The 72,089-nt window shown below is 38.2% G+C and overlaps 1 protein-coding gene across 4 annotated transcripts; it reads right to left on the bottom strand.

Annotated features, from left to right (window-relative positions):
- Window positions 1–13,646: 13,646 nt before the first annotated feature.
- On the bottom strand, window positions 13,647–45,621 carry LOC309806460 (protein EURL homolog). 4 transcript variants are annotated; one of them, XM_082625313.1, is made up of 6 exons: window positions 45,245–45,352; window positions 44,670–44,775; window positions 44,168–44,301; window positions 21,165–21,701; window positions 20,077–20,139; window positions 13,647–18,306 (listed from the first exon to the last, which is right to left on the bottom strand). In XM_082625313.1, exons 2-6 carry the CDS (start codon window positions 44,726–44,728, stop codon window positions 18,140–18,142), a joined length of 960 nt encoding a protein of 319 aa, XP_082481439.1. In that variant the 5' UTR covers window positions 44,729–44,775; window positions 45,245–45,352; the 3' UTR covers window positions 13,647–18,139. The 4 variants fall into 4 exon arrangements, with proteins under 4 accessions (XP_082481439.1, XP_082481441.1, XP_082481440.1 ...); XM_082625315.1 differs by lacking the exons at window positions 44,670–44,775; window positions 45,245–45,352 and adding an exon at window positions 45,539–45,621; XM_082625314.1 differs by lacking the exon at window positions 44,670–44,775.
- Between the last annotated feature and the right edge of the window lie 26,468 nt (window positions 45,622–72,089).

Genomic DNA, 72,089 nt, shown 5'->3' on the forward strand with positions numbered 1-72,089 from the left:
TTAATAACACAATATAGTCTATTTCACTGCCCCCATAAAACTGGCGGGCTGAGAAACAGCCACTGTCAGATATGTTCCTGCTCTGGGTAAAGAAATAAAATCTTGAAGTTTAATCTTGGTGGAAGTGGAGTTGGGAAATTATAAGGCAAATTGAGTTTATCAGACATTTTGGCTGAGATCAGGTTGCTAGCCACTCAAGCACTGCAGACCTCCCAGGTGCCTATCTCATCCAGGACACTCAGATGCTCTCACTTGGTTTCATTTCTGAACACTAATTGGTGTTGTTAGTATCAGGTGATACAATATTGCCAGAGTTAGGATGGAGTTGAATAGTGCTTCTAGAGGTTTTCCAGAGAAAACACTCTTGGGTACCAGAAAGGTTAAATCTACAGTGATTTCGATGTGGTTTTTACTTTCTGTTTCTTAAAAGAAGCATTTTTCACTTTGTGGGATTGAAGCGGATGCAGGAGGTGATGGGGTATAAAATCACTGAATTATAGGAGGCGTCTGTTTATGTGCCTGTTACAAAATGGGAGTTTTTATGGCCCAAGGATAAGTTTATAAATAGGCAGGTGGTTGAAGAAACAGCATCCTTTATTAGTTATCTCCTACTTTGTAAACTAAAAGATCACCTATGATATAGTCCATTTAATTAATATTGCATGACTATTTGAATGTATAATTTCTCCTCTCATATAGATACTCTTTAGCATAAGGGCTGTTTGGAGACAAATCTCCCGATGCTTAGAAACCCAAACAAGTGGGAAAACTCATGAGTGATAAGAGCAGTATATTTTGTAAATAGGTACTAGAATTGCTTAATGTTGGAGCTAGTGGCTACAAGCCCAGACACAGTTAACCAGAGTGCCTGGTCTCAAATCCCAGCTTCACTATGTACAACTGTACGATGTGGTCAGCTAAATCTTGTTGTGCCTCAGTTTCCTACCTGTAAAGTAAAAGTCCCCTCCTCTTAGGTTTATTAAGAGGACTAACTCATTTAATATATGGAAATCATTAGTGATTATTATATCCCTTTTTGTGATCATTATTTGTTATTATCATTTATTCCAAGTTCCTCTGGTCAGATATCCTGATTTTTAGTCTAGTGTTCTTTCTTTTATACTACTGCTACCCAGAAAAGAACAGAATCTGTAGGTTCAAATGTGCTGGTAAACACAGACACTGAAAGTGTGTGTGTGTGCGCATGTGTGTCTCTAGATATGGCAGTCTATACTTCAAATAATAGCACATCAGAGTACTTCAAAGAAATGTCTTTGTCTCCTTCCATCTAGGCTATTGCAGGTACCTCCTAAGGGATCTCTCCTTAGCCATCCGTCTCACCACCCTGCCCCAGAATGACCTTTCATGTAAATGTTAGGCCTTTCCTTCCAGTGGAAGTTTTAAGGTCACCAGTGATAGCGGTTAAAAACCTTCCCAAAGAAACGCTTTGGCTGAATAGCTTGTTACAGGCTCTGTTTGCACAAGTCATCTGTGTGGGACTTTGGAATTTGGTAGCTCATCATGCTGATAATGGTCCCAAATACCAGCTCGAGACCAGGAACATGCCTCCAAAAAACTATATTTTTATAAGTGGTTTTCATTGCTAACCACAGTCAGCACTGAATTTACTGTTTTAGGCTTCAAGACTCTTCCTCTGTTCAGAAAACAAAAAAGTGCTTTTACCTTAAGGCCAAAATGTAAATGTGTGACGTGTACTTTTCCCCAGGCAAGTGACTCACTGCAGATGTAATGACAAGCTATCCTTCAGTTTGATAGTTGATCAGTGAACTGGATGTGGAACTGCAGGAAATTTGCAACGTTAGGAAATTAGATAAGCAAGATTATCTCTAAACTTAACCTCTACTTGTTAAAATTATCTACTATTCTGGCCAAAGTTAATGGCCATCAAAATTTGGAAGGAGTATATTCTTAGATTCAATTCATTCCCTCGACATTAATTTCATGAGAGTCTACTAATGTGCAAGGGATGAGGATACAAAGTCAAGGAGATACTGTCCTTGCCCATAGGGCATTTTCAGTCTTTGGTGGAGACCGACCCTAAATAAATGCTTGCCAAAATAGAGCTATAAGCAAAGTATTATGGGAGCACAGAGATTTGGAGAAATCTTTTCAGAAGATTGGACTCTTAGAGTGTGTCTTAAAAGGTAAAAAGAAGTTTCTGGAGAGAGAATAGGGGCACGGCATTCCAGAAACGGTCAGAGAGCATATATAAAGGCAGAGAGATATAGGATGTATATCCAAACATTTGTTTGGATGTGTTTGGGGAACTGGCTGGAGGGAACATTTCATAGAAAAGTGTAGTGAGAAATAAAGTTAGTAAAAGTATATGTCAATCCCAATCTCCCAATTGACATATATACACTAATATGTATAAAATGGATAACTAATAAGAACCTACTGTATAAAAAAATAAATAAAATTCAAACATTCAAAAATAAATAAATAAATAAAAATTTAAAAAAGAAAAAAGTTAGTAAAACTAATTGAGTCCAATGGAACAAAGCTTTGAATACCCTCCTGCTGGATTTGAACCCTCCCTCAGGCACCATACCCTCACATAGTTTTAAGTAGGAGTGTGACATGGATAAATCTGTCTTTGAAAGCTTACTTGGGAGATAGCCTTGAGTATGGATCAGTATGGGGAGAGTCTGTATAGCAGTATGTATAAGGAGAGTATATTAGCTCGGGCTGCTATAACAAATACCATAGACTTAAACAACAGATATTTATTTCTCATAGTGCTGGAGGCTGGAAAGGCCAAAATCAGTTGCTGGCCATTCGGTTCCTGGTGAGGGCTCTCTTCCTGGCTTACAGATGACTGCTTTCTCCCTGTGTCCTCACAAGGTAGAGAGAGAGAGAGAGAGAGAGGGAGAGAGAGAGAGAGAGAGAATCCCATCATGGGCCCCACCCTCTTGACCTTATACAAAACCTAAGTACCTCTCAAAGGCCCCACATCCTAACACCATCACGTTGAGGGTTAGAGCCTCAACATGTGACATTTGGCCGGACACAAACATTCAGTGCAGAACAGAGAGGAATTAGAAGTCTCCTTAGTAACCAAGGAATTAGATAGCAGGGTTAGAATTAAGGTTGAGATAGTCATGGTAGCAGAGGTAGCTCTTAGAGATGTTTTGAGGGACAACATTACTAGATCTTAGCTGACTGATTAAACTTGAGGAGGACTAGAACTAAAGAATTAAAACTGTCAGTGTAATGATTAAATACATAGGCGCTAGAGTGACACTCTCTGAGTTCACCCCTCTGTGTGATGTGGGGCTAGGTTCTTAAAGTCTCTGTACCTCAGTTTCCTCATCTGTAGAATGGGAATATTAACTGTACCTACATCATAGAGAAATTGTGAAAGTTAAACATGATAATGGGTATAAAGCACTAAGAACAGTTTTTGCCCTTCAGTAAGACTCTACAAATGTTAGCTAGGGGATATTTATTACCAACCATAACTCACGATAGTATTCACTAAACTTTTTGAATTGCTTCATTCAACTTGGTAACATTTCAAACTCTAAAGATCAGGATTTGTGTTAAAAGACATTAAATGATTTTTTCCTTTGTAAAAACTTTTTCATGTATTTTTTTGTTTCAAATACTATGTTATCATTGAATAGTCTTAATTTATAATATTTGTTGTTTATCTTCTAAGTTTCAGTGAGTAAGACCTAAGAATAACAGATAAGAATTTTTATTAAATTTTTTCTAATTTAATATTTTTATCATAGTTACACATTTATATCATTAAAAAAGGTCAGTTGTATTTTCTTATAAGAAATAGCAGTCTCATGCTTCTTCCCACCCCACCCTTACTCTCACTCCCTGATACCACTTTTTTTTTTAACATCTTTATTGGAGTATAATTGCTTTACAGTGTTGTGTTCGTTTCTGCTGTATAACAAAGTGGATCAGCTATATGTATACATATATCCCCATATCCCCTCCCTCTTGAGCCTCCCTCCCACCATCCCTATCCCGCCCTCTAGGTGGTCACAAAGCACTGAGCTGATCTCCCTGTGCTATGCAGCTACTTCCCATTAGCTATCTATTTTACATTTGGTAGTGTATATATGTCCATGCCACTCTCTCACTTAGTCCCAGCTTCCCCTTCCCCCCCCACACCCCTGCCCCCATGTCCTCAAGTCCATTTTCTATGTCTGTGTCTTTATTCCTGTCCTGCCACTAGATTCATCAGAACGATTTTTTTTTTTAGATTCCATATATATGTGTTAGCATACGGTATTTCTTTTTCTTTTTCTGACTTACTTCACTCTGTATGACAGACTCTAGGTCCATCCACCTCACCACAAAGAACTCAATTTTGTTTCTTTTTATGGCTGAGTAATATTCCATTGTATATATTGCCACATCTTTATCTATTCATCTGCTGATGGACATTTAGTTTGCTTCCATGTCCTGGCTATCGTAAATAGAGCTGCAATGAACATTGTGGTGCACGTCTCTTCTTCAATTATGGTTTTCTCAGGGTATATGCCCAGTAGTGGGATTGCTGGGTCATATGGTAGTTCTATTTTTAATTTTTTAAGGAAGCTCCATACTGTTCTCCATAGTGGCTGTATCAATTTACATTTCCACCAATAGTGCAAGAGGGTTCCCTTTTCTCCACACCCTCTCCAGCATTTATTGTTTTGTAAATTTCTTGATGATGACCATTCTGACTGGTGGGAGGTGATACCTCATTGTGGTTTTGATTTGTATGTCTCTAATGATTAATGATGTTGAGCATTCTTACATGTGTTTGTTGGCAATCTGTATCTTCTTTGGAGAAATGTCTATTTAGGTCTTCCACCCGTTTTTGGATTGGGTTGTTTTTTTGCTATTGAGCTGCATGAGCTGCTTGTATATTTTGGAAATTAATCCTTTGTCAGTTGCTTCATCTGCAAATATCTTCTCCCATTCTGAGGGCTGTCTTTTCATCTTGTTGACGGTTTCTTTTGCTGTGCAAAAGCTTTTAAATTTCATTAGGTCCCATTTGTTTATTTTTGTTTTTATTTCCATTTCTCTCGGAGGTGGGTCAAAAAGGATCTTGCTGTGACTTATGTCATAGAGTATTCTGCCTATGTTTTCCTCTAAGAGTTTTATAGTGTCTGGCCTTACATTTAGGTCTTTAATGCATTTTGGGTTTACTTTTGTGTATGGTGTTAGGGAGTGTTCTAATTTCACTCTTTTACATGTAGCTGTCCAGTTTACCCAGCACCACTTATTGAAGAAGCTGTCTTTTCTCCATTGTATGTTCTTGCCTCCTTTCCTGACATTGCTTTACCACTTGATTAAGGTGGAGCCTTAAAGTTTTTCTGTTTCTTCTTTGTAAATAATAATTATTTAGGGGGAGACTATTTATTTATTTATTTTTGCTGTGTTGGGTCTTCGTTTCTGTGCGAGGGCTTTCTCTAGTTGTGGCAAGTGGGGGCCACTCTTCGTCGCGTTGCGTGGGCCTCTCACTATTGCGGCCTCTCTTGTTGCAGCAGACACGGATTCTTGCCTTCCAGCAGTCCCAAGCAGTGAGTAATTGGATAGGTCCTCCTTTTACTTCTAATGAGCAGTAAGTTACTGGTAATGACTAAGAAGAGGGTTATTTAACTAACAGTTTCAGATCTTGTTCTAAAGTTTCTTTGTAGCTAACTAGGTTTCCATTTCAAATTCACTTAGGTATGAGATTGGAATTAGGCTTCATAATGAGCTTCCTTGCTGGTCCCCCTACGTTAATCTTCTTCTCAATGGTTCTAGGGTATGGTACAGAAATATGTCATTTCTACAAGAGATTAATATACTTAGCACACACTGTTGCCATTTCCTGCTGTTAACAGAGGAAACCCCACCCACACTGTGCACAGTCCCTTGAATATATATGACTGTGATCATATTTGAGTTTATCGCCTCTGCTTTGAAGAACCAGTCAGGAGCTGTGGAGTATGTGTTTTCCCCTTTATTTTCTAGGTAAAGCAGTGGGCATTTATAAGCTTTGACATTTCCTAGCAATGAGTTTTGCTAAAACTGGCTTTTTGATATAAGAAAGGCACTTGCTGTCTTCAGGTTCTGATGGGAACTATTCTTGTAGCCTATCTTGGTTGCATTCCAGAATGAGGACAGATAAGGCACCCTCTGGATTCACTAGCAGTTGTCCCAGTTCAGACTAAATCTTGCATTGCCTAGCAGGAGAAACTTGCCCTGGCTTTTCTTTTCCCTCTGCTTTCCTCTCCTGGCTGTTTCTGTGGTACCTCAGAGTGTGGATAAATGTCCTACAATTCCTTTAGACAGAGAAATAAAAACTAGGAGTCTAGACAGAGGTGGTATCATATCATGGGGGCTCTGGAAATGAAATCAGGAGATTTGGGGTTCAGTCTTTGCCTCTGTGGCTAAAAAGTTCTGTAGAATGTTTGGAAGTTTCTTAAGCAATTTAGGCCAGCTAAGGGGATGAGACTAGATCAGCAGTTTCTAATTGGCACTTTGTAGATACCCAGGGCCTGTAGGTCACTCAGAGCTGCTTTCAGGGTTCATGGTAGCAGTTTTGGGGAACTGGAGTGATAGTCATTAAGAAGGATGTAAAGTGGGCTGTGCTGTGATAATCTCCATTGTCTTTCACTTAGAGCAGCAGCAGCTCAACTTTCATATATGTTACACCTTAGTTGTTCTTGAAGGATTTGGGCCTCTCACTGCCGTGGCCTCTCCCGCTGCGGAGCACAGGCTCCGGACGCGCAGGCTCAACGGCCATGGCTCATGGGCCCAGCCGCTCCGTGGCACATGGGATCCTCCCAGACCGGGGCACGAACCCACGTCCCCTGCATCGGCAGGCGCACTCTCAACCACTGTGCCACTAGGGAAGTCCGGATTTTTTTTTTTTTTTTTTGAAGAAAGCATTCTCGTAAAATAAAACAAGAGCAAATCAAATAAAACCCATGAGACTCTCAAAGTCCCCTTTAGCACCACATATTTGTGGTCTCCTATGACGTTTATGTATCTTACATGCTGGTTCACTTGTTCACCGAGATGAGCCCCATCTGTGTCGATCTGGGAGAGAAATTCCGTCTGTACTCTGATGAAAGGCAGCAGAGCCCTGCAGGACCTGAAATCCGCTGGCTTGGACTTTGTTCGAACAGCTATGAGGCTGAGAGGAGGTGGAAGAAGCAAAGGAAATGTGGTTTTGCATCATGTCACTAGTTCAACCCCTGCAGCCTTTTCTGTTAAGTGAGGGAAGCTCCCCGATCTCTGTAGGGCAGCAATAGTGCCCAGGGACCCCACATTTTTTGGGGTGCGTTTGTGAGAAGTAGTATGGCAGCAACAGTGGGGAGAAACTCAGCAGGGGGCCCAGATGCTGCCCTTTCTAGTCTCTGAGCTATCTGATCAGGACAAAGGGAGCCAACTCCCCGAAACGAGCTAGCCAGCAATTTAGTTATTTACCCGGTTAGTCGTGGGGCACTCCAGAGCTCTTCTCCCACCCAGCACTGTGTACATTTACCTCAAGAATGTGCTCTTGGGCTTCCCTGGTGGCGCAGTGGTTGAGGGTCCGCCTGCCGATGCAGGGGACGCGGGTTCGTGCCCCGGTCCGGGAAGATCCCACGTGCCACAGAGCGGCTGGGCCCGTGAGCCATGGCCGCTGGGCCTGCGCTCCGCAATGGGAGAGGCCGCAGCAGTGAGAGGCCCGCGTACCGCCAAAAAAAAAAAAAAAGTGCTCTTTGGGCTGGTGATGGTTGAGATTGCGTGATATCTTTCTCTGATGCAGAATAACTGTCTGGAGAGTTATTTGTGGGGTGGAGGTAGGAGAGAGCAAGGAGAATAAGAGCGGTACAGCAAACATTCAATGTCATAAAACCTTCAGTGATTTATCTAAAATTACTGCGTATTGAATCTACTAGGGCCATATACATCTTTTACTTTTTGTATAAAACTCAGTCTTCAAATAATTTAAGACCAACACCATGTTAAGAGAAAAAAAGAGAATTAGATAACTGTCTTTGTTACACAAAGGATTATTTAAAAAAAAATGAAAAGCTGTTCCTCTAAGCCCTCTTAGAAAACATGAAAAAATTCAGAATAGTATAAGAACCTCTTGAGTACACTTCCTTCTCTGGAAATCATAGAGACCTGAGCTGAGGGGTTTGAGGTAGTGCTGCTTAGAGGCAGCTGCCTGGATGAGGTAATGCCGGATCCATGGTTTCCAGACTTATTAAATTCATGGAATATTAAAATAAACATATAAATCAATTGTGATGATTAATTTTATGTGCTAACTGGCCTTGGCTTTTGTGCCCAGTTGTTTCAACACCAGTCTAGATGTTGCTGTGAAAATATTTTTTAGATATGATTAATATTTAAGTCAGTAGACTTTGTACAAAGTAGGTTATGCTCCATAATCTCCCTGATGTGGGTGGGCCTCATCCAATCAATTGAAGGCCTTAAGAGAAAAGACTAAGTTTCCCTGAAGGGGAAGGGATTCTGCCTCCAGACTGCTTTTAGGTCCAAGACTGCAACATCAACTCTTGCCAGAGTTTCCAGACTGCAGCACCCACAATTGGGTAAGCCGATACCCTAAAATCAATCAACCCCTTCCCCACCCCATCTCTCTGTCTGTCCACCTACCTACCTACCAACCTACCTATCTACCTATCCGTATTGGTTTTGTTTCTCTGCAGAGCTCTGAATAATGCACCAACGTAAGATTGTGGTTTTAATTTTTACCAAGTAAGGACTCAAAACCAAGCAAATAAAAATGAAAACCGACCACCTACTGTTATGACTTCATGAAGGGAAGAACAATCTTCTGCTCCCATAATAGGAAGGAAGTAATCTCAGAATAAAGGACAGTTCTATTAATTGAAGAAATCATGTCCTACCAAACAGCTTACTGCACTGACTTTACATTTTTCATTTTCCATTCACAGGTGGAAATGTCTGAGCCAGTCTTTAGGAGTTGTGTTCTGGGTGACCCAGCTTCTGATTGTGTGGGAGAACAGCCCCACTGTCACTCCTAAGAGAACAGTCTCCCCAAATACTTCTCCCTGCTAAGAGAATGTGGGAAAGTAATGAGGTGTCAAGACTTACTGTCCTTTTTTCCTTTCCACAAACAGTACCTAGAGAATTGTAGAGTTGTTTATGAGCCATGTTCATTCTGCCGTCTCTTCTCTTTTTTTTCAAATGGTTGTAGAAATATCTTGTTGTAAAAGCACCTCACTGTTTCTTCTTAATGAAACCACACTTCCTTTATGTCCTTTCAGCTCAGTTCTGCTGTTCATGCGGAGGCCGAGGAAATTTTCCACTGCAAGTTTCTTAAAATTCATTATCCTTACAGAGTGTAAGAGCTGGAAGTTCCCCTAAAGATCACAGTGTTCAAGTCTACTTTTGACAGGCGAGATAACAGAGGCTAAGAGAGGTGGAGTGGAGACCAGGAGTGGCAGAGGAGCATTAGACCCCAAGTTCCTGAATTTCAGTATAGCAATGGCCTTGCTCATTAAAACTTCCTCTTCTGCCTTCATCACTTTCATTTCAGTTGACTTTCCCCCAGAAGAGCCCTTCTCCTTTTACCTCTCCTTTTCTTTGCTTTGAAGTTACAGATATGAAACTCAGTGTTTAGCTATGCCTTGGCTTTCTTCCACGTTCTGTGTACGGATGGCCTCTCATAAACCTCCTTTTATCTAGGTTTCACATTTCCCCACTTTGCTGAAGCTTGATACCAATGGACCTATAAGGGCTTGCCCTTCAAAACAGTGTTAGTCCACTCTTGCCTGTAGGACCAATTACCAAGAGGACAAGTGAAAATAATTGCTTGGAAATTATTGCTTAAAGCTACAGAATTCATTTCGTTTCCTACATACTATTTATAGGAACTTTTCAAATTTCTCATTTTCCACACACTTGAAATTTTATCTATTGGGTAGGGTTTTGTGAATTTTTGAGCCACTAATTTATCTGAGTTTCAGATTCTGATTTATTTTCAGTAGTGTTCTCAGTTTAGTTTACTCCAGTTGCAAAAATACTCCTCTTTAGGTATTTACAGTAACGAAATATGAATGCAAATTTAGAGAAATTCAATCAATGGTGAGTCATGGGTGCCAATCTCCACCTCAGCTAAACAGTCTGGCAACCCTTCCAATTGTAGCCAGGACTTTTCTCATTCTTCAAGAAGCAGCTATTCACCCCTTCTCTTGAGCTTCTGACCCCATCATCTTTTCCTTTTCTTTCATAGAGACTAGAAACAGCCAGGTAGGCACTTTCTCAACTTACCCTCCAATGAATCTCCTTCAAATACTTTCATCTGCAGTTTTACCTTCTCTCCAATATCAAAGCCTGAGATGATCCTAGGCCTCTTCAAAGACAATTCATTCTAGTTGTGCCACACTGTTCCGCCTCTTCAGTACTTTACTCCTTTGATTATTGCTGCCTCTCCATCTTTAGCCTTTCCACTAGATCTGTCTTCTCAGTATTTACTCCTGTTTAAGTATTGATACTCCCCAACTTGAAACAAAACAAAGACCTTGGACCCACAATCCTGACTTCCTCAACTTTATTTTATGGTTAGACTTTTTAGAGCTCATACCCCAAATCCACTATCCTACTTGCCCACACACACTTCAAATCATTATGATCTACTTTTGCTTCCATAGGTCCAATAAAACTATTCTCATTGAATTCCTAGTTGCTAAATCCAGTGGACCTTTTTCAATCCTTATTTAATTGCTGGGCAGAATCCTTTTCAGTTGGCCAATATAGCTCTGTTGGCTTTTATATCTCTTAGACCCAAAGCCTACAGGGTTTGTTAAGAGTTCCTGGAACACAATCTCAATTTGATGAAAGAATTAAAATGGAAAATAGTGAAGTCTTTTAATGCTGAGCTGTGAGGATTGATTTTTATTCTCTAGGCAGTGGTGATCTATAAAAGCCTGAGGAAGGAAGTACAATAGTAATATCACATCTTTTGGGAAGTAAACTCTGGGGCAGTGGACGGTTTGGAGCAGTGGTTTGCAAAGTGCTGTGTAAAGCAGCAGGATCAGCATCACCTGAGAATTCGTTAGACGAAATTCTTGGGTCCCACCCTGATCTACTGATTCAGAAACTTTGGATGTGCAGCCACGTGACATATGTTTCAAGCTCAAAGTTAGAGAACTACTGGTTTGGAGGAGAAACAGAGACAGAATAAGTACTAGTCATCAAAGGCCTAAAATAGAGTCACAGAAATGTTGTGGAGAGGGGGCTATGTGAAGAGAATGTGCAGTATTCAGTCACTGGATGAGGGCCTTAGGCATCTTTTTTTTTTTTTTTTTGTGATTACTGACATAGAGAACATGCAATCCTGGTGCTGCCTCTGAAGTCTTACTCAGTCCTTCATTCAACATATGCTTACTGTGCTGGGGTCATTTCGTATGACCAGGGAGAACACAGGCCAAGCTCAGAGCTAAAGTTATGACCATCACTGGTTTGTATTAGATCACTTCCTGCAAGATCCTGGTAGATACAAACTGTGAGCACTTACAGTAATTCGTGGAGGTCAGAGAGAAGTGCTCCAAAGTCACCCCACCTATGAACAATGAACACTTTTAACAGGAAAACAGACATCTACATTACCAAAAGATTGAATTTCTCTTTAGAACCTTCGCATCAGTTTCAGCTGACCCAAGGCAGACCATGTGGTCCTGAGGGATAGTTCAGCTATGTGGTGGCTCTCAGCAGTTCACTTTTAGAAACCAATTCTGTAAGATCTCAGAGCGGGAGAGCACTGAAATGAGGTGTAACAGTGTTCTCAGTTGCAAGCCAGAGAAGGCAACTGGTTGATTTAGGCTGAAAAGGAATTTAGTCAATGGGTAGAGATTGCCCAGGAAGCTTGGCAACCAGGCAGCAACAAAGGTGATTCATCAGCTGCTAGGTTCATGGCCAAATTCTCAGAGCAACGGCTACTCAACACCAGATGCTAGGAGTTTACCTGTTGTCCCCATTGGATATACCAGATGTTTCCCCTAGTGATAGACGCTGCTGCTCTCAGCGTGAATCCTCTCCTACCCCGTTTCTTTGCTTTGCCAATTAGGGTGCACTGTCCCAGTTGCAAGGGAGGTTGGATGAAGTTTTTGCTTGCACAGGTAAAAGTGGTCTGTGCCATTTGAACACTGGAATGGGATTCAGATGCAGAGCACATGCCGCCCCTTCCCCCCAAAGAAAAATCCACTGATGTAAACTTGCAAGTCGTGTGGAACTTTCCAAGGGATCTAAGACATCATCTAGATCAGATTCCAAAGATAAAACCTTTTAAAACCTTTTAATTAATAATTTAGAACACCAATATATAAATGATTTAAAAGGCGTTCTGCCTGCAGCTCCCCCTCCTTTCTATTCATCATACTAACACCTACTTACCAGTCTCTAAGACACCTACAGAGAATTCTGGGTCCTATAATGACATTTAAAAATGAGGGTGAACTAATCATTTTACAAGTACTTTGAAAATTCAAGGCTCAGAACCTGTGCAGGAACAAAGACGATGAAGCAGAAGGCTTACATTTGACCAACTGTTGGCTCTAGCTCAGTGAATTCTGGCTTAAAAAAGTGTAAGTGATTAATTTCCCTTAACGTCACAAAGCAGTTAAAGCTAAATAGGAGAACAACTTCATTTGTGGTCTGGTGCTCTTTCCAGTACTTTCTCCAAACCAGACTCTCTTGGTCTTCATTGCCTCTTCTGGAAAACAAAGTGGTCTTAGACTGTTAGACTTTGAAGAGACCTTCAAGGGCGATCAATATTCTTTGCAACCCATTAAATGTTTCAATTCTGAAACATCCCTTATTTTGTAATCTTCCTCGTATCTCTTGAACAACTGTTTCCTAGTTTCAAATTATTACCACAAGGTATATAAATTACTTTAAAAATCATTTGTGGGAAAAATGATAATTAAAAAAAATTCAGATTCATAGTGCTAACCATGAGTAATTTCGAATACTTTATTACTTTAATACCCTTTTAAAGGCCAACTTAAAAATATTCACAACAGCTTTATTCATATAACCTTAAACTGGAAACAACTCAAAAGTCCATCAACAGGATGGATGGATAAACAAATTATAATACACACAAAAGACTAGTCAGCTAAAAAAGAGGGAATGAACTACTGAAACTTGAATTAATATAGATGAATTTCAGAGTAGTTGGCTGAGTGAAAAAAGCCAGAAGCAAATGAGCACATCCCGTAGAGTAACATTTATGTCAAGTTCTAAGGCAGGCAAATGCAAATTACGGTGGTAGAGATCAGAACAGTGGAAAGGAAATGGAGAGTGAAGAGATTAGAAAGGGGCCCAAAGAGGGGATGGTTACACAGTTGTATACACTTTTTAAAACTCAAACAACACACTTAAAATCTGTGTATTGTATGTAAAGTACACTCCAAATTAAAAAGTTGTATAGACATCTAGAAAGCCACAGGAATCTTATTTTCTGCTTCTGAACTCTTGGGACAGAGGGAATATTAAGTATCAAAGAAAGTTTCTCACAAAAAATTAAGAAATTGTTAGATAACAATTCTAAGTATAGACTCCCTAATCGTGAAAAACAAAACTTTTCATTCAGGTCAATAATTTAAAGAAAATATACGGACACAAAAATATCCACTGAAGCTAGCAGATAACAAAATATTTATTTTATTGTTGTAAAATTAAAAATAGTAAACAAGCATATGTAGTTACAGTTCCAAAGCAGAGCAATACAAATATATAAATTATTGCAGTTTTAAAAGGAAAATATAACAGCCAAGTAATGTCTAAATAAACTTTTTTGAAACCAACTTGGTTTTCATCACTGCAGCTTCATTTTCTTTTCTCAAAGGTCTTAGACAATTTTGTACGAATTTCTACTCAAGTTTAAAGCAAGATTAACACACACACAAATTGTAAAAGTATGAATGGCATTTAACAGAAGTCACTACTGAACACTTTCTAAAATGCCTCTTTTGGAGGCAGTAGAATGGAAATAAACATTCTACACGTTTGAAAGAAGAAACACACATTTACTAAAATTCCCTTTGCTTTCTGTGCAGTTGAGGGAAGTTCAACTAACACTTTTTCTGAAGGGAGGGTGGAGGGCAATGCTCATCTTCATGATTTTTAAATCTGTTTTTAATTTGGTAAGGTTAAAATTGTGGACTAATTCAACATCACTGAAATGCATTAGTAATCTGGATTATTTTAAACTAAAAAGAATAGGAAAAGCATATGTTACAAACTAGGTGCTCAAGAAATCTCAACGCTAGAGACTTGCTATGATATGGTGCATAGCAAGGTGACCAAGCTGCTTAATAGGTTAGACTACATTATCATAAGGGCAGTTATGAAAGGATGAAGTGAATGAAAATACTTAGGACGCTGGACAGAACCTTGTTATTCCAAGCACAGTATTACAGCCCTCCTCCAAGATACCTTTACTTGTGCCAGAGCCTTATTACCTTATTATTTTAGTAAATAAACTCTCTCCCACCCCACCACCACAAATTTCCTCAAATAATTATTTCCACTAACCTAAAGTTAAAAATGCAATTGAACACTGAAATGAAATCAATTATCTTTGCTTTACAGCCACATCTGAACAAAAGATATTTTTAAAAATCTATTTGTAGAGTACTAAACTTTTTATTAAGTACTTAAAATTACTCACATATCTTACTTTAGCATAAAAATAACACTACAAGAACTTTACACTGTACCATTTGAAAATTTTTTGTCACGTAACTTAATTTTATGGTCACTAACCTGAACCTCCTACTAAGCTACACAAATAATTTCTTTAAAAGTTCCTACTGAAGTTTTGAGCATATACATTTTGTATTACATTTTACAACATTAATAACACTAGCAGATTTCTTCCAAAAGAAAACAAAATAAAGCCAAGACTGGTAAACATTAACACACAAACATCCATCCCAAAATATTAAAAAAAAAAACCCAAATGCAGCAAAAACTGACTGAAAGCCTCAACATTGTAAACATCTAGGTAAAAAAAATACATAAACAAAAAAGAATGAACTTTAAACCATTTTCAGTGGTAAAGAATACAGTAAAATAAAAAAACCGAGAAATCTCAAGATGCTTGTCAAGATGCCAACAACAAAACAATATATTTTGACTATATTTCTGAAATCACTTCCCAACATTAATTTATTTTAAAAATAATCCTCAAATGCATATAAAAATGGGCACTTTGTGGTGAAATGAACATATAATTTGAAAAACTAATAACATTTCTCTGCTCCAACACTGTGCGTAAGCAACTACATAATGGAAAGAAACACTATCCTGCTGCCTGCATGCATCATCTATTATTGGTCTCTTAAGTGCATGCCTTTAAGAAAAAAAAAAAAAGACTAATTTGGATACTAAATACTAGGATCAAAGGATAATAATCACAAAGTAAATAGGTTTTTAGCTTAAATAAAAGGCTGAGAGCATTTTAAATCTTTAAAGAGAACAATCTTGTGTGGTCAAAATAACTTTAAATCAAACTGATGTTTTAAACTTAATTCAACTTGTCTAATTATGAAATCTAAAGTGAAAAAATATTAGTCTTATTTCACTCCCTTTAATCATATAAGCTGTGAAAATGTCAATAATGGCTGATTAGCAATCTCTTTTTTACCATTTTTGAAACTAAAGGTATATGTGAGGTTTTCTTCTAAACTTCCTCAAAAAGTACCAACAACTCTGCAGAAAAATAGCCAAGTATGGTAACCAGTATTTGCGGTATTTCATGTTCTCTGAAAACTCAACTCTATCCCTTATCCTTATTTTAGCATATACAGTAATTGAATATTCAAGAAAACTAACATAGGAATATAAAATAAGTTTACCAAATGTTTGGATAAACTGCTGTGCAAAATACTTTTTTCAAAAAAATTTTTTAACTAGGATATCCTTCCAAATTAAGTACTAGTGCGAGTACCAGCACCGCAGGTATTTTTTAAGAGCACCTTGCCTTTGAAGGGCTTAAGTAGAAATATCTAGATGGAATAAATTAGAGTCCTCAATTAAGACCTTGGTATATACGCTCCCATCCAATTGTGCCAAACTCATTAGTAATGCTATAAATTTGCCAGAAACTCTAAGAAATAAGCAAACACTTTCTTTGGATAACACTGTTGTATTTGGGACTGCACCATATGGCTTATGTTCTGGCAACAAGCTACTACTTACATCAAAGGCAACACATCCCAAACTTTTACGACTGTCCCTAAGTGATCTAAATAGAACCACAAATGTGTACAAGCACCCTGGCTGGGAAGATTCTTAATGAGTTATGCCAAAAAAGAGTAAAGTCAAATTTGAAAATCTGACCATAACAACGAAGCACTGAGATACTGATCGGCTTCATCAGGAAATGTCTTTATTCAACTTATAATTTATAGATTTTGATATTGCACACATTCAATTAAAGCTTATCAAAACTAAGGCAATGCATCCCCACTCTCTAGATTTTAAATTCATTCTGGGTGACTCAAAGGATTGAGAGAAATTGAAAACGTCTTTCAGAAGCTCCCTCTGAAAAGTAGTTATGTGATATTTCAAAGAAAACAAAATCAGTGAGATATCAATTGATATCCTCAGGCAAATTTAACACATTTTAGCGTTACAAAAAGTTGTTTTCTACTGGATTGAGGTGTTTCTTTGCTTAGTCAAATACTCTTTGTGTTCAAGACTAAAATCTGACCCAAACCAGGGCAGGCTGCCAAATTTAAGGCAGAAGTTATTCATATCTTCATGCGTGAAACTGCTAAGTTAATGGGCTTTTCTGTGGATTCTTTCAAGCAAAGGATCTTACCTCATAAATACATTCTAAGTACCAGTTGAAAACAGAATTTAGAGCCCTTTTAAATTCTGCATTGGTTATAGCTTTTACTATATTATTTGAAAACTTATCTAGCTGTTTGAGACAAACTATTTGTTCGTAACTCTTTGGAAACATGATAGGCAATAAAAGTATCCTCTTAAAAACGGACTTTTCTTTGAATTAGAGTTCTGTTTTTCTGTGACTAGCAATCTTCTCTTTTCCTTTAGATTCTAAAGTTTAGAAAATGCTTTCTTTGGGCACTCCTTTCAGTGATGTTGATAACAGAATTTGGACAGTTGAAGGATTCTTGGACTTTTATCTTAAGTGGTACACAAAATGGTTTTAATGTTTTTCAAAGGTAGGACAACAATTTCATGGCATATTATATTTGAAGATAGACATTACATTTGACTTGGAAGTGAGACTTGACTTAAATTCTGTCCAAATCTAACACATCAAAGTCATTGGAATGAAAGTAATAATGATGTAGAATAGGCTTTTACTTCTATGGAGACAAGCTGACATACAGACACTAGATTAGCATTTTCTTCTTGAACTCATAACTGTTTTTGTTAGAAAAAAATAATGTCTTTTATTTTCCTGTATACTTGCTTTAAAAAGTTATTAATTCCTCTTTCATAAGTTATTAGAAGTGAAAACAATTCACCTAGATAGATTTCTATGCCAAAATACATTTATCTTTGGAAAATAAGATAACAGCTGTAAAAACATTATTAAGAGAATAAAATGCAGTGATCTGAAATATGGGTAACATTCACACATGAAAGTGTAAATATAATATACAGAGCCATTCAAATACACATTTATAAACAGAATGAAAAGGTACCTAAAATACTATTTTATATATAAAATTTTCATATTAAAATATTGCTCAATAAATAAGAGGTGATATTATGAATTCCATTTACCTCTTAAATGTTATCTTTAGTAGTTTAGACTAACCTAAGAACTTTAACCTTCTGTTGTTCTGACAGGTGAATTACATTAAACCATGTTTAACAAAGTCACACTCTAACAGTATATTTAAGTAGTCACATGTGGTAAAAGTTAAGGAGGGCTGTTTAGTAATTATGGGAAAAAAGATTTCCCAAATGAACCAAAATGATTAACCCTAGAAGACTAGAGTGTAATGATCTGCTTTATTTGACAAAGATGTTAAACACTGCCTTAAGTTTTGCAAATTTAATGACCATAAAATAATTGACCATAACTTTCTGCAGCTTCTTCGAAGTGTGCATGCCCGGCAGGCCAAAAAAATGAAGGCCGTGTTAAGTTTAGAGTTCAGTTGTTTATGGGTAGGTGTGACTTCATTCCCGTTCGTCCCATTTGCAGACACGGTAACTTGGAATAGTTCTTGAGAAGCTGTTCGATGGCAATGTGGCGGACATGGAGCTCTGAGGCCAAAGAATCTTTTTCTTGCAATTGGTGGGCTAACTCTTCAAAAACTTCTGTAAAGATTTAAAAAGTAGTTCCATTTTTAGTACACAGAAAGCTAATCTATGATTTATATTTCAAGTACTTTAATTAAAATGAATGCACTGGGCAAATGTTTGCAATGAAAGTAGTTTGAAACTAAGGAAACGGTTGTGTTTTGATCATCCTAGGAAGTTGTATGCTCTGCATAGCCAACTGGAATACTGTTTTTCTTTTCTCCATCAAATGAAACTTGAGAGTCAAGCAATGACTCAGGGATGCATAGCAGAAATGGCAGTTACAACTACCTCTGAGATACTTTTCTCAATCTGAACAGATAAACAGGTTCAATCAATTTCTAATGACTTATGGACAGTAAAGTGCCCATTAATACCCAGGTCTGGAACCCCCGTAAGAGGCTTTGGAATCAGACTACCGGAGTTTTGAATCCTTGTTCCAACTCTCACGAGTCTCAGGCAAGTAACTTAAACTGTTTTTTTTTTAAATAAATTTATTTATTTGTTTTTGGGTCTTCGTTGCTGCACGCAGGCTTTCTCTAGTTGCGGTGAGCGCTTCGTTGCAGTGCTCGGGCTTCTCATTGCAGTGGCTTCTCTGGTTGCGGAGTGCGGCTCTAGGCGCACAGGCTTCAGTAGTTGTGGCTCGCGGGCTCTAGAGTGCAGGCTCAGTAGTTGTGGCCCACGGGCTTAGCTGCTCCGCGGCATGTGGGATCTTCCCAGACCAGGGCTCGAACCCATGTCCCCTGCAATGGCAGGTGGATTCTTAACGACTGCGCCACCAGGGAAGTCCTAAACTATGTTTTAATTTCTTCTTATATATAACCTCGATAAACAAAGTAAGCACCTCACAGAATTATTTTGAGTATTAAATAAGATCACACTTGTAAAGTACTTACAGCAGAATAAGTACTTGATCAATATAAAGTGCTATTATTATTATCTTATTATTCTGAGAGGGTGTGTGGTCAAGAAAGACTATTAGCTTTGGAGTTAAAGACAGGGGTTAGAATCCTTAATCTGTTACTGACTGAATGCATGATCTCTCTAAGCAACTAAAGCAACTGTAAGCAACTTAATGTCTCTGAAGCGCAGTTAGTCTCCTCACCTAAATGGAAATCAATTGTAGGAAAAAAAAAAGAAACAGTTGGGGAATTTGAACACTGTTTCAGCATCCTATTTGATGATGCTAACAAATTACTAGCCGTTTTTTTAAAAAGATGTGATAGAGGTTGTCATTGCCTAAAAAATAATGTTATTTTTTTGAGAAAATCCTACACTATTTATGGACAAAACAAAATGTTGTCTGGGATTTGTTTTAAAATAATCCATGCTGGAGGCAGGGGTGGGTCGAGGGGAATGGGTGCACGCAGAGATGAAGGAGAATTAGCTACGCTTTTGATTATATTTGAAACTGGGAAAGATGGGTCAACGGTTCCACTATACTATTCTGATTATTTTTGTTTGGAAAATTTAATAATAATTAAAAAAAACGGGGCCAATACCACCTGCCTAAAAGAACTGCTAAGGAGCACACCTGCACAGTGCCTGGTACAATAGTAGGTAGTCAAAAACGTGTTAGTAAGAGGTAGAGATTAAGTTGTTGTCTCCTTTTTCACCTAAAAAAGAACCTATTTCACCTGCAGTTCATAAAGAAGAATAAGAAGAATTATTTTTGCTCTGGAAACTCTAACAGGTTCTAATCCCATAATTTAAATGCAGATGAAGCTAACAGGGGATTTTCTGTATCAAAATTTGCACATGTAAAAAGCACTGACACTGAGTCTTTACCCTGTATTTGTTGTCGGAGCTCTGCATTCAGTTGCTTTACCTCACCAAGAGTCATCGAATTCACTGAAACATGAAAATATATTCATTATTACCATGACAACCTGGGAAAAGAAGTTATCTACACCACCAACACAATATCCTATTTAAAAGAAATATTTGCACTTATCTTCCCACATAACATTCCGCAGGGCCCCAAGATTCATTCATTAACTCCTAAAGTGTTGAGTTTTCAAGTTCTGACCACAACCCACAGTAAGAAACATTTCACTCCCAGTCTACCTCCACCTGTAATGAAAGGTTCACTGAAAAATTCTTAGCATTAGGTCCAATGGATTCTGATATTTCTCATTCTGTTTCAGTTTTTAAAAAGTGCTAGTCACTACCCATCAAGTTGATTTTGCTTAAGCACTACATGCTTCATGATGTGTAGCTTGAAAAACACTAAAGTGCTGTGGAAATAGTTTGAAAAATCAATTTGTCTACCTAGCTATATAACCTTAGATAATTCATATGTAGAATCAAGGAGTTTTATAAAAATATACCCAAGGGCCCTTCTAGCTCTAAGATCACTTGATTTTAAGTCAATTAAAATGATCTTAGCTCCTATGAGTTTTTGAAGAAATAATATGCAGACTGAATGAGTCACTTTTTCCAAGTACACACATTACCTTTGGCCTTTAGTGAAATGTCAGATTTCTGCTTTTGAAATGCCACCCCCAATTAGTCTTGTAGGGATTAGCAATGTGCCAGTGTGTGTTTGTCAATGGTTGAGGCTGTACTTCTAAACTATATGAACCCTGAACTTTCCAATCCACAGTTGTTGATTCCATTCCGTTAATAATTTAAAATGGCAAAACAAATGATGGGACTGCAGAATTCCAATGGTTTAGGACATACTAAGGAATATTCCAAAGAAATGACAAAGAGTTTTAAGACATCTCATTTTTGCTAGGGTGAACCTGTCACTTAAATACTGTATTTACCAAATCTATAATATCACAGCAAAATTCTTGACACATCACATATATAAAACATAAAAAACCCCAACAAAACTCCAACCTTTACCTTTTCTCCCTATTTTTACTTACATTCTTCTCTGCTGTAATGTGGATGCTGGGTATGGACATTAGCCTCTGGATTAGAGACTGTTTCTTCTTTTTTCTGTTCATGGTTGTGACTATGAGGCCACAATTCACTATTGTGGCATAAAGTGGCACCTGAATCTTGTAACACAGCAAGCTCAAAGTCCGTATTTTCTCTCTGTTCCAATATTCTTTGTGTACAGTTTGAGAGGCCACCTGCATTTCCATCTATCCACTTTGCAGAATACTTTGGTACTTGGGAGTCAAACTGTGGGAGTAACTTTTTATCTGGCTTATGCCTGAAATTAAACAGGTGATGCTGGGGATTTTTAGAACATTCGGAATCTGAATCCAGATCCTTATTTTGTGCATATTGTACAATCCAGTTTATCTTCTTACTCAAAATGGTTTTAACTTCTTCATAAGTACTCTTTGAAAGCTTAGATCGAGGACAATCCTGGTTTGCAATCAAATGGTATTTTTCAAAGCAGTCTTTATGGCCCCTTAATGATTTGGTGTGCAAGAGATTAGATTTTGGTATTCCTAAAGAAAAAAAAAGAAACAGAAGACTTGAGACAGTTTTGTTTTTTATAAGGTGCATTAAGAAATACAAATCTTAGTAAAACTCAGCCACTGATAATTTGTAAATCAGAGGAAGAATGCTGAAGAATATTGGTATTAATATAAAATACAGCCTAATAATTTATGCTTCAACTTAACTATTCAGTAAATTCTGAATAGCAGAAATATTAAATTCTTATGAATAGTAAAGCCTTTCTAAGGGCTTAATGATTCAATTTCAACCTCAGCCCAGAGGCATGTTGTTGCATAATATTAAAAAATACTACTGAACCAGCAGTTTACATTTACAGAATCTTGGCCTTGATATTATAGTGCTTTCTTCACTAATCCTCCTGAAGTACACACTTGAAAAAAATTTCTATTATAGGCTCAATAAGAGAAATGCTTGACAATTTTTTTCCCAACAAAAAACACAGTGAATCATGAACTTAAGTTATTAGTTATGTTTTTACTGGGGAAAGATAAACCAGAACCAGAAAAATACACATTAATAAAAGCCTCAAAAAGTCGATGAACTGTTTATTTTTTTAAGTAAGAAAAGCATCTAAAATGTTTTCACATGTTTGATACTTATTAAAACTTTATCAAGATAATTTTATCTCTAGAAGAAATGCATTACACACAATTATTACTCATATAGCAACACATTCAGTCTACCAAGATACAATAGCCAGTATAATTCTTGAACTCACAAGTGTTCATTATGCACCATAGATAATGGAAATATTCATATTACATGTTTATATTTCCAAACTTTTTAGTACGGCTTAAGCATACTATCTCAATTGTTTTTTAAAATACAGAATACCTTTTCAAATACACAACACACTTCGAAATATAGAATACATTCATACATTTTCATAAGTTCAAACCATTTAAGGTCAAACAGTAGTGCTTTTATACTGAAGGTGAATAAGGGATGTGGAACTGAAAATTAACGCCTGCCAGAATTAAGCAGTCTAAATCTGCTTAGCTTTGAAAACAGAGTAAGTGGAGAGCCACTCAGCTGCTAGGTTAAAAAAAAGTTTTAGCTGATTTCGTCAGAAAAAATTACATTCTGTATTCACCCCTTGTTTTAACAATTGAAGTTGTAACAATTTTATTAACTGAACTGCAAACGCTGGCAAATACTAAGATAATGAAGTATTTGTGCTTTAATGGCATTAAATCAGGTATAAAAGTGCTTGCAAATACTAATTTGTTCCAAAATGACATAACATCAACCAATGGTGGGTCCTGCTAAGACTGCCAAAACCAGTGCTAACTGGGCTGTCAGTTCCCTCACAAGTAAGCTATGGGGCACACCTCCTAAACACTAACAGTCTAAGCAGACGAGAGCCAACGACTCTCACCAGGTAAACTCAACTATCTCAGCCTTGTTTCTTCCACTGAGTGTAAAAACTGAATTTAAACAGAATTTCATACACGTTTTATTTACCCCTTTGGTACCTGTACTGCAACTGTGTGTGTATACATTTTTTACCAGTTATTGTCTGGTTGGGTCAAATTTCCAGCAGAATTAAAGTATTTAAGCACAAAACCTCACAGCTGTATTTTAAAACCTGGTAAATTAACATAAAAAGGAAGTTCACAAACCTTGATTAGAATAAAAATATTAAAAGTATTGTTATTATGCATGTTTCATATCATAAGTAAGACAAAAAGGTAGTTAGTATCAATTATAGACAAAATAAGAAATACCTCCATTCTGCTGTTTGATTCTAATACTTACTGCTAGGCAGAGAGAACCTGATAGCTTGCTTACTTTACTAACTTTGGAGGATTCATTAAAGAGCTTCCTTACTCTTTATAAACTCTCTTAGGGCTCACTGCCCTAAGATGAGGCAGACGGCTAGCCAATCCCTGAAACAGTAAACAGTCTCATTCTCACTCGGTCCACCGCCGCAGCACTAATCATGTAGCAATGCTTTAGCTGAATCTAAACACTGTAAATTGTTTTTCCTTTACTATGTATGAAAGGAAATCCTTCAGCATATAAAAAGGGTTCTAAACTAGGCTACAGAAAGGCATTATTTTTTGCTGTTATATTTTGTGTTTTTGTGTGTGTGTGTGTTTTTTTTTTTTTGCGGTACGCGGGCCTCTCACTGTTGTGGGCTCTCCCGTTGCGGAGCACAGGCTCCGGACACGCAGGCTCAGCGGCCATGGCTCACGGGCCCAGCCGCTCCGTGGCATGTGGGATCTTCCCGGACCGGGGCACGAACCCGTATCCCCTGCATCGGCAGGTGGACTCTCAACCACTGCGCCACCAGGGAAGCCCTTGTTTTTTTGGGTTTTTAAAATTTTATTTGGAATGTTCAGAAATTGTATTAAAAAAGATAAAAAATTATATGAAACAACAAATTTCCTGATGTACCCCACAGCTTCAACAACAAATAAGTATAATAGATGTTTATTTGAAGAATAATGTGGGCTTTTACAGATATCTTTACCCAACGTTGCTTCTTAGTAATTCATGTAATATAACTTTTTGTCCTCCAGAAATAATTTTTTAACTTTTACTTAAATCCCTAAATGAATGCTTGGAGCCCAGTAAGCACGATTATATGCATATTGGTAATCTGCTGAGATAAACAGCAAGTCAGAGAACTACAATATTCAATTTACTGTGCAAATACATAAATGTAAAATAAATTTCCGATTCAGACGCTCAGGTGAAAAATCCCCCATAAAAGACATAAAAAAAGTCATGTCAGGAAGAGTTCTGAATGTGGGAAATATTTCTACTTAGATGTCCCATAGGCTTCTGAAACTCACCCTGCCTAAATGACACTCCTCTTCCTCCATTTTTACCACCCAAACCCAATCCTCTTCCTGAGTCTGGTACCACCACCTGCTCAAGGAAGAAACCTGGGTGTCCTCCTGCACCCCCATCCCAGATGTGTTACTGTCCATCTTAACAGATTTTTCCCCCCAAAGTCTAGCAGTACAGCATATTCAATCCTCCTTCACTCCATTACTACTCCCACTACATTATCTGGGTCTTCCTCACCATCCCGTCTAGTTCTCACTTCCTCTTAAAGAAGCCTTTTCTAACCAGTAACATCTGAGTTAATCACACCAGACTGTACAGTTGCTTCTTCACTGGCCTTTATCCCCTGCTAGAAGGTAAGTTCTGTGAGAAAGGGGACCATCTGTTTTATATGCATCCTTATTGTCATAGTGCCTGGCACATCGCGAATACTCAAGGAAAATTAAATGAATAAAGGAAAATTAAAATTATATTAAAAAACAAACCTAAAACTTACTACCAGTTATTATTTGAGGTCTACTGCCATGAAGTTTTGCCCATCCTAGCAAGGTAACTAGGATGCGCAATTAGGCCAGGCTCTCAGAAACTAATTAAAGGCATCTTCCAGTGAAGTTACTCCTATGTTTATAGTTTAACGTGCCATTAGTCCCAAGAACTAATGAGTGGCACTGATAAGAAATGGCATTCCTGTGGCATCATTCAATCTGCCATACAAAATCAGGAACTTCTACTCAATTACATATTTTCATTAGAAATGTACATACAGTGAATATACAAGAAGGCTATTTTATGTAAACTGTAGCTCATTCATCCAGATCTTTACCTGTAACTTCTTTAGCTCACTAAAAATTTAAAACTTGAATCAGTTTTAAAGTTCAATTTGAAAATGTTTGTCTTATACATAGTTTAAAATATCCCATGCAGTAGCAGAAGAAACAAAAAATTTAATACACGGACTACTTCGTATACTTTAACAAATTACTTTTTAATCTAGAAAAGAATGTGAGTAGCCCACTTAATTTTTTTTTTTTTTTTTTTTTGCTGTACGCGGGCCTCTCACTGTTGTGGCCTCTCCCGTTGCGGAGCACAGGCTCCGGACGCACAGGCTCAGCGGCCATGGCTCACGGGCCCAGCCGCTCCGCGGCATATGGGATCCTCCCAGACCGGGGCACGAACCCGTATCCCCTGCATCGGCAGGCGGACTCTCAACCACTGCGCCACCAGGGAGGCCCTAGCCCACTTAATTTGTATCAGCAATATAGGTGTCATTGTATAAACTCCTGAAGTGATTTTGTTTTTTCCACTTTATCAGTTCAAATATAAGAGAAACAACCACTGCTATTATCAGAGATCCCAGTGAGTTTCCCAACTGACTTTACAATTTTAATTGCATTTACAAGTGTAAACAGCTCTGAGCACCATTTATTTCTTCAGCAGCTTTTGAAAGGGAATGAATCTAAATGCAATTAAATAAGTTGGTACTTTTGAGAAACTGAGTTATAAGTAATTTCCAAACCAGTTCAACGAAAATTGTACTAAAACTTCCTTACTAATAAAAATTCTGAGGGCCAATATAATTGACACCTTAACTATCATAAAATCTTTAAAACATATCACAAAGATGTCTATGTAACTGTGTCTTGAGTTCATGATTATTAGAGAACCAAGACCTTACTTGGCAACTATAATTGCTAATATTTTTTTAAAAGTATGTACTAGTTTCTTCTGGATAGAGGCTGTTTAGAAATTTATATAGGCAGTACATTTCTTATTTATTTATTTTTGGCTGCGTTGGGTCTTTGTTGCTGCGCGCGGGCTTTCTCTAGTTGCGGCGAGCGGGGGCTACTCTTCGTTGCGGTGCGAAGTCTTCTCTTTGCGGTGGCTTCTCTTGTTGCCGAGCACAGGCTCTAGGCACGTGGGCTCCAGTAGTTGTGGCACACGGGCTCAGTAGTTGTGGCTCATGGGCTGTAGAACGCAGGCTCAGTAGTTGTGGCGCACTGGCTTAGTTGCTCCGCAGAATGTGGGATCTTCCTGTACCAGGGCTCGAACCCGTGTCCCCTGCATTGGCAGGCGGATTCTTAACCACTGTGCCACCAGGGAAGCCCCTAGGCAGTACATGTCTGTATGAACAGTGGTATTTTAAAAAGTTAAGCTGTTTCTATTCAATAGTTTTCTTTTTAAAATCTTCCCACTTTCATTTCTGATTTTGTTACACCATTCTCACATACTTTGAAAACCCTCCCACTAACCCATCTGGCATGCTATCCCCATTTTTATTCTTTAAATTCCTCTTTAGGATCAATTTGCTTAAGAAAACTCGGTTAAACTCATAAAAGAGCAAGAGCCACTCAAATGTAGATCTTCCTGTCTACCTGTCACTGTCACCCTTTTAAAATAAAGATATTTCCATGCATATATTTAATATGCCTATTGTAGTAACATAATTTTTCCTCTCATAGGATGATACTCTCAATGGCACCAAAAAATAGCCACAAAACCCAAAACACGTAAGAGTTCTATGACATGTCCTATTACCTTCTGCTTTTACCCCCAGCCTCTTGAAGAAGATCTTATTTATGACTTGGTGGTTATTATGCAATCTTTCCCTGATGGTTCCCTAGCTGGTCCTGTCAAACAGTACCATCTCTCAGCCGACTACACCGATGCTACATGCCTTTTATTTCACACGTTCTCAAATATCATATCATCTGACTGCCTTATGCATGTATACTCTCTGTCACAGAGTATTACTCTCTGTCAAATTCCTTCTGAATTTGACTACTGTATTTCATTTCTCAAAGGACTGGCTTCATATAACTTGGTATGCCATAGGTAGAGCAAATATAATACAAGCAATAGTTGGATGTAAAGCTGTAATACATGTTACCATATCAGTAGGAGACTGGAAAGCTCTAAGGGAGTAAGCACTTCGACTTTTACTACAAACTTAAAAGAACCAGAATTAGAGAACTGGCAGTATTAGTTTTCCAAATGGTGGGTTTGTGTGTTCTTTCTTAATTTTTAAATAAGACAAGATAATTTAGTTATGATTTAAGTTCCAGGTTGTTAACAGGTTGTAAAGAAATTTTAAGCACACTGCCTTTAGACATGACCAATATTTGTGCAACAATTCACGCAGTACTGCTTCAAAACCTTTTTTATGGAGGCTCACATTTTGCCCAGAGTAAAGAATTTTCCAAGAGTTAAGGTGTTTTTTTTTTTTTTTATGATGATCTTATCTTGGATGCTAGGAAAGGGAGAACAAGCACCTGCATGTTTACATGTTGCCCATATTAAGCCATGTTTATGTACTTCTTTAAGTAACTGTTAACTGTAAAGATGGAGGGAGAGCTAAACTTTGTTGTACTAAGAATGAAAGGACTGAGCTGTTACGCCTTTGTTTTTGAGGATCAGGTTCCCATTTCTGATAAAAGGACTAGAGGAAAAGTTCTCTAAGTAGAGGTGGCACACCCACAGCCTGAAGTCTGGATCCGTACTGCAGCAAGTTAAGTTTAGCCTACAAGTGTTTTGTTTTTTTTTTTTTTTTAAAGATTCACTTACAATTTTCAATTTCTTGGTTTCTCTTAAAAACAAAATCAGAAGATCTGACAGCAACTGGCCAGTAATGAGAAGCAGCTACTGCCTGAAAATTGGGTAAGGGCTCTCCAATTCAAACAGTCCTTATCCTTCCTTTCGTGAGTGTGCAGGTACCTGTGACCTAGCAAGCTCCGCAGCCATGTTGACTCATACGGTACTCAGACTCTGTGATGACATAGGTCTGGATTGCTTCTGTGTAAATAATGGCTGTCCCAACGATGCTTTGACACCCAAAGCGACCAGGCTACTCTGCATTTGATGATCAAGATGCAGCCAAGCCATGATTCAAGAAGAGTTATTACCATTATATCTAGTGCTAGTCACACATGCAGTGGGAGGATGCTCAGATTGTCTATCCTGTCACTGACAAAAGGAAGATCAGCCCGAAGCTGGGAAGGCAAGGATGGATAGTTGGAGCACCTACTTCCTTCCTTAAACCCACAATAGGACAGGCTTCTACCTCTTGGAAAATTTTACCAGTTGTCCTATGTGCCTTAGTGAGTACTATGATAAACAGTGCTCCTTTCCCCACCCCCTCATGCCACTTACAGTCTGCCGTATTCAAATACCCAACATAGTGTTTAAAAGTAATAGGTAATTGCTTATCTCTGCATTGGAAGCAGATGGAATTACTGGCAACTGTACTAAGCCGATATACAGATGGGTTCAGCAACTTGCTTTTTCCACATTTTGAGAATCACTGCCTTAGAGAAAGACATACCAACAGGTGGTCTTTAGACAGCATATTTCTGCTTAGGAGATGTTTATGCCATTTTAAAATTTTTGTGTGTGCTAAGAGGATTAAACAGTTGGTCAAAGCAGCTTAATCCAATAAAGGAATTATAAGGGCAAATTTCAATCGGCAAAGTGTTCAGAGAGATGATGTTAAAAGATAAATCTCAGCCTCAAGTAACCAAGGTAGCCACAGTAGAACTGAGTTCTTGTATTGATGGATGTATAAACTGCAAATGATTTGTCAAAAAGAAAACCTTTCTCAGTGAATTTTACTTTTTCATTATAATGGTTGGGAAATTGGGGAAACACACCTACATAACAACTGTTTATTACTAACAGGGTACAAAAAAATAACAATCCACACTCAATTCTGCTCTCAAACTTAGCTACCTGTTTTGACGAGAAAGGTCCAATAGAACTCTCTGTGAAGATGGACACGTTCTCAATCTGTGCTATATAATAGGATAGCCACTAGCTACATGTGGCTACTGAGCCTTTGAAATGTAGCTAGTATGACCGAGGAACTAAAGTTTTAACTTTGATTTTAATTAACTTAAATTTAAATAACCAAATTGTGGTTAGGTTACCATATTGGACAGGGCAGCTTGTCCATAGGTAATTGATGAAGTGAAAGGGTACTTGGAAAAAAATATGAATGGAAGCTATCCATATTCAGGATCCTAAGCTCACAGCAGCACAGAATATAAAAAGCTAAAATTGTTTTTCTAGCACATTAAAATATATTATATTTAGACTATAATTTTTAAGTGGCACAAAGAATTAAAAATTATAAAAAAGTTTAAGTCTGTAATCCAGTTGACCCAAGTAACCCTCTACTTGTTCCATTTTTCTCCTAAATAAAACTTCCCTAAAAATAGGCAAGGTTAAAAATATACACATTACCTAAACAAAAGACAGTCTGGAAAAAAGGCTTTCATAGTAACACTGGATGAAAAAGGATAAACCATTAGGACAAAGGAAATTTATGGGTTCAAAAGCAAGAAATGTGATAGCCATATGCACTCTGCCCTTTATCTCCTGAACTGCCTGCCATCTGCTCAGTTAAGGTTTTGACTGATTTATTTTCATACAAATAAGAAAAACAAAATGAAAAGCTGTCCTGCAGCTATTTATAAAACATCTGTTTTGCATCTCAACTTCTCTGCTTATATTTGAATCACTGTTCCTGAAACTCTAGTTGACTATTCCTTATATAAATGCTTTATAGCAATATCTATTATTAGAGATTTACTAGCAAGTGAATTTGAAGGCATTTATAATTCAGTTACTAGTATAGGTAGTAAATGGTAAAAATTATGACTGATGGGAAACAATCACTACAATTCACCATTTGATTAGAAAAACTAAAGATTAAAAAAAGGCTATAACTGATGAATCATACTGCAAAATATTTTTAAAAGTTGTGACTGTGTATTATAATTGAATCATAGCAATTCTAGAGTAAAAAGAACTTTGATTAGAACAAAGGGTTTGGAGAACTAGTGTACAATAAAATCATTCCATGATGAAACAAAGTTTTAAAAATTATGCTCCAATTCAATGCAACCTTTTACAAAAATATCAGCGTAGTAGAATTTTACCTATTGACACGAAAAAGATGTGTCTGATATATTAAATTAAAAGACTGGTTATAAATAGTATATATAGCCTGATTTCATTTTTTAAACACAATTTACCACGCACACATGCATACTCTACTGCAGAAAATAATTTAGAAAAACAACATACCAAAAATATTAAGAGATTATTGGTAGATAGGTGGGATTATAATTTTAAAATTCTTCTTGCTTCCTGTATTTTGATATTTCTGTAACAGGCATAGTTTGCTTTTTTAATGGAAAAAAAGGACTTTATTATGGGAGAAAGAAAATCTTTTCTCATTTTAAATAGTGAAAATTTAAAGCATTAAAAAAAATGCCCATAAGGAAACATTTCAGTTTGGGAAAGGAAATAGTGTTCCTTAGTCTGAGACAAATTAGGTTTTGTACTGTATGTTCCAATGAACTAAGTAAAACAAAAAAATTTACAACTGAAATGGTAAAGATACACATACCTAAAATATCCCAATATTCTGAATATTTTTTTAAGTTGAGAATTTCCTTAGGCTAACAATGTATCTATCAAAGGATAACCTTCAAATGAAAGAATTCCCCCTCCCCGCAAAGTAAGATTATAATGACAGTATAGTTATATCTGGCAATCCTTGTTGGAGACCCGGAAGACTTCAGAGGGAGTGAGGGAAAAAGACACTGATACATGAACAGAATTCATACTGTTGAAAGAAACTGTGGGGAAAGGATTGGTTGGGCAGCTCCTACATGAAGGAAATTACGGCAGCTAGAGCAGAAAAATCTACTGAAAGCCAAATCATAAGAAGGTAAACTCAGGATAAAGTCAAACCTCCTCAATGTACATAAAACAATGAATTATTTTGGCAATGGAGGAGTTGTTCGATATACAAACAAATCGTAGTAATCTTTTCAGTAGAATTTCATCTTTTCAGATGAGATGAAAACAAAACCCTTCTATATTTCAACTTAAATCAACACAAACATTTGCATCACATACTATATTTACCAAAGAGCTCCGATATTCATCATCTTTCTGTGATCCTTGCAGCAGCACTGTGAACACAGGCGACAGTGTAATTTATCATCACCTCTATTTAACGCATGTACTCCAAAAGTTAAGCAGTTGCATACTAGGAGGAAGAAGTCAATGGTTCAAGACAGAGGGAACTAGATAAACAAAAGTGTGGAAGTGAGAAAGAAATGGAGGAAAAGAGAGGAAGGGAAAGAGAGCGTGCACAAATGGTTGGCTTGTAGAGTGCCTTCTGAAGGGTAATGAAAGATCAAGGTAGCCAGTTAAGCAGATACCTGGTCATGAAATGTCCTACGTGTCATGTTAGGGAGTTAACAGCCTAACCAGAAGAAAATAGTAAGGAATCGAAGAGTTCTAAGAAAATGAACAGCATGCTCAGATTTGCATTTTAAAGACCTCTCTGGTGATACTGAGAGAGAACTAGGGGTGTGCGGTAGTGATGGGGAAAGGGGGATAAAGTCTATGAAACGGATTAAGTGGGTCTTGAAGCAGTATTGGTAAGAAGGAATAAAGGCCTGGTCAAAGGTGTAGCAGTGGGAATGAAAAGTCAGGAACAGATTGGGGAGAATCAACAGGACTCGGGGACAGACTGCATGGAGAGGGTGGGTGGGAGGGAAGCAGTGAGGGAACAGCGTTGCCGCAAGGCCACAGGCCAATTTGCCTTTGAGAACTGAAAAACCATCCCTGCCAGGGTGCATGGCTTGAAAAGCAGAGCTTAGGTAAGATTTCAGCCATAATCCCTCACTGCATCTACACAACTTTATATGGACAGTCCTGAAGAAACAAACCATTCATTCGCTAAGGGCAGTTTTTCAAGTTTGGTCCTGAAACCACCTGCATAAGAGTCAGCTGGGATTCTTATTAAAATGCAAATTCCTAGACTCAACTGTAGACCTACTGAAACAAAATTTCTGGGGTATAGGGCCTGGAATTCCATGTGAACCAAAGATGAAGGAAATAAAAATGCATGTGTATATGGAAATAAGGAGAGAAATTTAGTTTGAGAAACTTAAATTCAAGACAGCTGTAGAATATCTAAATGGAGAGGTCCAGCAGGTGGTTGGATATATATTGATAAGTCTGGTGCTTAAAAGACAGATTTGGCCTGTGATATGTTTGTGGAGTTCCATTAGCTTAGAGAGGTACAGCTGAAGCCAATGCAGTGAAAGAAATAGATGAGTGCGATATGAGAAAAAGAGAAAGACAAGGACAGAATTCAACGAAACACTAGTATTTCAGGGACCTGTAATAAGCAGTGACCCTAGGAAGAAAAGAGGGCAGAAATAAGAGGCCCGAGATATTTTATCACAGAACCCAGGGAGCTGAGTGTTTCAAAAAAGAGGGAAATGTTAAATGTCAGATTTTGAAAACGGCAGGAACATGAACCTATTTATTGTGTTGATAACTAGGAAGTCACTGGTGAAAGCAAAGGAGGTATGCCAGTTACAGGGGCACGGAAGATTAAGTTGGGAGGGGAGACAGAGGGAGACAATGAATGAACACTGCTCTTCCAAGAACTATGGCTTAAGGGAAAGAAAGGAAAGCTTTTTCCCTTGATTTTTTCTTTTTTTTAAACATGGGCGACATGAGCATTTCTTCCATTCTAATCATCTTTTTGGTCAATCTGCCAGGTTATGACGGAGAAGATAACTGTAGGTAGGCAAGATGATGTGTCAGTATACGATAAAACAAATGAAGGAGAGGATAAATGAATGAAGAGTGGGTGGTAGAAAAGAGAGACAGAATGTAAGAAGCATGAAATTGTTCTATAATTAGTCTCTACTGAGAATTGTGATATTTTCTTTCTGCAGACACTTACGACTGCTATTTCATTTGGTTAGTAAATACACTGGTAATCTAAGGCTGAGTTTTATGAAGAACTGTCTGATTTACTATATAGGAATTATATTTTATTATATTGTATTTATTCTACTTTGTAGTAGAAATATAGCCAAAATGTTGATTGACATTGAATTGAAACTTGATTGTTGATATATTGAAATTATTCTGGTGAGATTTGGTCAAGATTATGAAAGATACTTTAATACTAAGTAACAGAAATGTGCTCAGGGCAAATACTGCGAATGGTGTTAGTGAGGAAGTAGTAGAATACAACACCTTTAAAATCTTTCCCAACACTTAAAGATACTAAAGATCCTCTTTAATATTTGAAGATAAAAATATGGAAGTATGAATAAAGGAGGACTTCATGTTAATTTTGAAACACTTCCCCTCCAATAACACCAAACCTCAACATGTGAACTCTGTTTTCAAAACAGACTAGGAATTATCATTCACTAAATTCATTGTAGATATTATTCCACCAGTTATCATGAGTTTTAGATATTAAGATGTCATTTAAGTATATCTGTATAACACTTTAGAGGTTGGAAGGCGTTTTTACTGTCTATTAAATTTAATCTCCACATTATGTACGAAATAAACACTAAGTGTGAATTTTAAATAAGGTAATACATGGAAAAATGTATCAGCGATTGAATTTATTCTTCATAAAAGGCAAATAATCCTATATCGCCTTCCATGAATTTATTCTTCATAGAAGGCAAATAATCCTATATCACCTTCCAATGTACCATATAACTTATTCTAATGTCTTTTCTGTCCTCTCATGTAAGCTTCACAAGTTTATGTTTGTTTTGTTAACTGCCTTATCCTTAGCTACCAGAACAATTTCTGGCACACAGCAGTTTCTCAATTAATATTTACTTAATCAATGTGTATAAAAATTGCTATGAACATATCTTTAACTCTGAGATTCAGATTTTGATGGGTACACACAAACCATTATTTTGCCTTACTGTTATACAGTTGACACAGTAATGCCAGAAAGCTAACAGAAATAGATACACTAGTTTAAATTTTTTTGTAAATAAACAGACACTGTTCCCCTTTATTACAAACTATAAAGCCAAGGCTCAGTGTTTAATGGGTTTATTCCCCTTATCTAAATCGTAATGTGTGCCAAACTGGATTAGAATAATTTAAATCCACTCTAACTACAGTTGATAACATTTTGATAATTCTGCAATGTTACTTACCCACTTTGATTTCAATCATTTATACATTTTGCATGTAACAACTTATCTGAAATTCACAATGTTAATATCCTTTATAATGTGGAGATTACATTTAAGATGCTGTAAAAGCACTTTTGAACATCTACAGTGCCTTATAAATATAAAATTATGTTGTCTTACCACCTGTTTCTTCTCTCTCTTTCTGGAAAAGTGTTCCAGGCGACTACCGGGGCAGATGAGCAAAAGGGAGATAGCATGCAATTCCAGGATTGGTGCTAATCTTTTCACTGTGGTTTGCACTGTCTGCCTCCACTTACTTAGAACCCTATTCCCTCTTCAGAGGAAGACTAATCAGGATAAGTATGTTAGCCTCTATTACTTGAATGGTTGGAAGGATGGAGAGCAGTGTTAGAAGAACTGCCTCATCATCAGCTGCCACCTGTATGATTCTGTAGCAAATGTCAGTGTGCAGCTCAACTTCCTTGTCCCTTCTAGGCAGGGACTAGCAAGACTGTCATGTGTGTGTCTCTTCTTCCTAGTTCTTTCCTCCTCTCTGATAATAATCAATCAAATCCAAGAGTTCTAAAAGACCACATTTTCTTGACAGACTATTTAGACTCTAATCTATATGGAGATTGCATCATCCTACTCTCTTAGGTCATGAGAAATGTCTATTTTTGGATATTCCACCAAACGTGTATTAATCAAATAATATCATAGGTAGAAGTAACTTTTAAAAAGCAAGCATTTCTTGGGACCCCAATTTTGTTTCTTGCTTGAACATTCACATTTGTGTAATTCATCTGTAACTTTGCCTGAAATTTACTTAGTATCTCCTAGATTCTTAAGAGTTCACATAATTTTTTTGGAAGGAGAAATGATTTAGGCACTTGGACTTTTTGGAATCAGATACCTTAGGTTTGGACTTCCAAGCTGTGTGATTCTGGACTAGTTTCCCAGACTCTCCACCCATTTCCCTCATTCATCAAATTGGGATAGCCTAGTACCTAGCTCATATAGTTGTATTAAGAACGAAATAATGCATGTAACACAGAATACCTGACAAACAATACCTATTATTTACGTAAGTCACTTACCTAAAAGTGTAAATCCCTTAAGTATCTGACAGTTGGACTAGCTTCTCCCAACTAGAGAGTGAATATTTCACTTCCTCTAGAGTAAAGACAGAAACTTATCTTTGTCTTCTTTCTTCACAGGCATTATTTTGCATGCAACAGAAAAATTACTCTTTATTTCTGGGCAGCTAATTTCTCTTTATAAGCTCTCTAGTAACAGTTATTCAAATTATTTCAACCATGAAAAGTACATCCCTTTTCTGAGAATAGATATTAATATTTTTGACCTAAGTATTAAAAGATTTTCAATCTAGATTTAATTTGTTTCCATATAACTCATAAAACATTTCTTTTCATCTTTGTCAACACATTGGAAGGAATGAATTATGAATTTGAATCAGAATGTCATTTTTATCTATTTTAACAAATCCTTTATTTATAATTATGATGTTTCTATTAATAAGATATCCTGGGTTGTATATTGTTTCTTTGTTTTCAACTTAAAATCACTGATTTAAAGAACATACTTTTATTATTACTGATTTAAAAAGCACTCTGGATCATCAAATACCTTGGGGGTCATCATTATGAGCAAACATCACTATGCTGAGGTGTTCTGAATAACAAGAGTCGCCGTGTATAAATGAATGTAGAAACTCCCGCTCTAAACACAGCTCTGTTTAAGACTTCTTGCTCTGTGTTTGGAGAAAAATACTGTCTGTTTTCTACCTTCCTGATTGAAAAAGATAACCAGATATCACTCTTAGTATTATTCGCTACATTTTTCTTTTGGATATGATACAAAGTTCTTCTATTAGTAAGATTTGTAAAACTTTTAGGAGACTCCAGAAAGATCTCAGGCAGTTCTGCGAAAGGGCAGAAAAATAGCAGAAGAGTTTCACTGTGGGCCAGTTTAAGGGAAAAATATAAAAAAAGACAGTTCTCTCGAGTCTCCTTTAGACTGATTCACTCATAACTTCTTGCCAGTCCTTGTACTACTGCTGATTATATACTAGTAAATAAAAGACTCTAATCCATGTCTTTACACAATTAGAAATGGGGGAGGGGTGGTGCATTAAACAAACACATAAGCAAATAGTTACAGCAACAAATTATAGCAAGTGCCATGAAGGAAAGGGCGCTATGAGGACAACCAGGTTGGGGCTGACAGCGGTGGCAGGGGCGGGAAGAAGTGCCAGGGCAGGGAAGACCGCTTTGAGAAGCGCCTTTCCAAGCGCCAAGGCAGGCAGGTTCTTTCCTGCGGCGCTGCCTCACAAGCATTTTTACCAGGCATGTAAGTCCGTACCTTCTACAGTGCGCTTCCAACCCCAACGCTTCTGATCGCAGGGGTGGAGGGGAATTCACTTATTTATTTACTCATTCATTTTGAAAGGAGATATACGTGGTACAGGAATAATAGTTTAACTTTAGACATGTAGTTGGAAGTACTTATGGGCTATACAAGTGAAGATGTCTACAAACTAGTTGCATATATAGATGTGTAGCTTGGGGGTGGGGAGAAAGAGGTAGGAGGAGATCTGCTACTTATCAGCACATAAAAGGCCATGAAAGCCCAGACAGAGCGACGACGGAAGGTCTAGGACAGAGCATGCCAACATAAACAACAACAATAAAAAAGACACTACAAAGATTATCAGGACTAATCAGAGGCATTAGGAAAACCAATAAGTGAATGCCATCAACATAGCAGGGCTGGTCTGCAATTTAAAACTTAAAATATGGCAAAGGTCAATGTCCATTTCTCACAGTGGTTACAACTGCTCTGACACCAGAGACCTGATCTGAATCCCTTCTGTGTCAATTACTATCTATATGAATTTAGGGTAACTTTATTTGACCTCAGAACCTTCATTTTGCCACATATAATTGAGGATACTACTATTTATCTCTTAGTCCTGATGAGAGACCTCTATAAACATTAGCTGCAATAAATGCTCCATTATGCTTAAAAATCAGTTGGTAAAGTAGGGGTGTACAACCATCCTAGTCACTTCTACAAGCATTTTAGCCATATACTGTATCACTAAATAGGAGCAAATAAATATTAATCGTTTCCTATTTAAAACGTACACGGGCATATACCTGTAGCTGAACTGACAGAATAGTCACACACACAGTGGGAATTCCCTGGAGGTCCAGTGGTTAGGGCTCCTCGTTTCCACTGAAGGGGGCACAGGTCGATCCCTGGCCAGGGAACTAAGATCCCGCGTGCTGAGTGGCGTGCCCGCCCCTACCCCCCAAAATAACAAAACCAGAAGTAACTTGTCTATGGTCCCACAGCTACTAAATGTGGATTCAAATCCAGAGAGGAAGGCTCTGGGGTGAGGGCCGCCACCAGTTTTTGGATCTCAGTGGCACAGAATTAGGAACCTGTGCTCCTAATCACCGTGCTACAATTACTCTGCAGCTTCACTGTGAGCATCAAGAACAAACAAATAAATCTGAGCCCCACTGCTTATACAGCCAAGTATTCTTGCAACAAATGGCAACAACTGGAGTTCAGCCTTTTGAATTAGATTCTGGCACAATAATTTCAAGATTAAGAAATAAAAATATAAAATTGCTCTTACTGGTAACATTTGAGAACCAGTATGACACAATAAACTTAGGTATCTCGCCAAGAAAACCCAACTAGTAAGTGGCAGGGTCAAGATTCAAGGCCAGGTCTGAGCCCAAGGCCCACATGCTCAATCACTAGAGCAGAAGTGGAGCAGTAGCAGATGTATCCAGCTGCAGAAAAGCAATCTTTCCTGTAAAGGTATGAGGAAGGTGGAATTACCATGCTAGTCCATCATGAACAGAGGCTAGGAGAAAGCAGGAAGTAGTTTTCTTAAGTTTATAATATCTAACTTACCTATAATGAGCAGTGGCATTAATCATCACATTTTATGTACCGAGATGGGTCAGAAACTTGAAAATTCTTATAAGCTTTTTGGCAACAAGTTCACATGAGATCTGGCTGCATGCCCATGCTCAGAATACAATGCCTCATTCTGTAAAAATCCCTTCCAGTTCAAACTCCTGGGTTAGAAGAATCACTAGAGCAATCACTAGAGCATTACTTGTTGGTCTTAGTTTTAGCTCAAATAGTTTGTCTTCAATGTGGTAACCTTTAATTACTAGAAAGGCCTCTCTATGGCCGATTTTGCTAGGTGCATACTCAATGTCCTTTGGCCCTTTCTTTGGAAAACACTGATTTTATTTGGAGCAGCTTCTCTTGAAAGGGCAGTGGAATGTGTAAGAAATGGTTAGGTGGGACTTTAGGAAAAGCTCCTTTTTAGATGCAGGAGAGAATGCCAACATGTATCTTTTGTCAGATGTCCTTTCTTTTCCGTCTGAGAATAAGGAAGCAATGGCTGGAGTTCTAGCAGCCACCCTGGCTCATGAGATGACTGACAATGGCAAATAATGTGTTAAGGAAAGTGGATTAGAAAAACAGAAGCAGCTTGAGTCTTTCTGATCATGGAGCTACCATACCAACTCCAGACTCAACTTCTTTTAATACGAGACATATAAATACCCATTCCACTTTATTTCATCATTATTATTTGGATTTTCTGTTACATACAGCCAGACCTAACTCCTAATGGAATGTACCACTCCAACTGAAATTCATGTACGATCTCAATTTTAAATTCATCCCAGACTTTAAAATCAGAAAGCTTAAAGTTAAAAGGAGAAAAGGTTGGGAGTAACTAAAAAGAGGCCACCATTATTAGGACTGGGATAAGAATCTGGAACCTGGCTCCTCAGATATGGGTTGTTAGTTAAGTCACAAGTCTTTACCAGATGTTGTCAGCCTAGTTTTATTTTTAAAAAATATTCTATAATTTAAAGTTATCACCAATTAAACCTACATTTCACTTCCATGCTTCTCTACTCCTGTCTAGATAATGAGATTTTACTATCAGAGCCATTTAAAAGGTGTTCAGATTTATTTAAAATAGAATGAAAAGGCAGTTAAAGAAAAAATAAATTAACCTTTCATCTGTATTTCTAAGTATATCAAAGACAGCCAAGCTAAAGTTCAAAAGGCATATTAGGCTTTATATTTAAAAGTGCTCTTTTAGTTAATAGCAAGGCATGATGTCTGTCATTACGGGAAACAAGAGAAAGAGGTTAATGCCAGATTGAGTTAGCAATATACAGTCTCCTTATCACAAGTACAGTGGTGGGCTTTTACTTAAGTGGAAAGATGCTGATGTGCCAGAAGCAAGTCAAAGGAAGAGCTGTTGACAGGCTTTGAGTAGTTAACAATCAATCTTGAGTTCCAAGCTAAGTCAGGATTTAATATTGAGATTCAAACTGCTTCCTGACTACTGACCATGTGAACCATGTTTTGGTCAAAGACACAGAGAATCAAGGAAGAATGAGATTAAAAGTGAGCACTGGGTTCATCAGTGTCTTAACCAAGAGAAAACACCTATAGACTTTCCTTGCTGGAAAGATTACTAAGGATCTGCATTAGGGTCTGTTTCTAGAAAAGTTCCTGGGAAGTTCAACAAATTAGAGGAGAATGAAGTCTGAGATGGATTTTACAGTCCAAGATGGACTAGTAGGTATTAAAAATGCTTACTAATCAACTAGCAAGATCAACTCACACTGAAAACTTTGGCATAAGAGGAATTGATCTTGTCTTATAAAAAAGTTTCTCTCGGGCTTCCCTGGTGGCGCAGTGGTTGAGAGTCCGCCTGCTGATGCAGGGGACACGGGTTCGTGCCCCGGTCCGGGAAGATCCCACATGCCGCGGAACGGCTGGGCCCATGAGCCATGGCCGCTGAGCCTGTGCGTCCGGAGCCTGTGCTCCGCAATGGGAGAGGCCACAACAGTGAGAGGCTCGTGTACCGCAAAAAAAAAAAAAAGTTTCTCTCTATAGAATAGAAAGGAAGTCAATTATTAGAGGAAGGTAAAAATACTAATTATTTACACAGTATTTTGGTACAAAATGAAAACTGACAGTATGAAGTAACAGATTGGAGCCCTGGATCTGTCTCCCATCCCCCAGCTGTAGTTTCATTTCTGACTTTCTTATATTACAGTTGAGTTTCATTACTGGCTCCTGACCACTCTGGGCTACCTTCCTCCCAGACTTAATAGCCTAGGGAATGGTAGTCGGTAAATAACTTTAGAGATTTTAGCGCCATGAACCATGAGGCATATTAATGTATTTGATCATACATGCATATAGCATCTTAGTGTCAAGGACAGGCCATCAGTATTAAGAAGTTTAAGCATGTATCTCCTAATCCTAGAAGTGGACAAGTAATTCTAATGGTGAATTATAAGTGCCCCCCACCCATCAATCTCCTTAAAGTGCATTTCTTAGGTCCTTGAAGTATATCACCTATGGGTTGAAAGTATATGAAATGTAGGTACTCGTTTACTTTTAAGTACTGTAAAGTCACGGAAAAAAAGGCAGTTTAGAGCCAAGCTCAGAATATGAAATCTCTCCTACAAGATTAGACTGTCTTTTGTTATTTCTTTCTTTCATCTTCATTTTATAAATATATGCATGTGCACATTTAAAAAAATTTGATTAGACTAGTTTTGATTTGACATAAGCAACATTTGATTAGAGCAGTTTTGATTTGACATAAGTAACAATCCAAAAGGTGTAAAATATTTTTGTTTACTACAAACCTGTGGACTCAAAACTACCCTAAAAATTCCAAGAAAATTTTTATCTAGCCTCTTAGCTGAAAAAAGAATATAAGGCTTTAGAGCAAACTCAGCAATTAGAAAGCTAAGAAACCAAGTAACAGCAACATTACCATACTACAAAAAAGTTATACCAAAAATAGTAAAGTTAAATGTCATATTTTTTTAAAGTCCCTCTTACTTACCTATTTATTAATTGGCACTGTGCTGAGCATTTGGTAGGGGAAAGAAAACTTCAAAAACATTTTAAAAGGTTTACTGACATGGACAAAGAATAGACTTTGTTATTTTTCAGGTATGTGATTACTTTATTATCACTTTTTTCCATTGATTTTTTAAAAAACCTGTATACTGGCCTTCCCTGGTGGCGCAGTGGTTGAGAGTCCGCCTGCCAATGCAGGAGACACGGGAACGTGCCGGGTCCAGGAGGATCCCACATGCCGTGGAGCGGCTAGGCCTGTGAGCCATGGCCGCTGAGCCTGAGTGTCTGGAGCCTGTGCTCCGCAATGGGAGAGGCCACAACAGTGAGAGGCCCGTGTACTGCAATCAATCAATCAATCAATCAATAAACCTGTATACTGATATAAAAATCGAAATTTTGAGGAATTCAGGGTTCTCATTTCCCTCCTTTTCCCCTAAAATTCCTAATACTTAGAAAAAAATCTCATGATATTAAAATGGTTATATGCACAAGCTCATCACTGTAGTAAATATAAAATGTATTTGTGAGATCTAGGAACTGACTTCAGATAAACTAAGAAGAAAATTCTAAAATAATTTTTCTCATGAAGATTAAATTAGCATTTAAAAATATAAAACCTTGAGTGTACACAGAATATATAGGGAAACAGTTCTAATACAAATTGAGAATTATTTTCGTCTTTTAAGTTAAAGACAACTCTTATTTCAACACGTAGGGCTTATGACAAGCTTATATATTGAGATAAATGTTATCAGAGATGAAATATTTATAAGATGGTACCTGAGGAATACTTGTATATTCTCTATACAATGATGAAGAACCAGTTAAAAGGCATTAAAAACAGGCTAGAAAAGCAAATATGAAAGTTTACATTTCTGTAGATAAATCCTATCACAGCATGAACAACACTAATGATTTAGCAGGAAGCACTGATAAGGAAAAGTTGGCTGACCGAATATCAAGGAGAGCAATTAGGACTCAGGAAAACAGGTTTCTAATATTAGCCCTATCAACTAAAATAGCTACTGACAGTAGATCAATGGAATTAAAATCACATATACTAGAACTAGATTGGCAGGCTTCAAAGCCCAGCACTGTCATTCATTGCTGAGCAACTTCAAAGTGCATTTTATGGGTCTTGAAGGTTAGACTTCATCAACTTTAAAATGGATAATAGTAGCCATCCCAGAGCTATTTTGAGCTGAAAAAGATAATCCATGTAAGGTGCTTAGTACAATGCCTGGCACATAACAACAGCTAGCCATCACTGCTAGAGCAACCTTGAACAGTCCAACTACCTGGTTGTCAGTTTTCCTCAATGTAAATACAGGTTTGGCTGAGTCATTTCTAATGCCTTTGCCCATCTAAAACTAAAATCTACAACGTAAAAGAATACATAGGGCCAACTCTACTTCTAAAGAACATACATTTATATCTTTCACTCTAGCATGATTAAGGACATGGTAATTTAAATGCTACAGAAGAATCATGTTTTTAAGTCACCCCTTTGAAATTAGTTATAATGCTACATTTACTAAAGCCAAAGTTTTATGCGTTCTATGCAACCCACAGGAAATCCATGATCTTCCATCGATTATCATGTTTAGCAACTACAGTTCTGAGAGTACAATGGCAAAACTGTCAAAACCAATATGATCTTAAATGGAAAATGAATGTCATATAATTAACTCTACATGTTTTTAGTAGTCTACTTATGGTTATAATTTTGACTTTTACTACAGAGTATCTATATATACTAATTTGGCGCCTACAACAATTTCTGAAAAACAAGTCTTAATATTAATTTAATTTAAATTAAATTTAAATACTATTAAATTAATCTAAAGATCTAAAAAAATCTCTCTACTGAAATGTTACAATTCAAAATTCAAATGGCAGGCCAACCTTTTTTATTGCCAGAATATTAAGATTCTTTTTTAGTGTGACTCAAATATTAAAAAAAAAAATCAGAATTTATCATGGTAACATCAAGATTAAGAAAACATATCCCACATGTTTCTCAGGGACAAACTACTGATACCCACAGACACATTAACTGTGCACCAACCCAAATACTTTAATAGAGGTTTTTTTTTAAGTATTTGGAGAACTCTTTTTCATATACTCTTAGAGATACTACTGAGAAAATTTAAAAGCCTTTTTAGTTTAAAAAAATTATCAAAGGTGTGTGTGATCATTGAAAAGAGGTTATCTAAAAATTTTAAAATGTGTTGCAGATAATAAGATAGCACTGGGGAAAAAGAAGTTATAGCTCACCTCAATTAGGTACTAGCACGGTAGGCCAAAAGAATAAAATTACATTCGCCTATCAATGTAAATGTTTGGTTATGTTATTTCTTAATATTAAAACAAAACAACACACACACACACACACACACGTGTGTTAAAATCTGACAACTTAAGCTCTCAAACCAGCAAAGTTTACTAGTCAATACTCATTCCTCATTTTTATATTAGTAACATTGAGATTAATGCCGTGGGAGTTAAAAAAAAAAGTTTCTCTTAAATTCATAGCTGTGCTACCTTCAGTTTCATTTCCAGAAACCCTTATCTTTAACAGATCTCCATTTCATACTTGACACAGTTTACAATCATTCAAGAAATTTTAGTTTTACCTTGTAACTAGTTCAGCTTAAAGTAGTTCTGTAAAGTTCACGCCATAAAATGAATCTACACTGTGTCCTTACCATCAATATTTAGCTCAAAACAGACGTGGCAGAAGGAGAGTGTTTCTTTGTCTGTTCCCAGTTTACAAACACTGCAGATGTTGTCATCATTCAAATCAATGCTTACAAACTGCTCCTCTTCGTTCATAGTGCCCCTGTTAAGAAACAGAAAAAGAAAGTTACACAATTTCAAGAACTTGCCATTAACGGCAATATTAGGAACTTCTAGGAAGTCAGAAGGATGCTGTTCAGATTATCTAATGCAACAGCCCCATCAAACAAGCACTGCCATACTTGTACTTCAATATTATACTTTTTATTGTGCAAAGACACAAAGCTAGTAAAACTTAAAGCCTATCCGTAAGTGACACTACGCCTAAGCGCCTTTTTCGGTCCTGTGTTTTATTTAGTTGAGTGGGTCTGACGGAAAGCAGTTTTCGGGTATTCTAGCCCACCCCCACCCCTGACCAGGTGTAGAAGGAGCTTAGCAGCGACACCTCTTCAGCTACCGGGGTCAACCTACTTAACGCTGTTAAAGGTAGGACGAACGATCTGCTCGGGACACTGCTTTGCTAACTTCATTGAGGGAACCTCAGATGCGTTTCGCTGGCTCGGCGTAGCGAGGTTTCCTATTCGAGATCGGGGCAACAAAATGCACATGGAAAAGTGAACACTAGGGAGGGGGCCCGGCCGCTTACAAAGCATCCTCACGGAAGGTCGGGCAGCGGCTCCGCTGTACGGCCCGGGCACGGCCGGAGGCGGGGTGGCCAAGCAAGGCTGGGGGTCCCGGAGCCCGGCCGGCGGGAGCGCCGCGTCCCCTCGCCCCGGGCTTCCTCCCACCCCGGAAGAAGGCGTTCGAGGGCCACGGCAGCTGGTCCATCTGGACTCAGCGCCTCTGGGAGCCGGGTCCCAGGCGTTGGGGGCGCGCGCTTGCCCCTCAGGGTGCCGCGGACCCGTGTCATTCTCTCCGACCGTCCGTCGGGGCAGCCCGCGCGGAACAGAGCCAGGGGCCGCGGGGCTCAGAGTGCGAAGGCGGCGGGACCGAGGGGGCAGGGACCGGGGCGCAGGCAGTCGGGGGCAGGGGAGCTGGGGCTTTACCGTCCGGCTTCGCGCGCCGCCGCCGCCGATCCGCGCGGCCCAGGCTCCTCCACTATTGTTTCCGGCCGCAGCGCAGGCGGCCGCAGCGGAGAAGGCTGCCGTGTGCCGGCGCCGCCCCCTCCCGCCGGTGCCATCCCTCGGAGGCTCTGGGGGGGTTGGGGGACGGCGCGGCTGATAGCGAAGCCGCGCGCTCGCTCGGCGGCCGCGCGCACCGCCGCTCCCCTGCTGCACCGACGCCGCGGCCTCAACTCGGATTTTTTCTTGATTCCGCGCCTCTTGGCCGGGGTCTCTTACCGTTCTGTGGAAGGTAGCTCCTCGCACGCCCCCTCTTCTAGGCAAGTAGATAGAGGAGTCCGTTACCACCTCCCCCTTCAGGGTAGTGGAAACTACTGCCCCCGGGCGGGGGCCGCCGGGGCGGGGGCAGAAAAGTGACGAGTGGATGGGTGAGAGGGCCAGAGATGCGTGGGTGGAACTTCGTGTGAAATCGGTGGACTGAAGCAAAATAGTATCATTGATCTTTGAGTTAGGTGCCAGTTGAAGTATTTAATGAGGGAAAAGTTCGTTTTCAAGTTTCATAATTTAGGGATAATCTTAAATACAGAAGCTTATTTTTTACAGATTGTCTTAGAAATGGGGCGCCCCTCCCCTGTAATATGGCGCATTCCTTACACGCCCACGAGGATAATCCCGGAGCCCCACCTCTTACTTTAGGTCCTGCCTCTTTAAAAAGCTGATCTCTTTTTGCCCACTTTGCTTGACATTTTAAACCATTTTTTTAAGGTTATAATTCATGTAACACTTTCACTTACATTTTCTATTGTAATCCTCAAAACAGCCAGAGAAGGGAAACGAAAAGAGTTATCTTCTTTTGCATCCTAAAAATGACTAACCCAGATTATCTATTGGTTAGAAAGAGAGCTGGGACTTGAACCCAAGGCTGCTAAAGTAAGATCGCTGCTATTTTCCAGAGCATCATAAACAGCTGTCCTGGTTACACCAACAAAGAGAAGGGGGACTAGGCTGTTAGTCTACATGTAACCGGTGGTAGGAATGGATTCCATAGATCTTGGGAACTTCTAGACCAAATTGGCACTTGATATAAACCATCAGTGCCCCAGAAAAGTGGCCTGTGTTTTTGCTACTTGAAGTGTAGGAGATGAACCAGCAACATTGGCCTCACCTGCCTGGTATCTTGTTAGAAACGTAGACTATCGAGTTTCACCCAAGACTTCCTGAATAAGAACCTGCATTTTAACAAGATCCCCCAGGTGATTCCTATGCAGATGAAAGTTTGAGACGCACTAATTGAAATAGAAAAATCTATGCCTTTTCTACTTGAATTTCACATTCTAAGTAAATATGACTAAAATGTCTTACATCTTGGATTCTACCCATCTTTTCAATGAAAGTGCTTTCTAAAATCACTAACAAGGGGACTTCCCTGGTGGTCCAGTGGGTAAGACTCTGAGCTCCCAAAGCATTGGGGCCTGGGTTTGATCTCTGGTCAGGGAACTAGATCCCACATGCATGCCACAACGAAGATCCTGTCTGTGTGCTGCAGCTTAACGATTTCTTGTATCGAACAAGTTCTTTTTATTTCTCAGGGTTATCTCTCTTTCTGTGGCATTTTGCCTTTTTAACTCTCCTTAAAACTTTCACCCTTGTTTTTTATTTTTATTTTTATTTTTTTTGCGGTACGCGGGCCTCTCACTGCTGTGGCCTCTCCCGTTGCGGAGCACAGGCTCCGGACGCGCAGGCTCAGCGGCCATGGCTCACGGGCCCAGCCGCTCCGCGGCATGTGGGATCTTCCCAGACCGGGGCACGAACCCGTGTCCCCTGCATCGGCAGGCGGACTCTCAACCACTGCGCCACCAGCGAAGACCTGTTTTTTATTTTAAAATTATTTTTAAAAGCCTACACATTGGGGTTTAACTTACAGAAAATTTTTTTCCCATTTTAAAAGTACAGTTGCTGAGTTTTGTCAAATGTATACAATAGTGTGTCCACCACCCCAATTAAGATACAGAACATTTCCACGACCCCAGAATTCCCTATGCCCCTTCTCAGTCAAGCCTCCCACCAACATCTGATCTAATTTATATCACTAAAGACACGTTTTACCTGCTCTAGGACTTTATGTACATGGGAATAAATGGTATGTATTCTTTTGTGATTGCTCTCATTCAGCATGTTTTTGAGATTCACAATGATGTTTTGTAATAGTAGTTCCTTTTTATTGCTGAATAATATTCCACAATTTGTTTATCCATTCACATATTGATGAATACTTGAATTGTTTCTAGTTTGGAGACTATTATAAAGCTGCTATGAGTATTAATGTAAAAGTCTCTTTGTGTGTTTATGTTTTCTTTCTCTTAGGTAAATAACTAGGAGTGGAATTGCCGAGTCGTACGGTAAGTGTACACTTACTTTTAATTTTAAAAGAAATTGCTAAACTGCTTTCCCATGTGGTTATGCCATTTTACATAGTTAGGAATGTTTTGTTTTCTTGATGATTTGACCCTTTTATCACTGGTGATATTTTTATCTCTGGTGGCATTTCTTCTCCTGAAATTTACTTTATCCGATATCAGTATAGCCACTCCTGCCCTCTTATGATTAGTGTTTCCATGTGTTTCTTTTCTCCTCTTTTTATTTTTAACCCCTCTATGTCTTTATATTAATGTGCTGCCTGTTTCTATTAACAGACTATTTTTTCCCCTGCTGGGTACATCATATTTTCTTGCTTTTTATATGATATGCATTGATTGGTTGCTGAACAATGTAAAAGTGATATTGTTGAGTGTAGTAGGCAGAATAGCTCCCCAAAGATGTTCACACCCTAATCCCCGCATCCTGTGAATATGTATGTAACATAGCAAAAGAGATTTTGCAGATATAATTAAGGTTGTGGACTTTAAGGGGGATATTATCCTGTATTACTGGGGGGTGATCCCAGTTTAATCACATGAACCCTTAAAAGCAAAGAACTTTCGCCAACTAAAGTCAGAGAGATGCAGCAGAAGAGGAAGTCAAAGTGATTAGAAACTTTAAGTTAGCATTGCTCTAGGAGCAAAGACTGGATCCCAGCTGACAGCCAGCAAGGAAATGGGGACTTCAGTCCTAAAACTTGGAGAAACTGAATGGATTTGGAAGTTCAATCCAGTACCTGGCCAACATCTTGATTTTAGCCTTGTGAAATTCTAAATGGAGGATTAGAAATCCATTGTACCTGGACTTCTTACCTACAGAACTGTGAGATAGTAAATGGTATTGTCTTAAGCCATTAAATTTGAGTTAATTTGTTATGGCCGCATTAAAAAACTAATACATTGAGTGTCTAGATTTTTAAAGAGTGTTGCGCTTTATTTGGGAGGCTGTTACTCAAGTAGCATATTAAACTTTGTGAGACTCTAGACTATCCTTTTGCTATAAGAATTTCTAGTTCTCTCTTAAGGAGTGGCTTAGGCTGTCTATTGTATGTCACAGGTCTTTAATAAAGTTTCTATACTCTACCTGGAGAAAACTCAAATGATTACTTTCCCTGTGAGTTCCAGTAGTTGTTCATAGTGTAGTTCCCAAGTAATTCTTTTTTCCCTGGTAATTAATTTTTGCCCAGCCTCTTGGAGCTTCACCCTGTACATGCACAGGTTAGTATTCAGGCAAAGACTTAAAGTGTATTCTGAAACTCTTTCTGTGTATAGCTCTTCCTTTCTAGCATTCCTGATTGCAAATTCCAGACATCTTGTACTCCTCAGACTCAATCTTTGTCTCCTCATCCCGGCTTTGCTTGGATCTCCTCATGTGGACCATGGTTTGAAAGTACCTCCAGGCATAAAACCAGGGCAATTGTAGGGCTCACCTCATTTGTTTCCTTTCTTTCTGGGATGACATGTTTGCTCTGCGTGTGTTTCAGCATCTGAAAATAGATATTTCATAAATTTTGCCCTGTTTTCTAACTTTGAAGAGCTATTCTGGTACTCCTTACTCCATCCTGGCTAGAATCCCTTGTTATTTTGTCAGTGGATCCTTCATTCATCAAATAAGAGCTTCTTCCCAGGTCTCTTTGCTTCTGATCTAGTTTTTCTTCAATCCATTTTTCCCAGTCCATTATGAAATTAACACAGGTGAACTCCCCTTCTCAAAAACTTGTCATGGCATCTCGCCTTTCTCATAACAGTAATACATGAATCTATTCAGCATTTAGACAGTTACAATGGGCTTTCCAGTTTACTGTCTCATTTGATAAAACCTCACATTTAGTTGGATAGTCAAGGATTTTATTTTTAATTAACTGCAATCCTTTCTAATTTAGTAACTGAGTAAAGTGTGCAAAAATGTGTTACAAACTATAAGGGGATATACAAAGATTAGTTATATAATTTGTTCTTGACTTAAAACAGACATTACCTTGACTTTAGGCTTAAATCAGTTAGGAATCCTTTCAGATGAAAGTAACAGAAAACCTGATTAACAGTGTCTGAATCAGGTAAAGTTTTATTTGTCTCACCGAACAAGATCTGAGGAACCATCTCCCGGCAGTGGTTCACTGGCTTATTATATCAGGACTACCCTCTCTGCATCTATTCTGGCTTTCCCTTTCAAGAGCAGAATGGCTGCCCTACAGTTAAGCAATATATTGTCTTCCAGGCAAGAGGATAGAAATGGAAGATGTAGGGAGAAGTGGGAGGGAAAGCTGCCTCTTTCATTTTTGTGAGGAAGGAAAAGCTTTCCTGAGAGACCCCAGCAGATTTCTGCTTATATCTAATCACTAGAAATTATATGACAACAATGGATTCTAGGGAGGTGAGTATTTAGTTTTTTCAACCTCTATAACAGAGGCAAGGAAAAGAAGTTAGGTATATAAACCAACAATGACTGCTAGAGAGTTTACATAATTTTCTTTTCTGAATATCATTTTTATGTCTGCTCTGGTGCAAATGACCCCTGCTCATCATTCCAATGAATGTCTGCTATAAAAATTTCTCTAATCTTCTTGCATTTCTGAATCTCCACAACTCTTGCTCATACCACTGCTATTTTTGGTATTTTTTCTGGCATGTTCCTATTTTAAAGTAAAGGATTCAGTATACTTAGTGTATCTATTCATCCATCTCTTACCTTTGCTGTCTTTGCTTCTCTTTATGTGTTAATTCATTCTCTGCTGTTGGAGATGTGCTTCATCCATTTATCCTGGAAGATTGACGCATGCAGCCCCAGGCTTAGAGCCTTCTAGTACCATGACCCTAAAGGACCCAGAAACTCAAGATGTGTGCATAATCAATTGCATTATTATTTCCACTTCTTCATACCCTCCCTCTGCCATGTGACCTCATAGCTCACTATAGTGGGCAGAATATATTTCCCCACCCTGATGGAATATTAATGAACATGATGTGAGCAGAGACCTTAAATGTGCTTGTGTGATTTAGCTTGGCTTCTTGTGCCTCTGTCATATATCACTAAGAGAATTTCACCCAGATAGTTGCCAGTGCAAGGAGGATGAAAGATGTGGAGCAGACCTGCGTCCAATCAGCAGCCTAAAGCTAGGGAGGCCTACCTGACCTACAGACCTGTGATAGATGCTTGTTGTTATAAGCACTGAGTTGTGGGTTGTTTTGTTATGCAACATATTGTAGTAATGGTTGTTAATACAGCAGGATTCTAAGTGGCCAAGTTTAATTCATACACTCATTTCTGAATCAATTATAGTGGCTAGTATTGGGTTGGCCAAAAAGTTCATTTGGCTTTTGCATTAAGGTGTACGGAGAAGCCAAATGAATTTTTGGCCAAACCAATACTTTAATTGGCCAGGCTTGGATTACATTCCCGCATCTCCCACCTCACCCCTCCCCAGAAAACAGGTTGGCTCAGGAATGGGGCTGCAGGGATTAAAATTTGATCTCATAATATGGGAGAAGAACTTCTCCAAAGAAAAGTGGTTGTTGTTACCAGAAGAAGGGAGTTGGTTTGAAAATATAACAAACAGGCAAAAACTATTGTAATTCACTCTGGTGTTCTTTATACTTCAATATTCATTGCTAGAATTTAAGCCGGTTGTTTGCAAGGAACCCTGCTTTAGTCATCTTGTATTTCAACACTTACCTTACAGATTGTGCTTGTATCAGTTAGGATTAGGTTTCACTGCAGTAATATAAAAACCCTGAATACAAGTAACTTTAAAAGATAGGGCTTTATTTTTTCTCTTACATTAAAGTCTGGGGATGTGCAGTCTAGGGTAGGTGTGGTGGCTCTGACCCACAGAGTCCTCAAGAACGCATGCTACTCCTAGTTTTCTACTCTGTCATCCCTAGGACATGGGCTCATCTTTTTGTGCAAGAGATAGCCCCTTTCGTTAGAGACAAATGTTAAACAGCAGGGTGGAGGAAGATGAGAAGACAGGGCAAAGAATATATACCAGCTGCTTTTTAAGGATATTTCTGAGAAGCTGCTACAAAACATTTCTGGTTACCTCCCACCCTTCCAGTGGTAAGAGCCTGGATGAAAGGGAGACTTGGGATAAGACCTTTATTCCAGCATCCATGTGCCCAGCTAAAAATCAGGGCTTCTAAATAGGAACAGTGTATATTAGAATAGGCAACAAGCAATCTCTGGCACAGTACTCAATAGATATTTCTTGAATGAATGTGTTAAGTGAATGAATCATGTATTAAAAATTAAAATTGGTTAATAAACTCTGAAGACTAAATTTTCAATCTTAGATTCAATGCTGGCTTAAATAACCTATTTGAGGTAAAATACCTATCCTATTTCTCATTTTTAACAAACAAGAAAGCAAAAATTGACTGTTTTAGAATTCTTTTTGCTTTACACTCAAATTGAGCAGTGTGGTAGGCTTATTTCAGTGTTGTTGATCCATTTTCTAAAAGTCTAATTTTTATAGGATTATAGACAAAGTTTAGTGCTGCTCTACTGGAATTCTTAACTCTGAAGAAAATGTCTCTTAAAATTATGGGTCCTTTTAAGCTTAGACCAGCATCCTTTCGAAAGTTTGGGCCACAGATATTTGCATTAAAGGGATTTACCGCCTGTAGTTTCAGTAACGCTGACTTTATGGGTAAGCTGTCCGTTGATCCATTGTCCTGTTGTGCAATCAGAACAAACCAAACCTATTTCCAGGCTGTAGATGAATTCACTGTTGGCATTGCTGGGAGGAGATTGGGAGTTAACTACTAAGCTATTGATTTTTTTTTTTTTTTCCACTGTGGTTCAAATCCAGTCTTTAGTAATGTGCACAATTCCCGCTGTTAAATTCAAGGTGAAAAAAGGAAAGTTTGGGATTGATGTCTGAAGTTAGAAAACAGTCTGTTTCACAATATTTTACCAGAGGTTTATTTTTATATTTCATTGTATAAATATAAGATGTCTGGGTGTGGAATACTCAAGCTAGAAATTGAAATCCTGACATATTTCCGAGTTAACTATTAGTGTACCTATTGAGTTAGATAGAGAATTTTAAATTTCAGAATTTTAAATTTTAAATTTTCAGGATTTTCTTTAATTCAGAGAGGTTTGTGGATGGGAGATGATAGCATTAATGGTAAGTGAAAAAGAATACAACTTTTTTGTTTTTGGAATTTCTACTAAACATGTACTTTTTCACAAAAGTTAAAACTAATTCAATTTTTAAAATACTTTTTTTCATTCATTTATTTATTTGTTCATTTAACAATTTCTTATTAAATACTCTTTTTATTTGAGATACTTTTCCAGGTATTAGTTATACAGTAGAGAGTAAGAGAGTGCCTACTCATGAGAAATTTACCACCGATGCAAGGGACAGGCATTAAGTAATTGCTTTTGGAATGGAGTTTTTAATGGCATTGAAATATATTTGCATTTTAATTGCCATAGCACTATAAAGATGTCTAAGTACCACATTGGCTATATTTTTATATTCTGCTTTTTTTTTCATTATTCTGATAAATTTTACATGTTAAATATAGCAATTATTCACTTATCTACAATCTGTAGGAAATGAGGGGTTCCGCCACAGTTTTTTTTTTCCCCAGAATAACTGGAAAATGATAGTTTTCAAAAGTTTAAAAATTTTAGCTATTTTGAAAGAAAGCTGCAATAGACTGAATGTTCTCCCCAAATTCATATGTTGAAATCCTAACCACTAGTGTGATGGTATTTGGAGGTGAGGCCTTTGGGAGGTGATTTGGTCATGAGGGTGGAACACTCATGAATAGGTTAGTGCCCTTCTAAAAGAGACCTTAGAGGGCTCCCTTTCGCTTCTGCCACATGAGGACTCAGTGAAAAGGTGGTTGTTTATGAACCAGGAAGTAGGATCTCACCAGACACTGAATCTGCCAGCACCTGAATTTTGGAGTTCCAGCCTCCAGAACTGTGAGAAATAAATTTGTGTTGTTTATAAGCCACCTAGTCTATGGTGTTCTATGGTATGGGTAATAGCAACCCAAACTAAGACAAAAGTTTTCCAAACTGTATCAACATTATGTTCTTTTTTGCCATCTTAAACTATATAGAAGATGATTTCTACATTAGCTGGGGAGTTAAATTTCTGTGTTAGAGTAGACTAAGTTGTAGTAAAAATAGACTTAGAAAATCAGTGACTTAATGAACAAGAAGGTTATTTCTCCCTCATGGAATAATCGAGGGTGCTCCAGGTTGGTAGCAACTCTCTTCCACATGGTGATTCAGGGACTCAGATTCTCCCATCTTGTCATCTTGTGACTCTTTTATCCTCTGGCACCTTGTCATCATGTCAAGGCTTGTTCACCACCTCAGGTTCAGCCAGTAGAGAGGGGAACAGTGTGGACGAGGCACAGCTCTCTTAAAGGCTGGAATCCTGAAGAGACAGGTGCGTATCACAGCTACTCACATATCATAGCTGAGATTTTAGTCACATGGTTACATCAGTCTGCAAGGGAGCCTGGGAAATGTAACCTAATTATGTGCCAGGAATAAGGAGTGGATGAATATTGGTGGGCAGCTAGCTGTCTCTCACATAACCTGCAATTCTGGCTGCCAAGTGTTTGTGTATGTCCTTCTCACATTCATCCTTTCTCCATGCAAGACACATAGAGCATACTCACCCCTTTCCCAAGGGAGACAGCTCAAAGTTCCATCTACTTACTGTATCCACCTCAAATCCAAGGATTTCTGAGTGATGTTTAGTCTTTTCACTCAGGTCCAGATGTAACTCAGGTAGATCAGGGTGGCCCAAAAAATTAAAACCCCTATTCAGGTAAGAAAACAATGAGAGACACAGCAGTCATTGGTCCATAGCACTGATGGAGACCAGCTGGGCAGGGGTCTCAAAGACCTCTGCTCTGAGGACTTCCCTGGTGGTGCAGTGGTTGAGAGTCTGCCTGCTGATACAGGGGACGCCGGTTCGTTCCCCGGTCCGGGAAGATCCCACATGCCACGGAGCGGCTAGGCCCGTGAACCATGGCTGCTGAGCCTGCGTGTCTGGAGCCTGTGCTCCGCAACGGGAGAGGCCACAGCAGTGAGAGGCCCGGGTACCACAAAAAAAAAAAAAAAAGACCTCTGCTCTGGCAGTGGCGGAGGTTCCTTGATTGCATCCTGTTTTTACTCTCTGGGAGGGAATTCTTATCCACTGCTCTCTGTGGTCCCTTGCGCTACCTTCTGGAAGAACCTTCCTCATCTATTATTCTTCTTGGCCACATCTGAAATGGGTTGTGGGAATATGTTCCCCTTAGGGACTATGTGTATTTTGCAGCTTTTTGTAAGCCTATAGGTTGTTTTAAGGCTCAGAGTCAGATGGATCTTTGGTTCTCAGGCTTATAGGTTCTTTACCAACACAATTTCCTCAATCTTAGTAAGCTCATAGTTTATTTGCTTCCAATGTGTCTGTAAGCACAACCAAAATTTTTTCTGGATATATTCTATACAGTACTTCGGTTTTTGCTTTCTTCTTCTTCCTCTGACATGTTCTTTTATTTTAGTCGCAGTTATCTTGAGGCCATCTGAAAAATTAGGGTGGACTGGGAAGGTAACAGTCTGACCTTTTGCTGTTTAATCATTATCACTCCCTTAGGAGGCCTTCTCTGATCACCCTACTTAAAGCTTCCACCCAGTCCCATCTTACTCCAATCTTTAAAAAAAATCATTACTTTCATGTATATATGAAATATGTAATGTATATATGAGATACATTTATCTTATTTATCATACTTATTGTTTATTGTCTGTCTTCTTCGTCTAGCATGTAAATTCCATGAGGTTTGGAAGTTATATTTTCTTCTCTCATATATCTCAGGGACAGAGAATAGTGCCTGCCAAATATTTGTTGAATGAATAAATGAATGAATGAATGATTTGAGAGTGTGCTGACTTTTCAGGATCTGCTATGTACTATTTTGTTAATGAGCTATGCAAATACTGCTGGTTATAGCCATTTCCTCCTCTTCCATGTAAACAGAATCCTAATTTTGTTCGTTGGTAGAATAGGGCAGGGAGGATCCGTCTTTGTTCTCTGTTCTCTAGCCATAGAGAACTCTTCTATGCCAGTTATGGAAATTACATTCTTCTTCATCTAGTCTAACAATGGACAAGTTTCAGTCTTGGCAAGTGAGAGGTAAGCAAAAATGTGGTAGAATGGAAAAACCTCTGGAAATAAAAAAAAAATTCTGCTCACCCCCTTCTTTTTGCTTTGGCAATTCTTTACTCTTGTGTTAATGTGATGTTGAAGCTTTACCTGCCATCTTGTGACCATGAAGGCAGACATTGCTAACATACTGAGGTTAGAAGAGTGGAAAGATAGAAAGGACCTGGACCCATGTGACATAATTGAATCACTGCAGCAACCTTGGATTCACCTTTTTAAAAATAAGATAATAATGTCTACTTCATTTAATCCATTTTTGGTCTGCTCTTCTGTTACTTGTTGATTGTAGCTGAAAACATCCTAATTGATAGAGTATCAGTATCTTCAGTAGCTGCTGAGACTAAATGACCACTATTCTGTTCATGCATATCCTTGAGGAATTGACAATAAGGGTACAAATGAATAATCACAGAGTCATCTATCTAGCACACTGTTGTCACAGAGCAATTGCTTATTAGCATTCAAATTCAGTATAACTAGTGGAACTGGTTAGTCTTTTAGGCACTCCTAGTTGGTACCTCCTAGAGGTCGTCTATCCTGTCATCTCTGCAATGGGCCCACATGGATTCTACTATAAGGCACCATTTGAGAGAGGCTCTTTTCTATTGCCATAGAAGGAGTGACACCAGTGTAGACAATTTTGGCCATATTGTTTATTTCTTATCCACTCAGACATAAACTCATTGGTGGAGAAGATTATAGGTCAGGGAGTTGGGTGGGTTAGTTTTCCTCTTTCTCCTCCATCTCTACCCCTAGGTACTTCTTAAACACCCAGGAGAATGGAACTGACTCCGGCTAGGATGTGTTGATCAATTTGTGGCAGCTTAAGTATTTTGCTACAGGCTATTGGCAAAATTTGCATGTATGCCTAGAAAATAAATTAGAATTGCAGATTGTTAAATATTTCAGTTTAATCATCTGGAAAACTGTAGTGGTTTTTTGTCCTCAAAAATAAAACAAAACAAAAAAAGCCCTGCAGCTTTATCCGCCCAAAGTAGCTATCGAGTCATTGATACATTGAACCTTTTTTTTTTGCAAAGTCATTCCTTATGTGCAAGTGGTAATGTTAGCTGACAAATGAGGATGTGGGCTCTCTATCTGGAACTCAGTAAGAGAAGATGACTATATCCAGCTCTTTTTCATAATTAAAGTTCAAATGACAAATTCATGGATTCTCAGGATGAGTCTCAGTCTCTCTGCAGTGCATCATAATATTAGGTTCATTGGCTTACTTTTTATCTTGGGCTCATTAAAAGTTTCTGTAGGAAAAAAGTTTATATAGCAAAACTCAAAAAAAGGTAGTGACTTAGAGTATTATACTGATTTCTGATAGACTTAACAGATAGATTAATTTATATGCTCATGGGAGACTGTTCAGGAGCTACTCTTAGTTTATTTAGTTAAAGTTTGCCAAGTACCTTTAAGTCTAAATATCCTTAATTTTTTTTTCTCTCTGCTTTAGAATGGTTTGGGGATTTCCATTCTTTGTTTCTGTCTACTCTCTGGTCACTAACTTCTCTAACGGTATTTGACTCTTCCCTTTGTTTGCTTCTGGTTTGTGATATTTAATGGCTAGGTTCCGTTAACCAGATGTAGGGGAGAGATTATAATTTTCATCTTCAATACGCATAAACTTAGTATTTTAAAAAGAGGAACTGCTTATGTATATATCTGAGAGGAAAACAAAAAATAGAATATCGTCAAAAATGTCCGGGGACATAAGGCTAGCAGCTGTGCCTGTACCAAAACATGTTTTGATTTTCTTCTGAGGAGGTCAAAGTATTTCATATATTATTTTATGTTCATGACATTCCTACTGTTGTACAGGAGCAGATGCTATCTCCACTTTATGTTGGGGCATTGAAGAGTGACTTATCCGTGGGTCAGAGATGACAATGAGTCTAACAGCATTGAATTTCCCAGTCATAAATTCTAGAGTCCCTGCAAGGGGCCTGCCTCATTATTAGAGTCATCACATGCAGGGAGCCCCAAACTGTGGTTTCCCACCAGGTTTTTATACTTCATTTATAGATTCTCTCCTGCCAGATGCAATTTATAATTTTTTTATCATAAGAAATATTGCCTAGTAGCACCACTTCCATTCTACCTTTTTCAGGTTTCCAGGGAAACAGTGCTGTAAAGTTAACCAGGGTCAAGTCTGTTCATAAAGGACAAGAGGTTTTGTTAATGCTTTACCTGCAGTTATGCAGTCTCTTTTGTACTATTAAGACTGAGTTGGAGTCTTAGCAGATCTTGGTCACTGATCAAGTGTACACTCACCCTGGTTCTTGAAAAGCTGGAGTGGGTTACATGTAATTTTTTTTTAAATTTATTTATTTTTGCTGTGTTGGGTCTTCGTTTCTGTGTGAGGGCTTTCTCTAGTTGTGGCAAGTGGGGGCCACTCTTCACCGCGGTGCGCGGGCCTCTCACTTTCGTGGCCTCTCTTGTTGCGGAGCACAGGCTCCAGACACGCAGGCTCAGTAGTTGTGGCTCATGGGCCCAGTCGCTCCGCGGCATATGGGATCCTCCCAGACCAGGGCTCGAACCTGCGTCCTCTGCATTAGTAGGCAGACTCTCAACCACTGCGCCACCCGGGAAGCCCGGTTACATGTAATTTTATAGCTAACAAAAATATTTTCCAACCTTGTTATTTTATAAATAAAACCCTGTTATTCCATGTTTTGTATTTACAACTTTTGGTAGAGATTGAATTAACTCTTGGCACTTGCCCAGTAGTACAGATCAAACGTAGTGGAGAACACAGCCCCCTGTTGGGAATTCCCACTGAGTTAAAATGTTGTAATCCAGAGTGAAGCAACCTTCAGCACATAATCTGACTCTCTACTTAGTACATCTAAAAGGGCATAGACAAAGACAGATCTTCCCAGGCATGTAGGAAATACAGGCATACCCCAACAGGATTTCTCCTAGTTTAACATTTTTCCAGTAGAATGCCTGTGACTTTTACTATGTCATAAAGTGTACATATCTCAGCTGTAGGAAAAATTTATACTTGTGCTTCTAAAATACAATATGCTCTATATTTTTTATGTGTAATTTACATGTGGTGAAATGCACAAATTTCAAGTATACAAGTCAATAATAAATCAATACACCCAGGCAATCCACACCATTGTCAAAATATAAAACATTTTCACCACCTTAGAAAGTTCCCTTGTATCCCTTCCTGTTCAATCCCCTATCTTTCCCTCTACCCCAAGGCAATCACTATTCTAATTTCTATCAATATCAATTAGTTTTACCTGTTTTGAAATTCATATAAGTGGAACCATAAAGTATGAACTCTTTTGTGTCTGGCTTCTTTTGCTCATCATATTTTTGAGATTCATCTATATTATTGTTTGTAGCAGTAGTTCGTTTATCATTATATGAATATACAGTACTGCAGTATGTTTTTCTGCTACCTCTTGTTGGACAATTGTGTGGCTTCCAGTTCTAAGCTGTTATGAATATGGTCGCTGTAAGTATTTTTGTATAAACTTTTGATGGACTTGTTTTCACTTCTCTTGAATAAATACCTAGAAATGCGGGGTCATAGAGTAGGTATACGTTTAACAGTTTCACAGCTTAAGAACCTGCCAAGCAATTTTCCAAAGTACTTGTTCCATTTTGCATTCTCAGCAGCAATTTATAAAAGATCTGGTTGCTCCACATCCTTGCCTATATTAGGTGCTGTCAACCTTTATTTTCAGCCATTCTAGTATGTATAAAGCTTCTGGAAGAAAGAAACATGAGAATATCTTTGTGACCTAGAGGTAGGTAAAAATTTCTTATAGAAACCACTAACCATAAAAGTAAAAATTAAATAATTGAATTCATTAAAATTAAAAGCTTCTGCTCTTTGAAAGATACTTAAAAAGTGAAAAGCCAACTATAAACTGGGGAAAAATATTCACAGTAATATATTTGACAAAGGACTTGAATATATAAGCAGCTCTTATATCTCAATAGTAAAAATACATACAATTAAATAAAAGAAATAGCTAAAATACTTGAACAGAATTTAACAAAGGAAGATATACAAATACCCTGTAAGCACATGAAAAAGTACATAGCGCTGTTAATTGTCAGTGAAATGAAAAATCAACAAAATATTTCCAATGAAACAATGTGTAGGAGTGTTTTTGAGTTATTTCAGCCGCAACATCAGACCCACATGTTGATATTTGAAAAGCTCTTGAGTCTTCAGAGAGGAGATGTTCAGTATATTGCTAAATTATTAGCTATATTGATTTATTGGTTATTGGGAACTAATGTTTAAACATTTTATGTTCTAACATGATAGTTCGTTATTTAGGGGTGTTTTACTGCGTTTTAGGAAATTGGCTGTGGGTTTGTGATTGACATATACATTATAATTTTTCCCATTAAAATCATGATAATTAGGTTCACAGTAAGTATTTTTTACTGAACTATTCAAGAACAGATTGCTGAAATTAAGAGGGAGGCGATGTATTTATTTATTGATTAATTGAATTCTACAATCAAAGGAGGAAAGGAAAGTATTTAAAGACTATTTTTATTTAGAATTTAAAATATTTCTTAAAACAATCTAATGACCATTTTAAAATTTGAAGTTTATATTTTTCAAAGCTAATATTACTAAATGACCTAGTTATTCATTCCCCAGTATAATAGAAATGATAATATTGAGCTTCTTTCTCTTACAGGCTTCTTCCTTTCCCTCTTTTCTGTCCTTCCCCTGATAACTATATTTAAGTGCCCAGAATATAGAATTCAAAATAGACAGATGAGTAGATTGTTATCTGTGTCTTTCTTGCTCTAAACTATGACTAGAACTAAGTTCACCTGAATTTTATCATTATCATCATCAAGAGCCCTTTAAAAGAAAAGGTATTTTTTGTAAAAATTCTAGAAGTTCTGTCTAAGCTCTTCCCAGAACAAAAGATCTGGTGAACAAATTTTTTATATTAACAATTCAAAGTGATAGGTCAACTTTATGAAGCTGCCAGGATCCTCAGCGTGGTTAGGCTTCTCACTCACCTCTAGAACAGGTCTCTCAACCTTGACATTATTGACATTTTGACTATTGATTGTTGTGGGGACTGTCTATGCATTGTAGGATGTTTAGCCGCATCTCTGGCCTCTGCCTACTAGATGCTTGTGGCACCACCCTAAGTTATGACAACCAAAACTATCTCTAGACATTGCCAACTGTCCCATGGGGTGCCACCTCCTTCCTCCTTCCCCCCTCCCCTGCCAACTACCTGCTGCCTCTCCCCCATCTTCTCCGTTAAGAACCACTTCTCTAGAGTTCATCTTAACTATCAGGTTACCTTCAATACCTAATGCATTTTTTGTTTTGGAGTCCTTTAGACTTTGACCCAAGAATGGCCTGAAAATCTTTGGAATACCCTGTACTGAAGAATACTGGTTAGTGACCCTTATCACCTTAGTTATTCAAACTCAGCACTAAATTAGAATCAGACCATGCCTCAGAGGGAAGGCCAGGCATGAGGAAAATAGCAGTTCACTTTGTTAATTTCAATTTAGTGTCAAAGCATTTCAGTCAATGATTTATTATGTTATTTTTTTTATAAACTATGTTATAGTTCCCCAAAGAGAGTTCTTAATCCTTTTAAGAATGCAGTAAATTCCTTTATACCTGCTGTAAGTATAATTTTCGTGGGCCCTGAAATCATATATGCAAAACAGGTAACATTTTATTTTCCCATTTTTACATTTAATTTCTATTATATGCCTGATCTCTCCTGATGCTATAAAACTGTATCTAGTCATTTCCAGGTGAGCTCAGTCTTTGTCATACTTTTTCAGTCAAGCTTAAAATTGTGTCAGTTCTGGATTTTACCTTCCTCTCCTCCTCTTTAGGGTGGCACTCCTGTTCCAAGGCATATTTATAATGACAGGATTGAAGTTGAGGTGGGAAGTCAGGGAGAGAGAGTATCTGCTCTTTGGTGGTCATAGTATTTGTCACTCTTCCTAAGGTCACCTTCTGAAATCTCTGTGCTTGTAAAAACCTCAGTTCCATGATTCACACTGGCATTTGGGTTACAAATTTAAGCCCCTTTGGCCCTCAGCTGTCTCCTTCAACAAACATCTGAGCCCTTCTTGGGGAAGTGGAGAAAGTTTATTTGTCCACTTCTCGGTGGTGAGTTTAAGGTAGAATCAGAGCTTCATTGTTCACTTATGTCATACCCAGCCGTGTGTAATTGTTGGCTCGATGTATTATGGTGTAGAGAGACCCACACCATCATTTCTGTCCTGAGGTACCAAATTGAAGTGGTAGATCTAGAACACCACACTTTTCTCCAACCTTCTGTCTCCCTAAGCTACACACTTGGGAAAGAAGATCCTGTTCCAATCATCCTCATGTGTGCGTTTAACCCCTTTGCTTCTCCTTCATGACTTCTTTTCATCCTAATCAGAAGGCTCTTATCTAAGGGGCATGGAAGCTTCAGTGGAGAGGAATGATGTAGTCTCTTTCTGCAAGTACTTTTGCAATGTCTTTGTTGTCCTGGAACACTGCTTTTGAAGCTAAAAGTAAAGAATCTAACATCCTTTTCTGCTGTTCTGCAGTAATTTTTCTTTTCCTGAGTTAGAAAATGCCTTAGAATGAATAGAGTGAGGGAAAGTTCTTGGGGCAACTTTTGTTTTTACAATAATAATTATAGAGCATGGATTTTTAATGGATTTCATACTGCAAGGAAGACATGAGAACGTTCCTTTCTCTCTTCTTTTTCCACCAAGAACCAATCAGGTTCTAGCATTTTAATTTTATCTTATGATCTGATTCTCTTCCATTGCCATGGCTACTCCCTTCTAATGACCTCCCAGCATTTTGCAATAGCCTTCCAGCTAGGCTTTAGTCTCACTCTGACTTTTGCATCCTACATACTGATTCCACATGAATCTTTCTAATAAATAGTACCAAAACCTTTAAGGATGTTATATTGCCTCTGAAATAAATTGCATTGACATCCTGTATAGTCCAACACAACCTATTTTATAAAATTCACCTCCTATTTCTTCTTGTAATGAAATCTCTAATTCATTTGTGCAGAAGAAAACACTGAATACTTATTATGTTCCGTTCACTAGGAAATGGGTGAAAGATTTCACTCAGACTGAAAGATTCTTAATGATGAGAACTGTGACCAACAAGAAACTAAGGAAACAGTGGGAGTGCTTATTACTTTGATAGGTTTCATGCCTCTATGCATTTTTCTAATTCAGCCAGGCTGAATTACTAATGTAATTAAAAAATTTTAGTAATGTGGCTACATTATAAAAAGTAAAAACAAACGTGAAATTAATGTTAATAATACATTTTATTTAACTCAGTGTGTGTAAAATACTATGATTTCAACTAATCAACATACAATTATTAATAAGATAGTTTACATTCTTTTTTTATTCTAAGTTTTCAAAATCTGTTGTATAGCTTACACTGTCAGCACCTCTTAATTTGGACTACCCACGTTTTAAGTCCTCAATAGCCATGTGTCACTAGTGGTTACCATATTGGATAGTTGTATCTAGAGCATTATTTTGCCAAGAGTAAGTCCTTGATAAGGACTGGAAAACTGACTCATCAGTAGAGTGAATGGCGTTTAAGAAGAGATGCAGGGAAGGGAACCATCATGTACCAACCACATATTATGTACTTGCACTGTTAAAAGCCCTTTAGTTTTTTTTTTTTTTCCTCAAAGTGGAGTCTGAGATAAGCATTTGGGAGAAGGTAATCTATTAGAGAGATGACTCCAGGAAGCTAATTAAGGGTACATTATTGAGCCAGTTTTGCTATGGGCAACTGGTGCTCAATTCCACTGCGGACCCTCCTGGAATGTTCTCAGAAGGATGAAAAATTTTACATCTTCAGAACAAGTCCTGAGGCAGAAAAGTTGAGAAATAAGACAGACACTTGGGGTAGAGTTTTGCCATGAGCATGGGAATTATCTACCACCAGTTGGAATCAGTGATGGACCAGGCACATGGCAAAGCCTCTGCTATGCATACATTATATAATACTTGTGAAATAGACATTATTATTTCCAGTTTAAAAATGGGGAAACAGAGAATCAGACAAATTCTCATTCCTGTTCAAGATGACATAGCTTTTAAGTGATAAAGTGTGTTTCTATACACATATGACTCATGACAAGGTCCACAAAGGACATATTTTGGGAGATTTTTCTTTTTTTAGGGAAAAAATCCAGAGATTTTTTTCTTTTATTACATCTAATTTATTATTCCAGAAATTTAGACAAATCTACAAAGTAGGTGTTGATTGAAGTCTCTTTAACCAGTTTTTTTTTAAAATTAATTTATTTATCTTGGCTGCACCAGGTCTTATTTGCGGTATGTCGGATCTTTGTTGCAGCGTGTGGGATCTTTAGTTGCAGCATGCGGGATCTAGTTCCCTGACCAGGGATCGGATCTGGGCCCCCTGCATTGGGAGCCCAGGTCCCACTGGACCACCAGGGAAGTCCCTAACCAGTTTTTTTGAAAGGGAAGTACAATAAGCTTTATAGCAGAGTCTCATAAGAATATGATATACTATTTAAAATGCACATTTGCTGTTGTGCTTGATATGTTCTCTTGACCTTCAGAAAGAAATTTCCAATAAATTTTGTAAGCTCACTTATTTCTATTATTCACTGCTGCATTTCTAGTGCAGAGCTCATTTCCAAGTCGATTATTAGTACAACAGATCCTCCCTAAATGGAAGAGACTGAACACATCACACACTAGACAGCTCCCATTATCTGAAATAGCCATAAGCTGCTGTAATGTTAGAGATTTGGTTTAAAGGATTGTCCACTTGGAAGACTGTCTGTGGTTATTTGTGAGGCAGAACAAATTATAAAACTATTATGGCTTCAGAGATGTATGTTTCTAATGACTGCTCTTCACCAGTCCATAAAATGTCTGCTTTTAAAAAAACGGGTGAAATATTAGAGCCTTAAAAGATTAGACCATTGGGATATTATTAAAAATGTCTTTATAGAACCTAGATGCAAGGCCACTGGGGTATATAACTTACCAGGAATACTGACAGGAAGTCATCTGCATAAAGAAAGAAAGGCAAGTTTAAAAATGAAAAAGAAAAGGCTTAATAACAAAATAGTAATAAAACTAACTTAGAAAAACAGTTGAAAGAATACTGTTACCTGTGTTTTCCTCTGCAAAGGGCTATGGAATTGGGGTTACTCAGGGCTGAGAGAGGGAAGACAAAGAAGCCTTTTCTTTGTCTCTATATGCTTCTGTATTTACTTGAATTTTATATACACAAACATGTATCGTGTATAATTTGTGCAACTAAAAATAACTAAATATACATAAAAATATCTAAAAATAACCTTAGACTAGAATGCCACAAATAGACTTACATTTCAGTTTTATTCTGCTATTTTCGCCTCCAATATAACATTCAAATCTAATAACTGCAGGAAAATAATGATGAAGGGAGGGAATCTTCAGAATATTTGATGTTATCAACAGTTCCATTTTGTAGTTAGGGATGCATTCCAGGTTCTCAATGTTTTCTTCAAAAATTAAATTTTACTGTTAAATATGATTTTATGCCTGTCAGACTCATTCTATGCAGTGGAGGACATGGTGCCTTGTGCTAATAAGCACTCAGTAGAAGCTTTTTGGACGTTACAATGATGAAAAACCTACCTGAAACAGAGAAGGAATACTTGACAAAAAAAGGGGAAACTAAGTGTTTAATACTTAATATCTCCTTTTGATCTCTTCTTTAGAAGTATTTATTTTAAAGTATTTGTTCTTCTTATTAAAGTCATACGTGCTTTCTTAGAGATATATTTGGGGTCCTGCTTGGCCTGTTTCATTGGAGTTACCTCTGTTCCTGACATTTGGAAGAAAGGGGTTGGGTGCCCATCATATTTTGAACAGCTGACTTCCCATTCCTGGTCCCAGCTGATTGAACCAAACACGGAGCCCTAATTCAAGCTGAGCCAATCAGCTTGCCTATTGTGTATCTGAGGAAGACAAACACTCAGTCAGGTGATGGTGGTCTCTGGAACTACGGGCTGAGACGAAAGCAGCCACATTGGGATCCTGTGCATTGATCCACAAGCAGAGGAAATCAAAGGAATGATTCAGATTCCCAGAAGGAAGCATAAGAGAGTAAGAGGTGATGTGCTCAGTGAAAGCAGGGACAAAAAGAATTGTTGTCTTGTTTTATTACTTTCAGATTTACATTTCTTGTGAGACCTGGCCCTGCTTTCTGTCTGGTTATATGGGATGGTCCCGAATACTAGCCTGTTTAAGATAGATTGAGTGAGCTTTGATTTTTGCAAAAAAAATTAGAGAATATGTAAGAAATTCAAATTGCCTGTAAAATCATACCCAATGTAAACATTTCCTTTCAGTCTGTTTTGTTCCTATAGAAGTGCTATAATTATACTCTCTATAAAATCTCCTGTTTTTCTTTTTTACAAAGTTATGAGCATTTTCCTATTTTGTTAATCCCAATGCTGGTTGAAGCCAACTCTCATTTATTAGGACCTACCATCATATGACTGAACAGGTCTGGAGAAAAACATCACCTTGCTGACTGGTCTCACTCTTAACTCATTAGTATTAACCACAAATGGTCACTTAATAACTGTCTGGCAACAATACTGCATTTCTCTAGTTCTCCACTTGCCATTGCCCAAAGACCATTTCCTTCTTTCTTCTCTCCTCAGTGTTTCCTTCTCCATCCTCACTCTTTGCTGAGATCTTGTTTCCTATTTTACTGGGATGATAAAAGCCACCAGAACAGTTATAGTATGCCCCTACCACCATGTCCACCCACCCGAATGCTCTGTGACCATATATTCTGTCTTTCATTACTACAGGTGCACTTGCCACACTCTTGGCTAAGGTCAGTCCCTTCCACTGGCTCACCAAGTTCCATCCCCTGTCACATGTTTAAAGACCGCACATCAGCAGTTGGCTTTTCTGTTCTGTAAAATCATGTTTTCTCTGCTGCCTGCTTATTTTCACGAGCTTATAAAATGCTACTATTTCTCCTCTCTTAGGGAGAAAAAAAATTTCTAGACTCTATTCCACTTTATTTACTGGGTCATTTTTCTGCTTCTGTGAAAAGCAAATCTTCTCAATGGTTGTATCTACTTGTTATCTGTGGTTTGCTCATCTCCTATTTTCTAATCAGGCATTCATTCTCATGACTCCTACAAAACAGCTCTTATAAAATGGCCATTGACTTTCGCATAGTTAAAACCAGTGCTTGCTCTTAGTTTTCATCTTACTTGAGCTGTTGTCAGGATTTGACAGATGATCACTCTTCCCTTACATATTTTCTTCACTTGACTTTTAGGATACTGTACTCTTGGTTCTGTTCTTACTTTACTGGCTCCTCCTTTTCAGGATCATTTGCTCCATGCCCTGTGCTCTGGTCTCTCTGTATATTCCCAATCTCTAACATTGGTGTGCCCCAGACTCAGCCTCAGATCTCTACATTTTCTACCCTCACTGTCTAGGTGATCTCACTTAATACAAAGGTTTTAAATACTACCTATATACTAAGGGCTTTCAGATTTACTTTTCAAGCCCAGACCTTTCTCCTCATCTCCAAATTCACATAACCCAACTGCCTATCAAAACTTCCTCTTGGATGTCTAATAAGCATCATAAATTCCCAAATGTCTGATGGCCTCAGGACTCCAACCTTGGAACTCTTCTTTATTTTTTTCTTTCCTTTCCTTCTTTATTTTTTTTTCAGATAGTATTATTGAGATATAATTCATATAGCATACAGTTCAACCATTTGAAGTGTACAGTTCAATGGTTTTTAGTATATTTAGAGTTGTGCAATGTTTACCATAATCAATTTTAGAACATTGTCATCACTGTCAAAAGAAACCCCCTGCCCCTTAGTTTTTACCCCCTACTTAGCTTTCCTTCCTACCATTCCCAGCCCTAGGCAACCACTGCCTCTATAGATTTGCTTATTCTGGACATTTCATATAAATGGAATCATACAATATGTGGTCCTTTGTGACTGGCTTCTTTCTCTTAGCATAATGTTTTCAAGGTTCATACACGTTGTACTATGTATTTCATTCCTTTTGATTTCCAAATTATATTCCATTGTATGAGTATACCACACTTTAACCATTCATCAGTTGATAGTTGGGTTGTGTCCACTTTTTGACTATTATGAATACTCTTGCTGTGATCATTGATACACAGCTGAGCTTTGAACAACACAGGTTTGAACTGCACATGTTCACTTATATGTGGATTTTTTTCAATAAATGGGTACTACGGTAATACATAATCCATATTTGGTTGAATCTGAGGATGTAGAGCCATGGATATGGAGGACTGATTACAAAGTTATACTCTAATTGTCAACTGCAGAAGGGTCGGTGACTTTAGGCCTCACGTTGTTCAATATTTTGTATGGACATGTTTTCATTTCTCTTGGGTATATACCTAACAGTGGATTTGCTAGATTATAGGATAATTTTAGGTTTAACCTTTGAGGAATTGCCAGACTGCTTTCCAAAGCAGCTTGGAAGTCTTCTCTATTGGTGATCATTCCATTGATCTCACCCAGTCCGTGATTTTAAATATCATCTGTATACTGAAAACTTGGAGATTTACAGCTGCAGTGTAGAGCTTGCCCCTGAATGCCAGATTCATATGACCCATTCATTGTCCATTAATACATCCATCACTGAACTCCTGATTTTCCCCTTCGCCTCATGCTGCTAACCTCAAGCTTGCATTTCCTCTTGTCTTTTCCTCAGTTAGTGATGATTCCATTCTTCCAATTGCTCAGGACAAAAACTCAAGAGTCACTCTTGTCTCCTCTCTCTCCCAACCCACATCTGATCGGTCAGCAAATCTTGTTGGCTCCACTTTCAAAATACTCTCCCCACTTCTTCTGTATAGTAGCGCCTCTGCTACAGTCCCAGTTCAAATCACTGTCACTTCTGCACTTCATTATTGTAATGTTGCAGGAAGGGGGACCCCTTCCAGGGCCCGAGAGTGGGCTCTTGTCTAACACTCAGAAATGAATTGTCCGAGGAGTCACACGTGCTGACAAAGCAAGAGACTTTATTGGGAAGGGGCGCCCGGGTGGAGAGCAGCAGGGTAAGGGAAACCAGGAGAACTGCTCTGCCATGTGGCTTGCAGTCTCGGGTTTTACAGTAATTGGGTTAGTTTCCAGGTTGTGTCTGGCCATTCACTCTGACTCAAGGTCCTTCCTGGTGGCGTGAGCATCACTCAGCCAAGATGGATTCCAGTGAGAACGATTCTGGGAAGTTGGTAGGACATCTGGACTGGAGTCTCCTCTCTCCTTTTGACCTTCCCCAAATTCTTCCAGTTGGTGGTAGCTTGTTCCCCATTCCTTACCAGAACCTCCTGTTTAAGATAACGCATACAAAAAAAAAAAAAAAAAAAAAAGATAACGCATACAAATGGTTACTATGGTGCCTGGCCAGGACAGCGGTTCCCCTAACAGTAATAGCTTCCTAACTGATCTCCCTGCTCCAGCTTTGGTTCCCCTTCAGTCTATTCTCAACAGAGCATCATGGATGAACTTTTCAAAACACTCAAATGGCTTTCCATCTCATTCAGAGCAAAATTCTAAGTCTTTAAAATGGCTTGCGAGGCTCCCAGCGAAGCAGCCCTCCTTTCTTCTCAGATGATACACTTTCCTCTTTGCTTAAAGACCCTTAACAAATACTTTAATAGGCCCATCTAAGGGATTTACCTGGCTGAGGGAAGCCAGTTCTTCCTCTGTCCCACCCTTACGCCTTTCTTTATTCCAAAGCTTTAACTGTTGTGAGATCCCAGCGTACTCTGGGAACCAATTTAAAAGCAAAACTCTGAGATGAAAGAATTCCCACAAAAAAATTGCAAAACTTTGTTAATTTATATCAGAATTTTATATGAACTGATGATTTTAGATCATGCTGATTTTAGCATGATGGGGACATTCATTGAGATTCTGGATTCAATGTGCCTCTTCAAGCTGGGAGTAATTCTACTTGTTTGCTTGCTCGGTTGACTTGTAAGAAACAAAGCCTCACACTGTGTTTGAATCAGAAACAACCGGTGGCATTATTATTCTACAAACTAGCGGCTGTTGGGAAAGAAGAACAAACTGAACTGATTTCTTCTCACTCAAAATTTTTATAATATATGTAGATTGGAAGACTGTAGGGGGAAAAAGGGAGGGGGGCGAGTTTCTTACATATAAATAAATACAAGTGAATAAGACCAGACATGTTCATTTAACAATACTGTTTGTTTTTGATCCATTTGAAAACCCTCAAACAAAATTTTAAATTTGTTAGGACTTTGAGGGATAAGATTCATTCACTTGTTCATTCACTAAGATATTTATTGAATACCCAGTATGTTCACAGTTTTCTCGGCACTGGAGACACAACAATAAACTAGGCAGATGAAAATTCCCTCATGTAATTGGTAGTCTAGTAGAAGAAAACAGAGGATAAACAACTAAATTGAAAAATATAGTATGTTAGAAGGTGATCTGTGTAAGGAGAAAAATAAATCAGGATAAATTAAGATTACCAGGGTGGGGAAGGGTTTAACTTTGAAAAAGTGTTGCAGGGTATGTGTCACTGAGAATGTATTGTTTGAGCCATGGCCTGAAGGAGGTGTTGAAGTAGCTTGTGCATTTCCAGGGCAAGAATATTCTAGGCAGAAAGAACAAGAAGGGCACAGGTCATGAACAGGACTGGCTTGATGGAGGAAGAGAGTAACTGGAGTGGAGTGAGCCAAGGTAATAGTAGGAGAGCAGAAGCATAAAGTTGAGCCAGTTTGGATTATTTCTTTACCAATAAGATGAAGAACAGAAGATTATACAGTAAGTAGCGAAGGATAAGAAACAAACATTGATGTTAAACATGGCCTGAGGGCTTCCCTGGTGGTGCAGTGGTTGAGAGTCCGCCTGCCGAGGCGGGGGACACGGGTTCATGTCCCGGTCCGGGAAGATCCCACATGCCGTGGAGCGGCTGGGCCTGTGAGCCATGGCCGCTGAGCCTGCACATCCGGAGCCTGTGCTCCACAACGGGAGAGGCCACAACAGTGAGAGGCCCGTGTACCACAAAAAAAAAAAAAAAAAAAAAAAAAAAAGGCCTGAAGTCCTCCATCAGCAAGTGGAAATGATATATCCAGGACTGGGTCCAATCCAGGTGTAAAGGAAGAAGTAAGTTGCATGAGTAGTTTCATTAACTCTCACCTTGCCCCTTCCTGCTCTATTGCACTCCACTCTCATGGGAGAATTACTTCAGATCATTGACTAAAGAGGAAAGCATTTGAGTTTGATTAAAAATGGGTCTCTATACATTTGTACCAACAAGGAGTAGATTGCTGCAACTTCATTCCCTCCCTTAGAAATGGCCCTGCAGGACAATGGGCATAGAAAATTCTCCCAGTGGACATACATTCAAACAATTTATCTTTTTGTTCATTTTGTTAGTAGAAAGCCTGAGGTAAGTATCTATACTGATTCATGAGCAGTGGCTAATGATATAATCAGATTGTCAGGGACCTAAAAGAAACAGAATTGTAAGACTGACCATAAAGAGTTTGTGAGGAGACATATATGACTGAACCTCTTTCAGTGAGGTTCCAAAGTGTGACTAAATGTATCCTATGTGAATGACCACCAAAAGGATAGGCTTTTAATGATCATGTGGCCAAGATGACTCACTCCATTTATGCTGCCCTGCCTCTTTCTCAAGCCTCCTTAGTATTGGTAAAAGTGGATATGGTGACAGGTATTAAAACATGGACTCCTCAAAAATCTGACTTGGCTGTACTTTCCAGCAACAGCTATCAACCTTGAGTTTGCAGTGTAGTACCATACCCTGGGGAGGGCAGCTAGATGCCTGCCATCATGGAGGGGCGTGTGACACTTTAAATTTTAATTTGCCTTTCCTCCCAGTATTTTTTTTTCTCTTCATATCACTATTCATGGATTGTTTAATGAACTATTATGGCATTCTAGCCAACTGCCCTCTGACCAAGGAAGTTTATTTTACAGTGAAAGAAGTGGGGCAAATGGTAGTTAAGTGGTCTAAGGTACATCAGGGCCCAGAAACATCTGTGGTCTAACTGGAGTCTTGAATACAGTATAGCTGAGATACAACACCTTGTGAATAGTGGACCCTCTTGTAATATCTTTTTTAGCCAATGATTAATATACAG

The sequence above is a fragment of the Mesoplodon mirus genome (assembly GCF_964341445.2).
Source record: "Mesoplodon mirus genome assembly, chromosome: 6".
NCBI classification, from domain to species: domain Eukaryota; kingdom Metazoa; phylum Chordata; class Mammalia; order Artiodactyla; family Ziphiidae; genus Mesoplodon; species Mesoplodon mirus.

What these genes read in the sequence shown, in the direction of transcription:
- LOC309806460 (XM_082625312.1), bottom strand. Translation starts at nt 45,026, where the DNA reads ATGGACCAGCTGCCGTGGCCCTCGAACGCCTTCTTCCGGGGTGGGAGG. An exon ending in ACCTTCCGTGAGGATGCTTT is followed by an intron (nt 44,302 to 44,844) that starts GTAAGCGGCCGG and finishes GTTTCTTAACAG; the next exon opens with GGGCACTATGAACGAAGAGG. An exon ending in ACATTACAGCAGAGAAGAAT is followed by an intron (nt 20,140 to 21,164) that starts GTAAGTAAAAAT and finishes TTCATGTTTCAG; the next exon opens with TGAATTCGATGACTCTTGGT.